At 34.4% G+C, this 61,655-nt stretch overlaps 1 protein-coding gene across 1 annotated transcript; it reads right to left on the bottom strand.

Annotated features, from left to right (window-relative positions):
• Window positions 1-33,666: 33,666 nt before the first annotated feature.
• Amtn (amelotin) lies at window positions 33,667-46,054 on the bottom strand. The gene is made up of 7 exons (XM_046428736.1): window positions 46,001-46,054; window positions 41,748-41,828; window positions 40,818-40,883; window positions 39,834-39,923; window positions 37,688-37,723; window positions 36,204-36,230; window positions 33,667-33,978 (listed from the first exon to the last, which is right to left on the bottom strand). The coding sequence occupies exons 1-7, from the start codon at window positions 46,052-46,054 to the stop codon at window positions 33,667-33,669; spliced, it is 666 nt and encodes a 221-aa protein (XP_046284692.1).
• Between the last annotated feature and the right edge of the window lie 15,601 nt (window positions 46,055-61,655).

Raw genomic sequence — 61,655 nt, 5'->3', positions numbered from 1 at the left:
TGGATTTTAGAGAAAGTGCTTTCCTATTTTCACCATTTACCATATTATTGCCTTTGGGCTTGTTGTTTAAAGCTTTTGTAATGTTGAGGTAGGTTACTTCTAGTTTCTAGTTTCTTCAGTATTTTTATTATGAATGAGTGCTGAATTTTGTTGAAGGCTTTGTCTGCATTTATTGAGGTGACCAAGTGATTTTTGTCCTTGATTCTACTTACGTGGTGAATTATTATTAATATTTTTTACTGATTTTCATATATTAAAACATCCTTGTATTCCTAGAGTGAAACTAACTTCACTATGATATAAAATTTTCTTAATTTGTTGTTGAATGTGATTTGTTAATATCTTCTTGTTTATTTCCTTTACCATTATGAAGTGACCTACTTTGTCTATTCGGATTGATTTTGAAGTGAAATATGCTTTGTTGGATATAAGAGTTGTTACTACTGCTTGTATTTTGGGCTCCAATTACATTATACATTAATTTCCATTCTTTCACTTTCACCCTGCGACTGTCTTTGCCTGTGAGTTGCATCTATTGCAAACATAGTTTGGTCTTGTTTATTAATCCCTTCTGCCAGCCTATGTCTTTTAATTGGAGAGTTGAGGCCATTTACATTCATCATTATTACAGTGAGATGTTTATTAATTCCTGGTAATTTGATTTATTTTTAATATTTAATTTGGACCTCTTTCTCATTTGCTTAGCTACCTTTTAGATGACATTTGTCTATTTACAAACTCTGGAATTTGTTCTTTATTTCTTCTGTGTATAGTTATTTCTGTCAATATAATGCATAATGTATCTCAATATAAGCAATAGTTTCTGCTTATCTTAAAGGTATTTGTTTCTTCTTTAATTCTGAAGGATAGCCTTGCTGGATGTAGCAACGTTGTTTGGCAGTTATTTTTTTTCAGGGCTTGGAACATCATTCCAATTCCCTTTGGATTTTAGAGTTTGTGCTGAGAAATCAGAAGTAATTTTGATTGGCTTGCTTCTCAATGTGGCATGATGTTTTTCTCTTGAGGCTTTAAAATTCTGTGTGTGTGTGTGTGTGTGTGTGTGTGTTAGGCATTTTAATTACAATATGTCATAGAGAGGGCCTTCTTTGATCTTGTCTGTTTGGGCTGCTGAATGCCTCCTGAATCTAGATGTCCATCTGAATTTCAATGTTTTTAATCATTCATTTGGCATTTATATACTATGTTGTGACAGTTTGCTTATTATAGATATTTAACATTTTATTATGTTCACTGTCTTTTAATGTTTTGGATATAGTTTTCATTCTTTTTAATGCTATGAAACATTCCTGTAATATTGAAATAATTCTACTAACTTGTATCTTTTGGTGTTCTATGTGTATTGTAACAACTAATGTTTGGATGTTATTTACTGTGAGTAGGTATTAGTTTGGATGTTTTACATATATTAATTTAATCCTCATAAGAACTTTATAAAGAAGTTTCTATTTTATCCTTTTATGTACAATAGAACTCTGGCATCTGGATCCAGTGCCTTTGCTCTTATGTACAGTTTCAAAATGAATTCAATCACCAAGTTAAAGACAGGGACCTATCAGTCATTGGCAGATGCAGATGAACATTCACTTGTCTATAGGGTTTTATTAGATATTTACAAAAAAGATGATACATACAAAAATCATTAATAAAATATACAAGTACTAATAAATTAATAAATTAGAAAGCATATATATTATCAGAGGCATAAACCCATGTGGGCTAATCTTCAAAATAAGAATGCTACAGGATAGTGATTTTCAATTAGGGAATATTTTTGCCCACACAGGAAAAATTTGCCATCTAAGAAATATTGGAAAGAGATTTTTAATTGTCACAATTTGCCCTGGGTTGGAAGAATGGAGAGGATTTTCTCCTGGCATCTAGTGAATAGAGGCCAGTGTTCAGCCCTGCACAAAAACATTCTGCTCCAAATGTCAATAGTTCAGTTCCAAATGTCATGAGATTTGGAACTTCTAGGAAAGAATGCTTTATAATTTTGGAAGCGGAGAAATTCTTTGGGGCTTTTGGGCTAGGTGTGAGGAGAATAGATGCAAGCTGGTCTTTGGAGGAAGGATGAGATTCAACAAGATATTCAATTAATAGTTGGTGACTGAATGGATAAGTATTAAGTATTTCAGGGAAAGAGTCTGATGGAATATCATGTATAAGCTTGAGTAGAAGGGAAAAATGGGAAGAGAGTATAGTCATATTGGGGAATGGCCAATATTTCAAGCTTCCATTGTAGGTCAATAAAAGCAATAATAGAAGTTTCTAGAATAGTGCTGGGTTTGGTGGAGCACACCTGTAATCCTAGTGGCTCAGGAGGTTGAGGCAGGAGAATCACAAGTTCAGAGTCAGCCTAAACAATTTAGTGAGGCCCTAATCAAGTTAGAGGGACCCTGTCTCAAAATAAAAAAATAGAAAGGACTGAAGATGTGGTTCAATGATTAAGTGCCTACGAGTTCAATACCTGGTACAAAAACAAACAAACAAACAAACAAAAATTTTAGGAATCTTATACTGAAATCTACTGTACATAATATTAGTAGCTTATTTTTATTGACCATTGCCATTTCGTCTTTATGACCCATCCAGTGAGATAAGTATTGTAAGAACTGTGCTTTAGAAAAGACACTAAAGTCTGCAGAGTTGGTAAGCAGTATAGCTGGTAATCCCATCTGCAAGCCCCTGTAGTTGACCACTAGGTCACTTACATTGGCAATTATTACTTAGCATTTTTGTATATTGTGCTAGTTTGGATTAAAATTTAGAACTGATTGTCAATTTTTAAAAAATGAATGATAAGTATATGTGAAGTCTATAGATGTATCATTACCATCTGGTACTACAGCATAGAAGTTCAATAATTTAAATTATTTTCACTTGATAATAAGGACAATCAAAATGATTTTGAAAACTACAGACAGTATTAGATGATGTTATTTTCCACTGGTTTCTATTTATTGTATAATTAAGAATAAGAACTAGAAAAACAACACAATGATTATATAATTATAATAGAAAAGCAAATTAGATGAGAATTTACTACCTCATCAAATTTTTGGATTTTTTCCCTCACAGTATTTATTCATGTTAAATTCATATTTAACATAAAAAGGTTATCATTCAGTACGAGTATCATTTTGTATTAAGCTTTTGTATTTAACATTATATCATAAATAATAATATCCCTGTAGGAATAAATATTATTTTTTAATTGTATTGTTAATAGAACATTTATTTTTTCACAATGAATATTTAGATTAGTAATGGTTTAAAAACATTATATATTTTTAATTATTTTATTTGCACACTTTACCATAAATATGATTCTTAGTTAAATGTTTATATATTACTGAAATAATATTACTGAAGTTTATACACTACTAACAATTATGTATGCCAATTTTACCACAACTTTGCTGGAATTTGTTCATATAATTATCTCTTCCATAATATAATAGATATAAAGCACTGTTTCATTGGTAGTTTTTTAAATATTTCTTTGATCATCATCAATATCATAAATATTTTCCTTACATATTTATCTATTATTTTTCTACTTTGGTAAGTTTTTCATATTTTACTTATTAGCCACAGGGAAATTGATATTCTTATCAGTTTACATGTATTTTATGTATTATCAAGCTTATATATTAAAGCATTTTATGTAACTTACATGTTGATTCTTGCCATGTTTGATATAAATTCTTTTATAGACATTATTAACAGTTTACATTAAAATACCTTCTATTAAGTGGCTTTGTATTTCACAGAAATTTCTTACATAGTACATATTTCATATTTATAAGTTGAAATCAGGTTGATCTCATTTTCTGTCTCTTTTTGCCTTTCTTGATATAGTAGATTCTGAAGTCATATGTTTGGAAATATTTAACAGTGAATAGATTTGGCATTGCTCCTCCTTTACAAATGAGAGTATGACAGAAATATGTGTAATAGATACATTGGCTCTTGGTTGCTTGCTGAGTAAAACATCCACTTGATTTGTATGCTAAAATGTTGATTGAGTTTGTCTTTCCTGGATTATTATCTGCTATTGATATCCATAGTAAGGCCACTTCACAGGACTTTGGAAGAATGAGAGTTGACTACAAATCAGTACAGAATGATTTTATCTTTTTCTACTTGATCCTGCAGGTGCGTAGAACTCTGGACCTGAATCATGAGCTCGTTTCCTACCCCAGATACATGCGCAACAAACTGGAAGAAAGGGTTGAGGTTCTTTTCACTCCCCTTTCTTTCATAATTGGAAACTAGCTCTATTAATGAAATCTCCGTTTTCTATTTTTCTGGGGCTTTTCTTTACATATTGCCAAGGCATAAAGTCCTCAACAAGCTCCAAGGACTTCTAAGACCAAATTTCTTCAAATCTCTCAGTGTTCAATCAATAACTATAGAATAAAACCCCACAAATTTTCTAATTCAAAAGCTTTTAGTTTAAAAGGTCCTGTCTCCAAACTTCTCTAGTCAACCCATATGTGCTCTACTCCTTCCTCCAAAGCCCATCCCCCAAGGTCTGTCAATTCTGTACCTAGGCAGCTTGGAGAACTCTTTCTGTGTTGGGTAGGAGTATGGTTCCATTTTCTCATCCTCTCAGTCAGGCTATCTATACTGCTCTGCATTCTTAAAGTGGACTTTTTCTTTTCTCCACATCTCCATTTTCTTCTTTGCTTTCTAGAGTAGTTGGGATAAGTAGGGTAGAATGTGAGTTAACTATGAACCTCATTTATCTGGAAAATTCACTTATGTGGAATAGCTTATTCTCTGATAAGTTGGCTGAATTGAGCACTAGTGATTATATACTATATATGCTATATATAAATGTATTATTTTTTCTTAGTTTTCAATGGACCTTTATTTTATTTATTTATATGTGGTGCTGAGAATTGAACCCAGTGCCTTGCATATGCTAGGCAAGAGCTCCACCACTGAGTTATAACGCAGCCCATAAATATACTATTAAGGCTTATGTTTTTCCTAATTATTTTTTCAGATTTAACTTTATCACAAAAAAACACTTGAACTATTTCTAACAGACATGGATTCTAGTAATGATTGAGAAATCTCTGTTATGAATCTTAGACACTGCATTTCAGGACATATGAAAGGATGGCTTAAATATCATCACATATATCATCCCCACCATCCCCGCTTTTGGAATTTTTTGGCCATGAAAAAGTTTGGAGGATTTTAGTGAATGTTTGATAGAGCAAGGTAATGCTTGGTTGTAAAAATGTAGGACTCTGTATAAATATAAGATCTACTTCTCTTTGATGGCAGTCAGAATTTCTTATTTGGACAAGATGATGAAGACATACTTGCTCTTCTGTTGTCTCAGCATTTCTGGCTGGAACACAGAAATGCAAAGAGGTACAAAACTGCAGTCAAAATGATAGAGAAAGTACAGATGATGAAGCATATGCTGTTGCCCTTTCAACTAGCAGGATATATTTATCTCTGACTGGTTGTACCATGGTTTCCAGGATATAATAAAATCTAGCATAAAATAAGGGAGGAAGGGAAGACTATCTATTAGGTTCTACTTCCACTCTAGGACTGTTTATTTCCCTATGTTATTATATTTATTCTTCCCAAGAACTCTAGGAGGCAGGTATTATGATCCCTATTAGAAAAGGAGATTCACTACCCAAACACTGGGAAAAAAATGCCTGCTTCCCACCCACCTCCCTAGAGGGTTTGCAAGAGCACTAGATAGGGAAACTTCCACAGTTCTATAGGTCTACTCTGCCCAAAATATTCCTGAAAAATACTTCTAGCCTCTGGAAATACTCCTTGAAGAAAAGGTCCTGTGATCAAAAAGAACACTGCATTTTAAGACCCAAGCAAATTACTGGTTATGAAAAACCTTATAATAAAGAAAATATAAAAACTTTCCCCCAAACTTAGTTTTCTTATAACATTTGCTAACTTGTGGAACTGGTGTTCTGTGGAATACATTTTAGGAAATGCTATTATGACCTGAAATGAGAGCTCCTTGAAGTTAGAGGAATATTTTACTATCAGTTATCTTCAGTGCCTGTCATATAAGAGGGCTTGGGAAGTTTGTTAAATAAATAGCAAGTAGACAAACACTGACATCTCTATTCCAGCCACTCCAACAGATCTACCTGGGATGAAGGGGTAGCACAATAACTCACAGGGTGAGGGGAAAGAACCCTTGTCCTTCAGTATTGCATCTAAGGACGTTTATGCCATCTCTCCTTCTCTCCTGAAATGTTTGAATAACTTGATTGATCCTCACATTGTGCTGGAGGATGATGGAATAAAAATGAGAAAGTAACCATTTATTAAGTGTCTGAAAAATACAATGGAAAGATACTTTTTCTGTTTTCATTTAATCTTCATATCTGCCTTAAAGTCAGACTTTTTGTCTTTGGAAATGGTAACACAGGTTCAGACAGATTAAGGAATTTACTAAAGATACATATCTGATAAGCATGTCAGAATCTGCATCCAGGTTAGTTTGACTCCAGAATCCATGTATGCTCTGCTCTACTCATACTGCTTGTAGGCAGGAAACTGAATTTGAATGGACTCTCCCAATATACCATTATATAATTTGAAACTTTCTTGTGATTTAAATATGTTGTGGATGTTCAGTTGTACAAGTTGGTAAAAGAGAAGGAAGTCCACAATTAACTTTCATCTTAGTGATGGGTTCTTCTTCAATTTGTTATAAAACAAACACAACAAAACAAATCAGTTGCTACCATTCTAAAGTCTAGAGTTGTAAATAATGTGAAAGTGCTTGGCCTGTGTGCATATTGCATTACTTTGTTGTTTTGGAAGATAGTCTCCTCACTCATTTCTTAGTTAACTTCAGTTTTTAAACTGTCAAAGACAAGAGAAATCACTGATTTGTTTTGTAAGAGCTGGTCAGAACTAGTAGTCTCTGCTTAAAGGCCTAAACCAACTTGAAAATCACATTTTAGCCAATATGCATTTTTTTTTCTGATAGGCAATGTCTGAAGGTGTCTTTGGGGGTAATTATCCAGGGAAAATATAGGTCATAAAAACCAAGAAATGGGTAGGCTCTTGTTCCTTCAAACCAATGGATCATTAGTAGAAGCAAGCCAAAAGTCAGCATACCTTAAATTTTAGGGGTTTCATGAATCAGTTAAGACACCATTTAGAAACTTTTTAATATTTGTGAGATAAAAACATGCTAAAAAATTATAAAATATAAATTGACAAGTTGGTTCATTTCTCCAGATGATTCCTTTAGATACGTGACAGCTAATGATTATAAATGATATAAACCAATAATAACTAATATTAATGAGCACTTACAGTGTATTGGGCACATATTAACCACTTGATATGCATTATCTCATTTGCAACTTGGAAGTTCTGGTTAGCAGCATCTCTCCTTCTAAATGATAACTATGACCAAAGCTGGGAAGAAATGCTCCCTTCAACAGGGCAAATGTCCTTTTTACTTTTTTATACCTCAGTGGCTTTATTCACATATGTTACTGCTGTCTGGGTAGACATTTTAGATTTTCATACATGCTCTAAATCTTAAGAGTTCACCCTTATCTCCCACTATACCATACAAGATAACTGTGGCTAAATTATTCTTCCCATTCACATAACAACCTGTGGCTTATACCATTATAAACTGTAAGAATAAAATATGCTTCTTAATTTTTGAAAGCAAAATAGGGGCAGATGAATTGTCAGTCTTCATGGAGACAGGATGTCAGCCAAGATTGTATAATTGCTGTGGTGTCTGCCAGCAGCTCTATGATTTTGCAGGCACTGTGATTCTCTCCTCTACTGACAGCCACTAGTATAGAGACACAGCTATTCTCTGTTTCATTTTAAATGATTCAGTTGTTACCAACTATTTCTAAGTCTCCAGTTTGAATTTTCCAAGAGAGGAGCACAACTAGTTGAACTAGTCACCATTTTGTGTAGGAGGCCAGTATTGGGCAGAGCTTTTGAGTGAGGGTATCTCATAGACTGTTGGCCAGGTAAAGTATGCATCCCTAATCCAGACATTTGTAGCCAGGGAGGCAGAGTAAAATGGTATAGACGTGATTAAGAAATCTCTTACAAGGGAAGTGGTCTTAGCAGGTATGTTAAAACTGCTAGATACTTTTCTTAGACTGTTTAGGATAAGTTTCTTGACACAATCATTATATTTTTTAAAAAAGTTAAAATCAGATAATTTTAGCAGTTTATAATGAGCAGCAGAGTTCTCATTATATATATCCAGACTACTCATAATATTACTCATGTCTCCCTAGAGAAAGACTTAAGAGAAATTTTAATCATATAATTCTATTTGAACGTAAATATTGGACATCAAAAGATTGACATATTGCTTATGTGAAGGATATATATAGTTCAAGATAGAGATGGACCTATCCACCAGGCCTAGACTACATGGGGTTCCTTAGCTTCAAATTCCTGCATCTTTCACATGTTACAGATGGCCTTACAAATGGTTTGGTTCACTGGGAAATTCTCCTTCAGGAGGTGGTGTTTGACTAGACACTGCCAGTGGTGTTCTCTATGACTTGCCTTTTTCTATTCTTTTCTTTTTTCCTTTGTGGTGCTGGAGATTGAACTTGGGGCCTTGAGCATGCTAGGAAAGTGCTCTCCCACTGAGCCATATCCCTAGCCCTTATGACGTGCCTTTTTCTAAAGATGGCATATTGGTCAGGATTTTCCAGAGAAACAGAACCAATAAGATTATATATGTGTATGTGTGTGTGTGTGTGTGTGTGTGTGTGCGTGTGTAATACATCTCAATACACACACATATACATACATATATTTTTATATACATATATTTTTATATATTATGTATATATATCTTTTATAAAGAATTGACTCACATTATGATGGAGATGAAAAGTCCTAAAATCTGTGGTTGGCCAGCTGGAGAAGGAGAACCAGTGGTGTAGCTCTAATCTCCAAGATGGCAGACTTGAGACCCAGGACAGCTAATGTTTCAGCTGAAGTCTGAAAGTAAGAAAAACCTAATGCCCCAGTTTTTATGTAGTCAGGCAGAAGTTCTCTGATGGTCTGCTGTTTTGTTCTATGCAAGCTTTCAATTGATTGGATGAAGACCACCCACACTGGGAAGGGCAATTTGCTTTACTCAGTCTTCTGATTCAAATGTTTATCTTATCCGGAAGTATCCTTACAGATATACTCATAATAATTAATATTTTACCAGATATCTAGCAACGTGGTGCCTGGTCAGTTTAATATACAACATTAGTCATTACAGATAGCATTTAGTATTTTTATTTTAGCTATAGAGTTGTTAGTTTCTTTTCAAGATAAACATAAAGATTTTATTTCTATATTGTAAAAATAATATATGACCCTCCTTGGCACTTCAACCAGTTCAACTCATCCCAGACAAGTCTCTGGTTGTTTACTGTGTCATTGTGGTTGTGGAATCTGAAGTATGGTAGTCTACTGCAAATTATTGTCCTCCAGGATTGTGACGTGACTATAGTCAAGACCAACATTGTAGCATTTACTTGGGAGACAAAACCAATACGGAACTGTATGGAATGCAACCTGCCCTTAAAGTAGGGGCCTATTAACATTTTCTCACACCCACTACTGTGGGCGAGTGGTTCTCAAGGTATAGTCTGGGAACACATGGAGGTTCTTAAGACCCTACAGGGGGTTCTGAGGTAAAAATTAGTTTTTTAACAATAGTAAGATGTCACTTAGGTCTTTTTACTCTCATTCTTTAAGGATTGCAGAGTGAAGGTTTTCCAGAGGCTACATGATATGCAATATAAAAACAGATGGATGCAGAAACAGATGTGAGGCTTTAGCTCTCTTTGCTTTAGTTTGACAATAATGAGATTTACAAATACACAAAATCAATGTAATTATTACTACTATAATTTTTGTTTTGATGGGGATGTAGCTCAGTGGTAAAGTATTTGCCAAGCATGGGAGAGGCTCTGCATTTAATCCCCAGTAATGGAAAAAAAGTTACTATACAATTTTTGTTTTGTTTTGGGAAATATGTTATTTTTCATGTAAATATTTTAATTATATTAAGATGTAATTTGGCTTATTGTTATTTTAAAATTTAATATGTGTGTTAAAATGTTTTTAGTTTTAATTTATGAAAACCTTTGGAGTCTTGGTTGGCTAGGGTCCTGAGACCAAAAAGTTTGAGAACTTATGTTAACAGGGGTTTTAAAGAAAACATTGATAAAATTTAAAAATTGGAAAAACCCTATTTATGTAATGTGATCCTAATTCTGTAAAATCATAGACTACAGATATATAGAAAAACAATTGAAAAGAAATACACAGAACAAAGTTAAACTTTGATAGATCATGGATGATTTAAATCTGAATATATTCTTTTTTTCAACATAATTAATATGAATTATTATTTTTAAAAAATTTTTTAGTTGTTGATAGACCTTATTTTTTATTTATTTACATGTGGTGCTGAGAATCGAACCCAGTGTCTCACACATGCCAGGCAAGTGCGCTTCCACTGAGCCATAGCCCCAGCTCAGTGTGAATTATTTTATCATTAAAATACAAAAGACATTAGGTGTTATTTAAACAATAGCACATGCTAATTCTGTAATATATAGGAAAATGAGAGTAAATTCATTCAAATATTTAGGATTAATTCCAACTCTACATAATTTAGGCCTTGACTACATTTCCTCCTTTTTAAAAAAGAGGATAAAAATCTTTCTAACTCCAGGATGAAGTTAATCTTTTTTTTCCTTTAAGATCTCTTTAAAATGATTGCATTGTAGAGAAAATTTCTCCAGAGAAAAGGATTGAAAATTAAATATGGTGTCAGAACAAAGCAATAATGTGAATCAGATAAAATTCTAGGAACCTGTATTCTGAGGTTTCCTATACTGCAGTGAATTTAATTGCATTCATTCCTGTTAAACTGGCTCCATACATCAGAATTCCTCTCATGCTCTCTCTCTTTACTTCCTGGTAGCCATGTCCTAAGTGGCTTTCCTCTACTACCCTCTTCTGCAGTGATGTCCTTCCTCACTTTGAGCTGTGAGGAATGGAGCCAGCAGTCTATGGGCCGAGACCTCAAAATCCTGAGCATCAAATAAACATTTCCTTCTTTTTTTTTTTTTTGATTTTCCAGATACTGTGTATTTACTTAATACATTTTCTAAAAATAATACAAACCTTGAGATTTTCAGAGACGTCTGAAATATTCCTTCTGTCCATCATGTGGTATAACAATTCTAAATAACTCAGACCTTTAAGAAGTATAGGGCTGCTTGTTTCATGTTGGAGATAGCGAGTCAGGTCCAGGGCTTTGTCCAAGGTCAACCTTCCTGCACTGAGGTATAAAGCAAATATGGGTAGTTTGTACAGATCTCATAGTTCTTAATATTTTTAATATTAAAGCAAGTATGAAACAGAAAGCAATTAACAGAAGCAGTTCACCATAACCAGACCATTAGATTTAAATTCTAGTGTTGATATTAAGGAGCTGTGTGATCTTGGACAAATTACCTAACCTTTCTGGATCTAAGCTGCCTCCCTTGTATGATGAGAATCAATAATAGTATCTTCCTTATAAGTTTATTGCAAGGATCGAGTTAAAATTTGAAAAAAAAAACACTTAGAATAATGCCTAGTCTATAGTGAGAAGATAACAAATGAAATACATATTAGCTAACATTAAGATTTAGTACAGAATAATGAACATTTTTACATATTATGTCATTTTGTAATTGTTTCATTAGTGAGTCTCACTTGTTTCTTTTTTTTATATTTTTTTATTGGTTGTTCAAAACATTACAAAGCTCATGATATATCATCTTTCATACATTTGACTCAATTGGGTTATGAACTCCCATTTTTACCCCAAATACAAATTGCAGAATCACATCGGTTACACACTCACATTTTAACATTTCCTTCTTTAAAATTGTTCTCATCAATTCATTTGGTCACAGCTGTAACTAACCTAACCGTATGGTTCAGAAGCTTTTGAAGCTTTTTGGAATTTGTGGGAGAAATTTTGGAAAGTTTAGCAATGCAAGCTGAAAAAAATTCAGAATACTGTAAGTGGACCTTAATAGGCAATTCTGGTGAGAGTTCAGAAGACCAGGAATGCAGACAGGGCTGTGGACCGCAAAGACTAGGCTCATGACATTTCAGAGAAGGAGGACGCTTTTGGAAATTGGACTAGAAAACATTCATGTTATGTTCTGGCTAAGAAGTTGTCTACATTTTGGTTGTATTCTGAGATTTCTGTGAGGCTAATTTAAAAGTGATGCACTTCTTAATCTGGTGGACAAAATTTCTAGGTAGCACAGCATTCAGGCAGTGAAATGGATATTCCTGGAGCTTTTAGCCAAGTTTATTATGATAATCAGGAGCAGAAAGCAAAGCAGAAAGATCTGAAAGATTCACAATGAGTAAAACTGGGGCTAAGGGATGTGTGGTTGTTGAAGACTTTATAGCTGCTAAAGAGATGCTGTTAAATACTTAACCAAGAAACCAGAGGAAAGATAGCTTGAGGGCATCTCAGGAATTGGCAAGGCTACACCTGCCTCAGATTCAAGGGTGTAAAAGTAAAAATTCTTTTGAGAAGAGATCATGGGGGCACTTTGCTTGCACAGGGTTACCTAGGAAGTTGTTTCACTATGCTCAGCTGCCCAGGCACTTGGTGGCTGCTATAGCCATGGTCCCTGGAGGCTGGGCCACTAATCAAGATGGTGGTAGATCTTGGCATCAACCACATGGTGCTGGTTCTTCAGAATTGCAGAATGCTGAAGTTGGGGGTTCCTGGAGGCTTCCACCAAGATTTTAAAGGAGGTCTGAGAGGCCAATTAAAGTGCCCCAGGGTCAGTGTCCCAGAAAGCAGCCCTTGAGAGGGTGATGATGGAGAAATTGCAGTGGAGAACCCTGAGATTAAGAAATGCCAGTAATGTGGACTTCATACCAAGAAAAGCTACAGGAATTGAGTAGAGACAAACCAACAGAAAGGCCATGTGGGCTGCAACCAGCAAAGTCATAGGGGCGAAGGAAAACAAGTCCTTTGGAGAGAACTTCATGGTGCCTTGTGCTCTGGATGCTGGCCATGGAACTATAGGACTTGTTTACCCAGCTGGATTTTGATCTTGGTTTGGTCCCATCCCTTCTTTTTTTTGGTCCTTATTTCTCCCTTTTGGAACAGAAATGTTTACTCTGCCTTTATTTGTTGGGTATATATAACTTGCTTTTGAGTTTTACAGGGGTTCATGTTGAGAATTTGCTTTGAGTCTCTTTGGAGGCTTTGGACTTGGACTTTTGGGCAATCCTGGAGCTATTAAGACTATGAGGACTCTTGGAAATGGACTAAATGTATTTTGCATTGTGAGATGAGCATAAGCTTTTTGGGGCCAGGGACAGAATGTTATGATTTGGATATGAGGTGTCCCCCAAAAGCTCATGTGTGAAACAGTGCAGGGAAGTTTGGAGGTGAAACAATTGGGTTGTGAGAGCTTTAACCTAATCAGTGCATTAATCCCCTACAGGGATTAATGGGGTAGTCTCACTGTGGGTAGGTAGGTTGTGGCTGGATGAGATGGGTCCCTGGGGGCATGCCTTTGGGGTATATGTTTGTCCTTGTGGAACAGAGTTCTTTCTCTGCTTCTGTGTTGCTCTGTCAGTAGCCACTTTCTTCCACCATGCTCTTCCACTATGATGTCCTGCCTCACCTTGAGTACTGAGGAATGGAATGAACTATCTATAGACAGAGACCTCTGAGGCCCTGAGTACCAAATAAACTTTTCATTCTTAAAAAAAAAAACAAGGATGAGAGGTGGGAGGGAAAGGGAGAGAGAAGGGAAAATGCATGGAAATGGAAGGAGACCCTCAGAGTTATACAAAAGTACATACAAGAGGAAGTGAGGGGAAGGGGAAAAATAATATAGAGCCATGTTTTGAGGAGACATTTTCAAGGTGTTTCAGAGAAGAAAATTCATAGACAGGAACACCTTCAAAACATAATTGTAAAGCATCTTGAAAGAGCTTTGAGAAGCAGATTGGTCTACAGCTCAGACAGGAGGAAGAAAGCGCTTTAGGGTTGTAGGGGTTGGTCATATAGCACCCATTTTCTGTTCTTTGCAGACCCAGAGTCCTCTTTTTAGAGTAAATATTTCCTTTTCTGAGATTAAATTCATGGCATAGCCTACCTGCACACATAATTTAAAACCTAAATTACATCACACAAAATATAATATCCTTAGTATAATTTAAAGGAGAAAGAAAAGTGTAATAAAGAAGTGTGTATTTCAATACATAATGCTTAAGCATGACTACACAAGTAGCCAAAATGAAATAGACATTTGCATCTACTTGTAATGACTAAGACAGGACCTAGAAGAAGCAAAATTAAAAGCCATGCTGAGTAAGTAGAGGAAAATGAAAGAGCAGAGGTATGGTGGACACTGGAATACAAACTATCGCTAAGGTAAATAATGGTAGACTAGACACGTCTCTGTGTGATAAGAGAAGGAGAGAAATACCTGTAATTGCAGTAGGGATACCATGTCAAGATAATTTATAGATTATCAACATGAGAAATGAGGAAGCATGGCATTCTTCCAAATTAACTGGACCTTATTTATGCATATGTGTCAAAATAATTCCATGTCTTATGTGGAATGGAGATGAGACAGAATATTCCAGAAAACAAATTCTATCTTGAAGCCACATGTTGAGGTACACATTCTTTCTTGAGTATCTAAAAGGACCAAAGTGATCATATGCTTTGACACTTAATAGGAATTTGGAGATTAAAGGAAAAACAAAATAGCAGTGCAGGGGAAAATAGAGAAATTTTGTAGTAGATCTGGGAACTAAAATTGAAAAAATAGAAGTTGATTGAAAAATAATAGGCAACTTCAAATAATTTCAAGTTGTAATTTTCATAACAGATTTTTTACATCACAAAATGAAAATAATAGAATTATTAAATTATTAAAAATGTGATGAAAACTGCATTTTATGTATATCAACAAACACTAATGATGTCTCAAATTTTCACTGAAAAATATTTGCCTCAGCTACAAATGTGATGATGCAAATTTTTACTATTATTGGCTCAAATGCCATGAGTGGTGCTTTTAGAGACATCGTTTTCCATACTGGTGAACAGCTCCGGAAAAGTATGAATAAAAGCAAAGTACAATTCTTCTCATGTTAAAAGGAAATCAGGTTTAAAGCATTTCATGTATATTAAATTGTGTAAAAACACATTTTTTTACAGATAAAAAAAATTAGATACTAGGCTTAGATAAACAAATTTTTTTATTTACCTACATGAATTTCTGGTGGAGCATTTGAAAGTCGTGCAGGATGTGAGCCAAATCTTCCTTGTTTGTCATTTCCTTATGTACTTACTATAGGACATTTAGCAGCACTACCCCCTGCCAGTACATGTCAACTTCACTTCTAATCATTGTGACAGCCAAATGTGTCTATAACAGTTGCCAAAATGCCCCTACGAGAGTCCCATCTATATTATGAGATCCTATTACTTTACAGCAATGAAAAAGGCATGGGATAAGTTACACTGTAAAAGTTAACACATTATAGTGGATTTGAAAGAGAAAGGATAGGTCCTTCTGTTGGGTAGAGCCAACAGAAACAAATACAAATGCAGATATTGTTTAAAAAGTATTGAGGATCTGTTGGGACATTCTGATGTCTTAACTTACCCCCAGATTCTCAAATTTATAGCTTCTCATGTTTCTGTAATTTTTATACCATAATAGATATCAAAAGGAACACTCCTCTTGGATTAAAAAAAACAATAGTGAGTTTATAAATGGTACTGGCTTGCTACTAGAGGCTTAAGCAACCTTCAAATCTGTTATCGGCCATGGTCATTTGTGGTTAAACATCAGCTGTGAGGAACTGTGGGGAATATTCATCTTAGGAATGGCATTCCTGGAATATCATGTTTGTTACCCACATCAAATAGATAGATGACTATTGGTTAGATAGTGAAAGGAGTAATAATACAGTGTCTGTCAATTTTTTTTTGTGTGTGAAATTTTGTAGTCTTCCAATGATGTGTAAGTTATAAAAGAATAAAGAAAATACCTGATATTTTGGAGGGCACATCTGACTACATTTTCACCCATGACTTCTGATCCATGACTTGGGTCACTTTTCTCTATTTTTAGTCAGATTTCTTACTGTCTGTAAACTTATGGAAACTTGGTTTAAATGTTTCAGTAAATTCCAGAAACTATTGCATAGAGTACTCTTTTTTATTCATGAAGACATACATTCTTTTCATAGCCAAGTTAAATACCAATTCTCTTTCTTGTCGAGTTGGCACTTTTCTTTTTTTTTAAATCCCATGCACAAGAACTCTGGGAGTTTCCTGGAGAAAAATATCAGGTGATTTAAAGACAAGGATGTGTCTTATTATTTTGTTTTCAGTACATATTCCAGCACCTAATATGCATTCAGTAAAGGTCTTTGATTGAATGAAATAAGAACAAATAAATGTGTATGTTGGAGGTGGCTGTGTTTTGATTTTTCTTGGCCTATTCTCAGTCTTCCCCTGAGGATCTTTTTGGCCAGTAGAGGGAGTCCAAGATCCATCTTAGGATCAGAGACCCTACTGGGAAGCCCGGGAAATTTATAGCTAAAGAAATGCAAGAGTCAAAACCAAAGACCAAATGTTTTCTCTAATATGCAGGCTAATAAGGGAAGGAGCACTAGGGAAGATATGTATTACCTTAGATTAGGTAGAGGGAAGTGATGGGAGGGTAGGGTAGGGGATGTGGAGATAGGAAAGATAGTAGAATGAAACAGATATTATTAAGGTATGTATATATGTGATTATGACCAATATGATTCTGCAACATGTACACTCAGAAAAATGAGAAATTATATCCTATCTATGTATGGTATATCAAAGTGCATAAATGCATTCTACTGTCACGTATAACTAATTAAAACAAATAAAAAAAAAAGAAATACAAGAGTCAAAAAGGAAACAGATGAATTTAAATGGTCAAGAGGTTAATTTAGGTATATCAATAAAAGATAACTTTTAGAGTGCTACTAATCTTGGCACAATGTAAATAATATATTAGAGGAAAATACCCATGTTTGTTTTTGAAATATGGAACTACCAAAAAGTGTAGAGAAGAAAATAAAGATTGCCCCAAACTAACCTTGATTCAAATTGGCTGTACCTACTTTTATTTTTAGATACATAAGATTTAAGTTCCTCAAGGAATGGGATTTTTGTATTATTTACTGAATTACTCCAAGTATTTATTAGAATAGTACCTACACACATGGCACTAAATAAACTGTTGAATTAATGAACCAATCATTAAAATTATACTATATATAATAGTTTGTATAATTATCTTATCATTCCATCTCAAGTATTTTTCCATTTTATTTTTAATATACACGCGTTTTCTTAATTACATAATCAACTTTATCTTTTCAATAAAATGTTAATTGTATTTTTTATTGAAAATATTCATTAGTGGGCTTTACCTCTAAAGATTTTTAAAAAATTGATCTGGAATGGGATCTGGGCATTAATATATTGTAAAGTTTGCCAGGAACTTTTAACATACACTAGGGCTGGGAAACATTGTTGTAAACTACATAGCCAAGTTATTTTTCAAAAAGATTGTAGTATTCACAACAGAATTAGTTACATATAACACAAGCAATTTTTATCAAAATTCATCATTATGGTTACAGTTGGTCTGAGTATTCAAAGTGTTGTCTCCAGGTTTTGCAGCTTTATCATCAGTTGGAGATTATGAGAAATGCAGAATCTCTGGTTCTTTCTCAGCCTTACTGGATCAGGGTCTAAATTTTAATAAGATATTCTGATGATTTGAACACATGCTAAAATTTGAGAAGAAGTAATATATATCTTTTTATTTGAACTTACAAAAGTTCAATTTTTAAGGTAAAAATTTTCCTCCATAGTTAATTGTTCACTTCTGGCTTTTTACAAAAGTTGTTCATTCCTATCCTTTGTTTGTTTTAAATTATGAAACATTTTTGCAAATGTGCAAATATATGAAAAAACCAATAGAGTTGAAACAAGATATGAATGAACTATGAAATAGAGATCTATTGACATTGAAATTTAAATCTGTTTAGAAGCAGATGATACAAAAAAGGATAGGGGAAATGTCCTAAACAAAGGAAGAACATTTAGGTCAATCCTCTTTTAGGACTTTTCTCTAAATCAAATACCCAGTTGTCCATTCACTCGATACACTTTTCTGATTGATCCTATATATCATACTGTACTTAGTGCTGTGAGTCTACGTGGCCATAAGAAGCCTATTTGCTCATTTTAGAAGCTTAAGTTTTTTGATATGGTTATATGTATGCAAAGTTAACTAATGACAAAAAATTTATTGATTATGGTTGATTGAGTGCTAATTGGATTACTCAGACCTTGGGGTCATCTAGATATTAGGCAATGAGTAATGGAAGGAATGTAACTTCCCATAATTGCATGCTTATAATGTATGTTTTATCTTATTTAATTTCTGTAAAACCCTTATAAGACAGTTAGGACTTTTGGATCATAAAACATGAGAAGAGTTGAATAATAATTATATGGGTGATAAATAAAAAACATTTTTGGGAAAAAGACAACTTTTTCTTACAGATTTCCAATTAATAATATGGAAGGGAAGAGGGAAATAGAAAATCACTATTAGAATATAACAGTTTTCATTGCTGTAGGCAAGATTCATGCATGAATGCTACCATTAGTGGTCAGAATTTCAAGCATAAACAATATATATGCATAGCATAAAAGTATCTTCCTGAAATATTTATTAATTCCAAAGAAAAAATAGTAAGTATATATTAGAGAAACCTGGCAGACACCACTTCAGCATCACTGTAATAAGACATTAATTTTATTTGCCACTGAATTATGCACTGATAAAGGCATATTCTGTTGTATCCTCAAAATCTATGACCTTAAATTAATCATGAGAAAATATCAGAAGAACCTAAACTGAGGGATGGTCTACACAATGACTGGTTAATACTCTTCAAAAGTATCAAGGTCATTAAAAAAATGGCAGGCAGACCCAAGAACTGTCACCAATTGGAGGAGGCTAAAGACATTCAGCAGCTAAATGAAATGTGGGATCCTGGAACAGAAAATAATAGTGGAAAAGTTGGAAAAACTCTGAGTGAAGTATGTAATTTAGTTAATAGTACTAATGTTAATTTCTTAGTTTTGATAACTGCACTATGTTTAAAATGTTAACATTGCAGGGAACTTGTTGGAGAACATTTGGAAACTCACTGTATTATCTTTTTTTTTTTTAAATTTTCTTTTTAGTTGTAGATGGACAAAATATTTGTTTATTTATTTTTATATAGTGCTGAGGATCAAACCCATTGCCTCACACATGCGAGGCAGGTGCTCTATCACTGAGCTATAGCCCCAGACCCTGTGTTATCTTTTTAATGCTTCTGTAAGTCTAAAATTATTTCCAAATAAAGTTAAAACACATAAAACTATGCTACAAAATAAAAAAATTTACTATGCCTCTGTCTTTATTCAGTTCTTAGCATGACTGCAACTCTAAATATCTTTATGAAAAACTAATTAAAAAATAAATATAATTAGGACTCCTTTTGTAAAAAGTGATACTTTCATTACAGGATACAGAAGTAATTTTGGCTGTAAGCTGCCACATCTTCATTGTCAGGTCTGCAAATCATTGTTCTTATGAGATGAAAATTAAATTTTCTGTAGAACATTTTTATTTTGTTCTTTTTAGTTATACATGACAGTAGAATCTGTTTTGATATATCATATATACATAGAGTATAATCCCGTTATTTTATATGGTATATGATGTGGAGTTACACTGGTTTTGTATTCATATATGAACAAGAAAAATAATGTCCAATTCATTCTACTGTCTTTCCTATTCCCAGTTCCCTTACTTCCCTTCATTCCCCTTGTATAATTCAATGAACTTCTTTCTATAGAATCTTTCTTGACATTTTCTGTAGAATATTTCTTTCTGAAACTTCTCTTTATAACTAATAGAGTTTTATCTTAGACTTATCATGTAGTCTAACTTGCTTATTTTCACTTTGTAATTAATGGAAAGAATAGAAATTATTATATAGTGATTCATATTTTGCAAAGTAGTTTAACATTCATATCTCATTTTATTCCTATACAACAGAGAAATTATTATTACCATCAGTGTTTTCTAGATTTCAAAATATAAGCTCTAAGATGCCAAGTTGTCTAAGGATACAGAGCAAGTTATTAACTGGCACTATGTCTTGAAACTTTCCTATACTTTTTGAAAGAGAAAGCAGAAAGTAAAATTCTTTTGCCTTTGTGGGCCAAAAACCAGAGTAATATTTATAATGCAATAAATAATAACAGCCAGGCTTTATTCTAATCTTAACAATATACTAGAGAGTTTGCCAAGTATTTTCAAAATAGCCAATTTAACAAAATGTTCTTTATAATTTTAATAGGACATCAGTGCAGACATGGAGAGGATTGACATCTGACTGTATGGGATGGGAAGAAGAGGGAAGCATAAAGGTTTGTGATGATTATGAGTTTTAATAATGTGGAATATGGTGGAATTAACTAAAATAGAGTCCAGAAAGAGGAACATGAGGGAAGATTATTTCATTTTGAATATGTCACGTGTGTGCTACTAACTCTTTACTATGCCCCCTTTTTGGGCTTATTTAAAACACTTAGAACAATTTGTCAGTATAAAAAATTTTAAATGTGCTTACTCTTGTAATGATTTCAAAGACTGAGATTTGATCATATATGAGACTATAAGCTCATAACTTTGAGCAGACTTATCTAGTAACTACTTACTTGGTGCAGTGTAAAAGCTTCCCTAAGCAAGTTTCTGATGATTTCATTGGCCTAATTTGCTTAAGTTAGTCTGGTGAGACATTCTTTTGAAAGCAAATGAGATCACAATTATAGCATGTGGGACAGACTGGGTGTGGAGGGAGTAAATGATTGGTAGGTAATTAACTGGGTGAAGCTTGCTGACATAAAGTCTGATTTGAGTAGTGATAAATGTGTGGGTACCAATCATAGTAAATGGGTTTTGCTTATCTGTATCCCCGCAACTACATCCTTTGGAGTGGAAGAGGGTGAGAAGAGACAGTACATTAATGAACAATCTCACATCAGCTGATCAAGCACATACACAGAGCAGTCTTCAGTCTGAATACTCTCTTAAACTCACAGAGTCCTCAGGGGCATAGGCATACTCACTCATCCTCACTGGTCATTTACAGATAAGAGATCTATAATTTTCATGAAAATAAGTCTGTATTTATTTATTAATTACTCTACACTTTGTAGGAAAAAATCCTTTTCCTTTGAATTTAAGTCTTTTCCATGGCTGCTAAATTCCTTTAATCTAGTGCCTCATACTTTCTTGTTCCAGATTTTCAGAGCAACTTGCCATTTCTGTCTGATTCCCCACTGCTGGGGTTGATTAAAGGGGTTTTATCCTGTGGATAGAGTGCCTGCAGCTAGTCAGATCTTTCATAAGGCTAGACTAGACCTCTTCTTATCCTATCTCCATTTTGATGTTATTCCTAAAACCTCTTCCTTTCCCTTACTTCTCTTACCTTTTACTTTGGGTACTTATTATGTTCTAGAAATGGGGAGGGTCAAAGGGAAAAACTACTGAATTATTGTGCAGTATTACAGAGATATCATAACAAAAATGCATTGCACTGGCATCAAAATAGACATGAAGACCAATGGAATAGAATTGAAGACACAGAGACAAACCCAGATAGATACAGTCTTCTGATACTTGATAAACAGGCCAATAACTTATGTTGGAGAAAAGACAGATTTTTTTTTATATCTTTATTTTATTTGTTTATTTTTTATGTGGTGCTGGGGATCGAACCCAGTGCCTCATGCATATTGGGAAAGTACTCTACCACTGAGCCACTACCCTAGTCCCAAAGATAGCTTTTTAAACAAATGGTGCAAAGAAAATGAATATACATACATAAGAGAATGACACCAGATCCCTATTTCTCACCTTGCACAAAAATCAAACCAACGTGGATCAAAGACTTTGGAATTACATCAAAAACTTTGCAACTGCTAGAAGAAAACATAAGAGTCAACACCCCATCATATTGGTGCAGACACTGACTTCCTTAATAAGACTGCTAAAGCTCAAGAAATGAAACAAGGATCAACAAATGGGATGGTATCAAATTAAAAAGCTTCTTCTAAACAGCAAAGGAAACAAGAATGTGAGGATAGAGCCTACAGAATGGGAGGAAATATTTTCCTGCTACTCTTTTGACAAGGAATTAATATCCAGAATATATAAAGAAATAAAAGAGCTTAGCATTGAAAAACCCTCCAAGTAACCCAATTAATAAATGGAAAGTAGAACTAAGCAGATATTTCTCAAAAGAGGAAGCACAAATAGCCAACAAATAAATGAAAAATTGTTCAACATCTCTAACAGTCAGGGAAATATAAACCAAAACTACCTTGAGATTTTATCTCATTCTAGTCAGAATGGCAATGATTAAGAACACAAATGCTAATAAATGCTGGTGAGGATGTGGGGAAAAAGATACATTCTTAGATTGTTGGTGGGACTGCAAATTAGGTCAGCCACTCCGGAAAGCAATATGGAGATTACTCAAAAAAACTGGGAATGGAACCAACATATGACCCAGCTATCCCACTCTTCAGTATTTATCAAAAGAACTAAAATCAGCATTCTATAGTGATACAGTCACACAATTCACATTAGCCAAGTTATGGTCAAACCTAGGTGACCTTCAACAGGTGAATGAATTAAGAAAACAACAGTATACATACACAATGGAGTTTTACTCATCCATAAAGAAAAATTAACTTATGCGTTTGCTGGTAAATAAAATAAGCCAGACTCAGAAAATCAAGGAATGTTTTTTCTCATAATCAGAAGCTTGAGAAAATAAGGGAAACAGTGGAGGGTGAGAGATCAGATATCATAAAGATAGAGGGAAGGGGCTGGGATTGTGGCTCAGAGTGAGAGCGCTCGCCTCGCACGTGTGAGGCACTGGGATTGATCCTCAGCACCACATAAAAATAAAGATATTAAAAAAGTCATTAACATTAGAAAAAAAGAGGGAAGATCAGTAGAATAGAAGGCAAATGAGAGGGAATGGGGGAGGAGGGACAGGAAAAGGGAGGAAATGAGGAATCAATTTGTCAAAATTATGTCATGTGCATGTATAGATGTATGACAGTGAATTCACCTTTATGTTTATCTGTAAAACACCAATTAAAAATAAATAAACAAGTGAAAGGAATACCAGTAGGGTAGAGGAAAGAGAATAAGGGAAGTGGGGAGGGAAGGGAAAGTAGGGGGATAAGGACTGAAATGGAGTAAATCAATTTCTGTGCATGTATGATTTTTTCAGAATAAACCCAATATTATAAACCCTATATTATGTATAACTATAGGGCACTGATAAAAGACAAATATATACAATGATAATAAAAGTCTTTAGCAATATATATAGTCATTCAGGAGGTTGTGCTCAAGAGTACTGAGGATGTAATTTGCAACATAAACATGTACATAAAACCAATGGTGCCTATCCATCTGGAAAGATAATGAGGAGGGAGTGCAAATATCTGAAAAGAAAATGAGCTCATGTGTGTTAACGTCCTTCCATGATTTCTCATATTGTTTTGTTTTTATTTGCTTAGGAACACTGAAATTAACTAGCAGTCTCTTTAAAATATAGACTCTTCAATAAAATATTGTACTCTTTTAAAAAATGTTTAGTAGATTCTAGCTGGGACATAAGTATACTACTTATTGAGATTTGTTTACATGTAATGTATTCTTGAGAATATACATTTAAAGGATGTTTAATTCAAGCTTAGTTGAATTATTTTTTTGATTCAAATGAATTATTATTGGAAATATTTGTCTATGTATTAGCCTAAAATCTATCATATACCCACTTCATACTGGGTAACTTATAGTTACCCACTTTAGTTTTGCAAATTTAAAGTTTTCATTATATGAACAATTAAAAGTCCAACTTGTATATTCTTAGTCCCAGTGAATGTGGTTTCTTAAATCTTAGATTTCTACTGGTTAGTTCTGTCAGGAATTCATTGAGAAAATGAATAAATGTCTATGGCCATTAAACTGTGACTTCTTTTCCTGACTCAGGGGAGCCTTCAGACTTAAGGGACACTTAAACACTTGAAGGAGTTATAGAATTTGGTTTCCTTCTTTCCGAGTCACTCCCATGGCACTATAGGTATCACCTACTCTTTTACTTTGCTCATATACTCTCCTAAATGTTATCCTTAGTCATACTTCTTCCTGATTACTTGGAGTCCCTATTACTTGGGTTCATGGATTGCTATGATTTGATATGATTTGTTTCTAGTAGTTTTTTTTTTCTTCCTGTATTGCTTTCTTTTCATTGGATCTATCTAGTTTACTACTCTTTCAGTTTTTCTGTCTTAGGGCCATTAGGGGGGAGGTGATTTCTAGCAAATCATATCAATTTGCAAACAGTATAGATTAAAATTTCCAATATTAACTATTAATTTTTTTTGCGTGTACTTTTTTTTTGTTCTGGGATTGAACACAGGGGCTGTTTACCACTGAGTATTTCCTAAGGCCTTTTTTCTTTTTTTTTTTTTTTTTTGGTAATTTTTAGACATGGTCTTGCTAAGTTATTGAGAATGGCCTGGAAGTTTTGATCCTCTGGCCTTAGCCTCCCGAGTCTCTGGAATTACAGGTGTAAGCCACCATGTCTGACTTACTTGTGTGTGTACTGTAAAAAAAATTAATAGATTTAATTTTTTAAAGTGGTTATAGGCTTACATACACATTGAGGAGGAATTATAGATATTTTCCATTTACCATATCTTTCTTTCTCCATAGTTCATTCTATTCTCAACAGTGTTTACATTAGCTTAGTATACCAGTTACAATCAATGATCCCACATTGATACATTATTATTAATTAAATTCTATGGTTTGCATTAGGGGTCACTCTTTGTGTTGTTTGTGTTATATATTCTATAGGGTTTTCAAACAAATAAATGTATAATAACATATCTGTTATTACAATATACTGTACCCTCCCTTCAAACCGTTGGCCTTAGTGATCATTTTATTATTATATATTTTAGTCAGCTTTTTTTTGCCCTGTGACCAAAAGAGCTGACAAGAACAATGTAGAGGAGGAAAAGTTTATTTGGGGCTCATGGTTTCAGATGTCTCAGTTCACAGACAGCTGATTCCATAGCTATGGGCCTGAGGTGAGGCAGAACATCAAGGCAGAAGGAGGTGGAGGAGAAAAGTAGCTCAGGACATGGTAAGAAGGAAGCAAAGTGAGAGCTCATCAGGTACAAAATATAAACCCAAAAGGCACATCCCAGTAACATATTTCCTCAATCCACACCCTACTCTGTTCCTTCCTTATCCCATTAATACCCATCATGGATTAATGCACTGGTTAGGTTTAGGCTCTCATAACCCAATAATTTTACCTCTGAACTTCCTTGCATTATCTCACACATGACCTTTGGGGGACACTTCTAGACTATAACATCATATTTTTGTCTTTTCTAGAATGTCATCTAACAGGAATCATACAGTATGTATTTTTTTCACTTACCAGTATACACTTAAGTATACTTTATATCCTTTCATGACTTGACAGCTCATTTCTTTTTATCACAGAATAATAGTTCTGTTGTCTGGATATGCTGCAGTTTGTTTATCCATTCACCTACTGAAAGACATCCTGGTTGTTTTCAAGCTTTGGCAATTATGAATAAAGTTGCTCTTCATTGTATGGATTTATGTGTGAATATAAGTTTTCAACTCATTTAGGTTGAAATGTAACTGTTGGATTGTATGGTTAGGAGTATGTAGGTTTTCTAAGAAACTGCCAAATTTTCTTCCAATTGCATTTCCACCAGCAATGAACAAGAGTTTATGCTGCTCCACCTCCTTGCTAGTATTTATTATTATCAGTGTTCTGGGTTTAGTCATTTCAATAGATGTGTATTAGTGTCTTATTAGTTTTTGAATTTGCAATTCCTTGCTGACATTTTGTTGGGGGGGCCATGCCCGAGCTATTTGAATAGCCTCTACTTGGCCTTGGAGCAAGTCATTTTGTGGCTTATTATGCAAAGCATGTGGTAACCTCAGTCTTGCAAAGTACGTGGTAACCTCAGTTTTCACTAGGCTAGAGAGGCTGCTTTGTAGCTCTGGACTTGGGCATTACCCATTGGGCTTGGACAGTCCTTCTCCTACCTTATTTGGCAAAAGAACATTCCATTGAAATCCTTTGAATCCCCTTGTATAAATAAAGCAAATGCAGGCTCTTCTCCCTCTCTCCCTTCCGGTGTGGAAGCAGGACCCCTAAGGCTGCAGAGCCATCCTGCCCTTGCTTGTCAAAATTTTTTTCTGTGTCGTGTGATTTTTCACTTTATTTCTGAGCCAGCACATTTCATGCAAGGGAAACCCAAATTTCATAGCTCATGCGGAAAGTTGGAGAGAAGTTTAAGAAACGAGAACATATGATGGAGAACATTTTTTAAAATAGTATTGGGGATTGAACCTAGGACTTGGCACATACTATGCAAAGACTTTACTACTGAATTGCATTTATAGCCCTTTTTATTTAATTTTGACACAGGGTCTTGCTAACTTGCCCTTGAATTTGTGAGTAGCTGGGGTTACAAGCATACACCAGTGTGCCTGGAAATAGTAAACATTTAAAATATGCTTATTTTCCATCTATGCTGATTCTTTGCCAAGAAGTCTGTTCAGATCTTTTGCCCATTTTAAAATTGGCTCATTTACTTTTTTATTATTGAATTTTATGTGTTTTTTTATATGTTTGGATATCAGTCCTTTATAAGATATATGTTTGGCAAAAACTTTTCTCCCAATTTATGGTTTCTTTTTTCATTTTTAAAAATACAGTCTTAGGCAGGACAAAAGTTTTACATTTTAATAAACTTCAACTTACTGATTTTTTTATGGAAGTGCTTTTGGTATTGCATCTAAAAAGTTATCACCAAACCCAATGCCACCTAGATTGCTTCTATTTGTCTTCTAGGAGCTTTATGGTCTTACATTTTACATTCAGTTCTATGAGCTATTATGAGTTAATTTTGGTGAAAGGTGTAAGGTCTGTCTAGAGTCTAGAGCTCCTCTTCTCCCTTTTTTTATGTCTAGTGATTATTCTTTCACCACTGAATTGCTTTTCTCCCTTTGTCAAAAGTCAGTTGTCTATATTTGTGTGGATCTATTTTTGGACTTTCTATTCTATTCCATTAGTATATTTTATTTTATTTTTTTTTCAATAAGAAATGTCATATCATATATTTCAACTTTGTTAAAACAAAAAAAAAACTATAAGTAAAGAACATTTCCATGACTTCTAGAAGCTTGCTAAAGCTGTGTATGTTGGCAATATATTTGGTTTGGTTAATAACTTGATACTATCACTTCAGAGTCAAAAAATAACTTAATTTTTAATGTTGAAGAGTTTTCTTAAGATAATCAAACTGTGGTGCAAACAGCTCTATAACTGTATGTATGACTCTTTTCAAACACCAAATGCTCAACTTTCTTTCTTTAGGAAAAAAATATCATATCGGCATATTATGAAACCACATACATATGTTTTAACAGAAATTCTGGAATGCGCTCCAGAATGGAAACCAATTTCCCTGTCTTCCAACTCAAAGCATACAACAGTCCAGTTTTTGAGCATAGTATGTTCTGTCTTTGACAGAATGCTAAAAGTAGTTTTCAGTTGGAAACATCTCCATGATTTCAACCTGAATATACAGAGCCATTTGTCAGAGCCACAAAGTATAGTCTTCTTTTCTGATGACTTAAAACTGTGAGTTAGAATTTTCTTTCTTTTTTTTTTTTTAATTTTTTATTGTTGGCTGTTCAAAACATTACATAGTTCTTGATATACCACATTTCACAATTTGATTCAAGTGGGTTATGAGCTCCCATTTTTACCCCATATACAGATTGCAGAATCACATCAGTTACACATCCATTGATTTATATATTAGTATATTTTAAAAAAATATTATTTTACCAACATCACCCTTCTTGATTACTGTAGTTTTATAGCCAGTCATGAAGTTGGGTAGTGCCAATATATTATATTGGCTATTCTTGGTTTATTGGCTTGCCATATAAACTCTAGAACCAGTTTGTAAAGAGTCACAAAATAAAAGTGCTTTTTTTGGGGTGGGGTAGTAGGAATTGAACATTTTCCCATTTAATGATATCCCCAGTCCCTTTTATCCCTCATTTTTGAGACAGAGACTTGCTAAGTTGCTGTAGCTGACCTCAAACTTGTGATCCTTCTGTCTTAGCCTCCTCCTCAGTCTCTGGGATTCCAGAAGTGCATCACCACTTGGGGTTGAATGGACTGACTTGATTCTTTAGACCAAATCTGGAAAAACTGACATCTTGATAATAGTGAATTCTTTTTTAAAATAGGTTTTTAGTTGTAGATGGACACAATACCTTTATTTTATTTTTATGTGGTGCTGAGGATCCAACCCAGTGCCTCCCACATTCAAGGTGAGCACTTTACCACTGAGCTACAACCCCAGCCCCTTGATAATAGTGAGTTCTACTATCCATTTGTATGAAATATTTTTCTGTTAATTTGGATCTTCTTTGATTTATTTTATTAGAATTTTCAGGTTTTTAGTTTTTACCTATGTGTTTGTATTCCAAGTTACTAGTTTTAATCTTATGGCTCTTCTTTCCTTAAATCTAGACCAGTACTTTCCAGTACAGTAGCCACTAGTCACATGTGGCTATCAAGTACTTGAAATGTAAGCTAGTTCAAATTCTGATGTAATTAGAAATATACATTAGATTTCAAAGAGTTAGTAACAAGAAAAAATAATGAATCATTAATAATTTTTGTATGTATATAAAAATTATATTTTGGATTTAACATATTATTGGGATTAATTTCATGTGGTCACTAAAAAATTTAAACCTACATGATGCTTACATTACATTTCTATTGGATAGCATTTCTCTAGATTTTGGTATACATCAATTTGTCAAAGTTTTCATGTCCAAAATAAATTAGGGTTCAGTTTTCCAAAGATTATTTTATACCTTTCCACAAAAAATACTCTCAGAATATACTATTTTCCTTTGGTTAGTACTGCAAGCAAAATTTGTCACTTAAAAAAAGGAATGTGTTTTTATGACCTTATTGCCTTCAAATGAGGACATAAATAGGATTATTGCAAAAATAAAACAAATGCAGAGAAAGGAAGGGCAAATTGAATGGCTATAACTGAATAAAGTAAGGAAGCAGAGACAAATGTATTATGAATCTAAAAAAATTCAAGCTTAAACTTCATTTTTCTTTACTTGTATTGGCTTCTTTCAGGTTGTAAGATCATATTAGCAATGGGTTCACAGATCCTGCATTTTGTAGCATTTGAAAAAATAAGATACCTTTACCAACTACTTATGACCTCTCTTTCCAATACAACTTACTTTTTGTAATACCTTGTCTAGTGTCAAATTACATTGATATGACCATAGATATTTTTGGGATCCTCCTAAGAAAGGTTGAGTTGGAGACATCTTTAGTTTGAGTTTAGTGGAATATATTTTTGTGCTTTGTGAATAGTTGTTTCTGCCATTTCAGTATTAAAAATGGCTCCCAGGAATACTTCAATCACTCCCCAGTGTTTCAAAGTACCATGTATTGGAACACTAAGGTGAAAGTCCAGAGACATCAACAATTTGTGTCTTATGGTGCTTGGTAGCAGAAGTATGTGGTGAATGGAAGAGAAAAAAGGTTTATAATATTTGAAGCTAGAAACTAGTCTTTGGAAAATTCTGCCAATTATCAGACAGTAAAATTGGAAGCAATAGTTTCAATTTTGATTGATGCCTCATTTAACAGGAAAATCTCTTCTGTTAGGAATATATTTGATATTGCAGCAATATAATTACACATTTACTATAGTTTTTTTTCTTTTGTTGGTGGGAATTAAATGAAATTGATTTTATTGGAATTACTATGTTTGTAGGGCAATACCTTTAATATATAGTAAGCAAAGAAAATATCTGTGTGTGAAGCCACACACACACACACACCCACACATACACACACACACACACACACACACGATCATCATGTGACTTTTCAATATATATAACCCAGAAGAGAATAAAAATAAATAGATGTGGCATTGCTCAAAGTTGTTCTCAAAGCTTGATGAGGATCACTGGAAGGTCTTTGAGATCCTTTGGATAGGTCAGCAAGGTAAAATTATTTTTGCAGTAATAGAAACATTTTATTTTCCTTTTTTCATTCTCTTGTTAAGAACGAAATTTGCCATCACCTACATATGTGAAACCAAACATTTTATAAATTGTTTTAAAAACATAGTTATTTTTCATTTAAAAAGCATGTTACTTCACTGGGTGGTGCATGCCTGTAATCTTAGTGGCTTAGGAAGCTGAGGCAGGAAGATTTTGAGTTCAAAGTCAACCTCAGCAACTTAGAAAGGCCCTTACAACTTAGTGAGACTCTGTCTCTAAATAAAATATAAAAAGGGCTAGGATTGAGACTCAGTGGATAATTGCCCCTGGGTTGCCAAAAAAATTACAAGTAATTTAAATATTCTTGATATTTTAAGATGAATTCATAATTAAATACTTTTAATTTATTAGTTTTAATTTCTAACTAAAATAATAAATTATTTGTAATAGTTACCTGATAATTCCATTAGGTACTTACTTAATTTTATTGAAAACTGACTACCTGAGTTGCCAAATCTATCCATTCTTATTTTAATACCATCATAAATATTTCCAATTTGTCATAGGTTTTATGTCCTAGAGGTTTTCTATCCCAGAAAAAACTACTACAGTCAGATCAGTGAAAGATGAGACATAGGTCTCTTTTAAGATGGAGAAAAGGTAACTATGGAGGAAGAGGAAGAAAAGGAGTACAAGTTTTCAGGAAGATATTTCTTAGGAAAGTACATATATGGGAGTTGAGAATGGAGATTGAGTCCTTAAAACTGTCAGCCTACAGCACTTGGAAAGTCTTGATTCCCCTACCAGTAGCATATTCCACTTGGAATACTCTTGATTTGGATGGTCTGAATGGGAATCATACCCAAGCAAATAAGTACAGTATGTTCCTACTGTCATGGAGATATGATTGTAAAAGTTTAGGGCAGAAGTTGTGGAACTGGAAGGACAGATAGCCTCAAATGGTTTGAAGGATATTAGAAATAAAATGAATTTATATAGTGGTTTGTAGCTTGCAAAACATCTTCATGTATTATCTATTTTGATCATATTAACCTTATGAAATATCTATGAAGAGGACTTTTGCCTGCATTTTACAGATAAGAAAAATGTCTCAGAATTTTTTAAAATATTTTTTTAGTTGTAGATGGACACACAATATCTTTGTTTTATTAAATTATTTTTTATGTGGTGCTGAGGCTCAAACTTAGTGCCCCACATGTGCGAGGCAAACACTCTACCACTGAGCTACAGTTCCAGCCCCTCAGAATTTTTTTAATAGGAAATTCTTTTTCTAGGAAGTCTTCTCATTGACACTTTAAAGTAGTAGCACTAATAGCAAAATATTTGCAGAAGATTGAATCCTAATTTACTCTCATTTGGCCATGAAAAACTTGATGATTCATATATATATTATTCAGATTCTGTAAATCTGAAATACTGTGGATAATATATCTTCAACAGCAGTAAAACTTTACCTGAAAAACTTGCTGTGCAATATATTTCATGGATATATATTTAAGTTTGTTCCATACTGATGTGGCCAAATATATGTAGTGAGAAATGTAATTAACCTGATCCATTCTCTTCCTTTTTGGGGGCTCTGCTATAGTTTATTGACCTCACTCATTTCCTTCCAATCTGGATGAACTGCAATGTTCTGGGTTATATTTAAAGTAGATCTACCTAGTAGGTGGATGAAGCAAGAATATCAGATTGGTCTGTTTCAGTGATTATTTTTGTCAATGCCATTTCCCACTCTCAGATATATCAAAAGTAAACATTAAATGCCATGATCACTAGCTTTGACTATAAAGCAGCTTGAGGACAAGCAATAATATATAATTATTTGTTTACACTGTGTTATAGATAACCAAAATAATTTTCTTATTGAAAATTAAATTTGTGTCCCTTATGGGAGAGTGGATCCTTAGGTAGTTGTGAGGAGACTAGAATTTGTGCTCATATTGTTGAGTGTCCTCTCCTTTGACAGAAGTGCTGCCTACTCCAAAGTCCCAGATATAGAATGTCATGTAAATGTCCTCAGGTAGCACAGTTTCTGAAGGCATCCAATATCTTCTGTCCTCAAAGAAGAAAAGAGTAAGTTTTTAAAATATATTTTAATAGCTATATCATCCAGATTTGAAATGGCATAAAATAATATTTTGAAGACAAATAAATCCATTTAATTATCTTTTTCAGAAGGAATGTATTCTCTACATTTAATATAATTTCTAAAATATCAAGGAAGTTTTCAGGTAAACTGAGAATTTCTTCAGAGACCCTCCGCTGTGTCTCAATCTATTCCATAATATGATCAATGAAAAAGATTCACATATATCACCAAATTTGAGGATATTTAGTTGAAAAACTTTGAAGCAGTTTAATGAATTCCTGGAAGAAAACAAAACACTTCTTAAAGGTAGATAAAAGCATATGGAGTTTAAACATTTTTACTTGAGATCAAATTTCTCTTCCAGAAATATGAGTGTCAATATGAGGTCATTCTTATATTATCTAAGGATATTTGACTCTGGACATCCCCACATGTTAGCACTTCTTTTCTAGTTGGTGCTAGAAAAGCTTATTTTTGCAACTTTTCTTAAGTCTTATCGGAGGGGAATGCAGCTAGGTTTATCTACTGTGCTAACTCTATTACCAGTGGCTGCTTACAATAGTGTATTAGGAAGTTCTGAGTCTCATTCTAAGCAGTAAGTTGAAACTCAATTATTATGAACAAAAGTGTATCTGGTATAGGCTTCTGTGTGTGGGGGGGATAGGGTGTTGGAGGAGACAAGAAAAAAAGGAGCACTGTCACCTTCCAAATATTTTTGGCTCTAATCTAACATGGGAAATATAGTATGCCAGCAGTTACATGTCTCTTTCAGAGTTAATACCATAGTGTTGGTGGCCCAGTAAAAACATTCCTTCACATTACTTGAACCAATGCTGAGTGAGTAAAGAGGGCTTTCTGATTTTATTAAGATCCACATTCATCCAGCAGCTAAGGAGGCTGAGGCAGGAGGATTACAAATTCAAAGCCAGCCTCAGCAATTTAATGAGGCCCTAAGTAATTAACAAGACTCTGTCTCAAGATAAAAAATTTAAAAAAAGGTTGGGGATGTTGCTCATTGGTTAAGCAGCCCTGGGTTCAATCTCTGGTAACAACAAAACAAAACAAAATCTGCATTTGTCAAAAAAGACAAAAAACTCTTGTGTCCCACTCTGTGAATGACTTTCATGGCTGAAGACATTTTCCAAGATGGGAGAACTTACGATTTGGTGATTCTGTGGTGGTTTCCTCTGTAGTTTGTGTGCCCCTTCTGATGCCTGCTGGGGTAGTCTCTCCAAACTCATCATCATCTGTGCCAGTAGGAGTTGCAAGGTGGCTCGCTGGGGTTCCCTGGTTGGTAGGATTTACTCCTGTTTGTCCTGCAGGAAGGACCCCATCCTGGGCATCTGGATTAGCTCCTGCCTGATTGGTGGGCTGGATGCCTCCAGGAAACAAGGGATGGATGAGAAGGCCTGTGAAGATTTGTGGGGCCAATGGCTAGAATGAGGAAAAGAAACAGAAAACAAAGTCAAAAGGAACACATTTTATGATTAGTCAGTGAGTCTGTCTCTTTGGAGGGCAGCAAGTTGTGAGTAGGAAGGAGAGGGCAAAGTCAGAGAAGAAAACAAAAATTTGCCATTCCTCAGTGAAGATGCCTCTCTTGCCAAAGCCAAGCCTGATGCTGGTTTCATTATTGGGGTTCTTTGTTTGTGCTCTGTTTTCCTCAGAATGGGAAAACCAGAATCAAACTGGTCACAGGAAGAGGTATGATACATGCTTTGTTATTATCAGGTGGATCTGGAGATAGTACTAAAGGAGAAAACTCATACAATAATAATGGTGATAACTCTGTTATTGACCTAAAAAATAGACTTTCTTTTGCCAATAAAAGTTTTTTTAAAAAAGTAATTTAGGAAATTAAAAATAAATGGAAAAATTAGTTTGGGTAGATTCACCAAACATCATCTTCATCCTTTTAAGGTTCTTTCAATTCAGCTGCTAGTGTGTTTTTTGAGGTTATTGAAGAAACTCCTCTCTGGAAGTTTTCCACTGTTAAAAAGATTCTGATTGAGTGAGTCTCAGCAGGATTCAGGAATCTGCATCTTAAACTGGTTCTCAAAGTCATACCGAGTTGGTGGCCAAGACTGAAGTTTGGGAAATGCTGTCTTAGATTTGATACTGAAATCAGAATTAGACTTATACCAGATGATATAGGAGTAGAGTGCACTAGAAAAGCTTTTAAACTGAGAATTATGACAACCACAGCTTTGAAGTAAGAAAAGTGGTGGCAGCCATCTTTAAAAAAAATAAAATGGAATAGATTATAAATTACCATGGTACATTGCATACAGTAAGGGGAATTTTTTTTTTCCTTTGGTACTGGGGATTGAATTCAGGGGCACTCAACCACTGAACCACATCTCCAGCTCTATTTTGTATTTTATTTAGAGACAGTCTCACTGAATTGCTTAGTGCCTCGTTTTTGCTAAGGCTGGCTTTGAACTGGCAATCCTCCTGTCTCAGCTTCCTGAACTGCTGGGATTATAAGCATGCGCCACCACAGGGCAGTTAGAGGAATATTTATGAGTTGAACCAAAAAATGTTTGAAAACCACCAGAATGTTGGATAGAAAAGTGGTTTGGGATTTGGACGTAGTCTTTTTTTTTTCTTTTCTTTTGTTGTCTTTTAGACCTAAATTACTTAAGCTCTCTAAGCCTCAGTTTCTTGTATTTGTACAGCTGTGTCCAAGGTCTTGACTTTGTAGTTTGGTGAGAGTTAAAGGCCATGTATGTAAGGGATCCACTTAAGTGCTTGCCATGTAGAAGGTCCAATAGCTGGTAGATGTGGAAGTTCATGTATCAATGTTGGAAAAATAAGACACTACTCCCATTACTTGATTATCATTTATGGAAAAAACAGAAAATCTCTACCTTTTTCATAATAGGAAAAGTATTTAAAAACTGTGTTCTCAGATATTGCCTAGCTTTCTTATTTCTATTGTCATGTTTATATATCATATGAATTCAAGTCATTTTTTAAAACATGACTTATGGATGACAAGATATTAGTGTGTATTTGTGTTATTAAGAATGCCATTTAGGGACTGGGTTTATGGCTCAGTGGTAGAGCACTTGCCTCACATACGAGGCACTGTGTTCAATCCCAGCACCACATAAAAATAAATAAATAAAATAAAGATATTGTTTCCATCTAAAACTAAAAGACCAAATATATATATATATTTATATATATAACGAATGCCATTTAGGTCTAGGCCTCCTATTACTCGTGTGTATAGGAAAGAGTATTTATCACTATCAGATGCTAGAAAATATTTTCTTCTCATAAAACTAAAAATTACAAAAAAGTAAATATTTAGATTACTCTACATTTGCATTCATTTCAATATTTTTTAATTATAGATTTTGATCAGTATAGAGTTAAAAATGTGTAATAGGTCTCTGAGAACCATAGAACTGAGCCTAATGGCAATGTGTGAAAGACCAGTGCTAAGTCATTATAATAGAAAAGTAGCTGCAAGATGATGATAAAATCCCCAGTTAGAGAGAGAATAATATAATTCAAAGGCATATAAAAATGTTCAGTTTACTATACACCAGATTCAGGTTTGTGGCCAAAGAGTATATGAGATGACAGAAAACATGTGGTAGAAGTAAAAAGAGTTTGGAATGATAGTTTTGAACAAAAAAAATTTTTTTTACCAATTCCTCTGAGCTTAGGATAGTACCCTAAAAACAAAATTTTAAACAAAAGATATTAGACAAAGTTTAATATACTCAAGTATATATACATATATATATAAAGATACATATCATAACTTAAAAACTCAAAATACTTTTAAATATTATAAAGAGATATTTTGTTTTCAACAATATGTTAAACTGTCTTTGTGATCTGTATCATAAAACTGACATCAGCATGTGATATGGGGACTGGTAACATTTATTATTTGAATAATGTGAGGTCACCTACATTTTAAAAATTATATATTTTTCGTAAGTAATAGATATACATTGGAGGAAACTTAAAGATACAGAAAACATTAGAGAAAAAAATACTCTCACCATTCAAAGTTTACGGTATTTTTTCCAGATGTCTTCCAATTTTTTTTTTTTTTACAGAATAGAAATTATGTCATTTATACAGTTTTCTGTCTTTCTTGCCTTTTCTTTCAGCATTCCTTAATTATCACTTAACTGTATTATTAATAAATTTTAACATGTGTAATTCTGAATGGCACATAGTATTTGCTTTTATGTTGCATAGCTTAACCTTTTTCTTTGTAGGGGGTCTTAAATTTAAGGTATATCCAATACTTTTCTCTATACTATTTTGATGAATATATTGTACATAAACCTTTGCTATATTTCAAATAATTCTTGTAGAATATGGTCCTACATATGGGATTGAGTTGCTGGAAATTTTATATTTGACTATGTTTTTAGAAGTAAAAGTTGTCACCTTATTCTGATATTGCTACTGGCCCTTTGTAATTTTATCAGTGATCTCAAGAATTATTTTCACTGAAGTAGATAGGAAGATGGAAAAGAAAGTAAAAAAAAAATTTAAGTACATATAGTTAAAAAATAAATTTGAGGTAAAAAATCCCCCAAATCACAAACAATAAGATAATTTATTTCTTTTTTAACAGTTTGGTTTAGAGGATTGACTAGTTGCCTCATCTGATGTATCAGCTACTATAGGTGCAACTATAGCTTAGAAACTGCTACTGTCTCTACTTATCTTTAAATTGGACATAAAGATAATGCCTACAGAGATGGTCTTATTTTTATTTTGGGGGGATGGGAGTTGGACCCAGGGGAGTTCTACCACTGCACTACATTCGAAGCCCTGTTTAATTTTTATTTTGAGGCAATGTCTTCCTCAGCCAGGGTGGTCTCAAACTTAGGATTTTCCCGCCTCAGCCTCCCAAGTCACTGGAAATACAGGTGTATGATCCTGTGCTTGGCTAAAGAGGCTGTTTTAAATATTAAATGAAATAACACATGCAAAGTACTTTTCAGAACAGTATTTGGCATGTAATTGCTCAGTAAGTGTTAGCTTTTATTATTAGTGGCCACACAGTAAAAAGTAAATCAGAAACTTGGTGACTGATGAATTGGAAAGAGGTTAAATATTTTATACCAAGGTGATTTAAAACAAAATCATACTAAAATAATTTTACCTGGGCTCCAAGTTGTGCTACAATAATTGGTAACATCTGAAAAAAATGGAAAAATTTACTAAAAATGTATATTCAAAAATGAGTTCTGGTAGATGGTATAAATCTTGAAATTTCCTTGAAAGGATTAAATATCTGTTTAACCAATGCTTGTTACTAAGTATCATCACAGATACAGAATCTTAGAGCTAGATGGGAATTGAAACTTATGTAGTGTGTAAAAATAAGATCAGACCCAGGTTGTTTTACATTTAAAGCAATACATTTAGAAGGTAGAAGTTATACAGTGGACGATGCTACGGTTTGAATAGTGTCCTCCAAAGGGCTCTAGAGTGTATGCTTGATCAGTTTGGTTCTTTGATAATTGGGAGCTGCCAACAGTTATAGGTTTTGTGCCAGAGAAAGTAAGGAAGGATTTTGAGAGACTGGAACTGCCTAGGAGATCAGGTATGGGGACCCTTGTTGGTAGAAGAATCAGGGAAATTAAAGAATCCCGTTAGAGAATGGAGATGGATATGCATTCCTGCATGCAGGGGAGTGTGCAATGGCAAACTTTATACTGAAAATTTTGTAACATTTACACAGCCCACTAATGCTTTGACTTAAGTGGGTATGTAATCTGGGGAATAAGTTGTACTAAGTCTGTCTTCAAGGTTAAAATAGAGCAGGGCAACAATTGAAACTGAACCTGGGTAGTCAGAACATGGATTATACCAGGATCATGTATTAAAGAGAGTCACATTTTATTCACATGTTTTTCAAGTCTTTTTCAGAGGTTCAACTTTTTTAACCAAGATTTTTATTATTGGGCTGGGATTGTGGCTTAGTGGTAGAGCGCTCACCTAGCACATTCGAGGCCCTGGGTTGGATTCTCAGCACCACATAAAAAATAAAATAAAGGTAAAAAAAAGATTTTTATTAAGAAGACATTTTATGTGTCTTCAGTTCCATAAATCCTCTCCTAACAATAGATCCAAAGGAAACACTCACTCATTGATGTATCATAGACTTAGTTACAAGGATGTTCTCTGTAGCATTGTTTACAGAAGCAAAAAGTTTGGAAAAACCTCCATGTTTTCACTGTATGGAATTTGGTATAAAATGGCATATTAAGCAGTCATTTATAAATAAAGTTACAAGTGAATATTTCAAGGCATGAAAATTATTCAAGATATATTTAGAAGAAAAAAAATCAGGTTACAGAACATTAGATAGAGCAAGAATATGTGTTTTCTTTAAAAAATGTACATATAGCTATTGAATAAGGATTTGAAAGACATATCCTATATAGTGTTTGATTTTGGGTGAATTTTATTACTTCTTTTTGCCTGTATGTATTTTCTCAATTTTTTATAATTAACATATTATTTACATAATAAATAATCAATGTTTCTACAAAACAATTAGACCATTAGGTGGGTTCCTGGGGCTGAGATCACTTGCTGGGAAGAATAAGTTGTCCCAAAACACAGTCCAGCCATAGACAATTGTATTTTTCTTTAGAGATTATTAAGTTGTTTAGAGACATTTCAAGAAGTTAAGAATTTTGTCTTTGTCTAGTGTTAAATGTGAATGCTTCTAAAGAGAGTGATATTTTAAGTACATTATGTTTATGTTGTGTGAGAGGGTATCCCAGAATTTTTTTCTGAAAGCAAATGATAGTGGGAGGTAAGAATATAGTAACTAAAAAGTCCTGGGAGACTTTTGAGGTGGCATGGAAAAAAGAGAACAAAAAAATTTAGATTTACTGGAGGTAAAACTTTACCCATCTCTTAGTTTTTCTTTGGGATGGTCTTGGTCATCTGGAAAGTATTCAACAGAAAACAGAATATGCTAGAAATAATTCTGGTTCCTCTCAATTTGTCCTTATATTCTTCACTCTTCAATATTCCCCAACTTTTTGTGGTTTCTTGTTACTCATTGAAAATGTGTTCTAGGGAGGTTATTGGGCAGTATTCCCAGTTTTAGGGGCGTGTTTTCAACAAAAACCAAATTATCAAATACTATTCTACATTTAGTAGAACATAACATCTGCAAATTATTTGTTCAATTTTTCAAGAAAGCCTAAAAAATTCTTTGAATTCTGTAAGCTTTCATCTGAGAGAAAATGTTCTCTAATGTTGAACTGAAGTCCAGTTTTTGAACTTACTTGTGATTGCAGCTGCTGTTGTCCATTCAATGCTCCCAGGGTCAATGGAAGTGTTTGGGCACCAGGTGCCATTCCTATAGCAGGATTAAACTGTGGACAATGAAGAAGATTTTTATTGTGTTTCTTTCAGTTCCAACATTTGGGAAACTAATATGTATTTACTAAATGTAAATATATATTTAAATGGAGGATTTGGTATATAAACATAGTATTCTACTGTGTGTGTAATTTGACACAGAAATTAAATCCAAAGACTTGTTTAGTCTGCTAGTATACCTATAAGATCTATTTTTAACTTTTTCCATATTAAGTTTTTCTTTGGCATTTAATTTCATCTATTTGAGAATTATTTAGGTGATATTTTCCTTTCTTTCACCATCTGATTACAACAGTAATGGCTCTTAGAATTTTTTTCCTAAAGAAATTAATTCTTTCATTGCTATCCTCTTGAAAATTGAGAGGTTTGGAATTAAATATCTTGGCTGGAACATGAATTAATGCTTTATTTAAATCTGAACACTGGAAAAAAATCCACATCAATCAGGGAAGATTTTTCTATTCTTGAATAGATTACAGATATTCTATGAGAGGACTCAAGATCTTTCTATTCTTTTTAGTTTTCTCTTATTGGGGTAATAATGGTGATCATAGTGTTTATGTCGGTGTCCAGACATTCTAAGGGGGCATTCTGTAGTGGAGGAATGGAGAAAGAATCTTGTAGAAGAGGTTGGAGGAGTTGGAGAACTAAGATTTGAGTTAGATGAATTTCTTTGGAGACTCCTATTAAGAAAATCTTTTTGGAATGCATTGATTGCATCCAATGCTTTGACTCTCCTTTTATTCCTCTTTTACAATTTATCTACAGTGAGTATGTGTATGTTCACTTGTGGATGAACATTTCCATGTGTTCTTGTCTCTCCTCCATGCTGAACATTAGGTATTATGTTTATTGAATAATGGGTAATGACATAAAAGATTACTTACCAGTTGCAGATCTGCCCCCAGTGTGAGCAACTGTGTTAATGGTATTAGACTTAAAGAAGAGAAGACCTAGAGGGCATTGAAATTGGTGTATTAGACAAGAGATTATCTGGTTTTTTTTCCTACTCTGTTAATAGTAGATGTCTTCAAGTAATCTATACTTCTATCAGAGGTGGATTGGTCCTGGGAGGTGTCCTATGTTCACACTTATGGTGTTTATCAGTACCTCATTTTGCATATTGATTTTTGTAATCTTTTTCTTAAAGAGTGTCTTGGAAATTGTATAAGCTTCAGATTCCTTAAGGAAAAAGATTGACTCCTAATTAGAGTGTTTTACAATGTCCATTGACTAAAGAAAAAACTTTAGATTCTAGTATTATCTGACTGTACTATTTCACAAAGTCTATATATAGGTAAGGCAGAGCCCTTATATATTGTCGAAAAGTTGGAGGGCCAGGGAGTACAGTAACCAAGCTAATGGAGTTTTCAAAAATATTTAAATATGCTTTGAAGTAACAGATTCTATAGAAACACATCAGCTCATCAACAGAGTAAAACTTAAGAAAGCCATGAAGAAACATGCTGTTATTTTTATGGCTTACCTCCTAATCTCTGCCATCCTTGTAAATTCCACATAGCATGTCAGAGTATCTCAAAGGCATACATGACCAAGCTTTGTAAAAAGGTGTTGTTATTGCTTTTCAAAGTTTACTAGAGTTAGTTGCTAAACCAACTATTCAGACAAAAGAAAAAGAATGAGGGCACTTTACTTTCTTTATTTATATATTTTTAAAAAGTGTTTTTTTTTTCTCTCAAAGGAAAAGCCTCTCTTTTGTTCAGTCATAAGACTATATAAGTCTTGATTTTAAATCCACCAGTCTTAACATGTTTCCTTTGTTGGTTTATAAATCTTCCCTATTATAAAACAGTTACCTGATTTGGCTGCTGTTGGTTTAGTTGTGAGGCCTGATCTGGAGCTGGTTTTGTTGGAGCAAGTCCCAAATTAAACTGCTTCTGTGAATACAAATATTTGATAAGTCGGGAATGTGTTTGAGGTTTTATATCCACTTATGTCCAGAAAAAAGCAGGTTGTCGCAAATAAAAATGTCTGTCTTTAAGCTTCATGTATTTTGAAACAGTTTTGATCCCTGAAACATTTTGTGTATGGCAGAGGCAGAATGCTAGAATGGAAAAATGCTGCATCAAAAAGGGTGTGGAGGACCCCAAAAAAAGGGTGTGGAGGGCTGGGCTGTGGCTCAGTGGTATAGCATGCCTAGCATGGCATGCGCAAGGCAAGGCCCTGTGTTCAATCCCCAGTACTGGAAAAATACAAAACCAAACCAAAATAAAAAAAATAAACAATAGCCTTAGCAGTAGCAGCAACAATAACCACCTAAAACAGGTGGTGGTGGTGGTGGGGTGTTTGGAAAGAGGAAAAGGAAAGGGCGAGGTTGTTCCTGGCTCTCATTTCTTTTCTGTAGCTTCTATCTTCCTTTGTTGGATATGGAATACACACTTTGCATCTTAGTTCTGTGCATATTTGCTTTTCCCCAATGCTTGACTTAAACTGCCATAAATCCTACTGCATTTTCATGAAGCCTCCCACCTTTGCCTTGTGCCTGACATGTTAATCCTGTAATGAAAGTTCATTTTCCCTCCTGGCCAATATATTCTCCTAGTGTATTAAGAATCCTTGACTTTTAAGGGTGAAAAATGTCCTTGCTACCCATATGATCTATTTGCATGGTTTTATTCTATAGATAAGAGAAGCCGAAGGTCACATAGTGAGTGGCAGAGTTAGTATCAGGGTCCCCACTGTGCTTATAGGCTCCCAAAAAATAAATTCTTCCACTCATATGACCTCAGACTGTCTTTGTCCTTGATGTAGCCAGAGGGCTGGGAGAAGTGGCACCCTAGCACTGCATAGCTCTCTTTGGTTTACCCTGGTGCAGTCAGCCACTAACTCTTGATTTTACTTTGGACTTTCCCGTTTAGTTATAAGAAGAACAATTGGCATTACCTGTCCTTGGATGTTCTTTTCAGCATTAAGATTATGAAGATGTATATTCTGTAAACAATTTTTTTCATCTGCTACAATCTATTATTAAACCCAGCAACTGGAGTGACCCTTTGAAAACGATTGCCTACTTTTGTTATTCCTCTGTTCAGTGCCTATGATGACTGCCAATTTCACAGGGAATAAAAACCAGAGACCTTACAATGGCTACGAGGTACTCATGTTCTGGTGCCCTAGTGCCTCTCTGACCTTCTGCCCCACCTCATTTCCTCTTGCTTACTCTGCTCCATTCATATAAGCTCTTTGGTGTTTCTGTAGGTGCAGTCCACTCCTGCCCAGGATCTCACCTCCACCTCTTCTCTCTGGCTGAAATGCCCTTCCTCCAGACACTGGCTTACTCTCTCACTTGCTTTAAGTCTTTACTGGGATGCTCTTTCTTGTCGAGTATTACCATGACCAGTCTTCTGTGTATGCAAACTGATCCATTGCCAGTATGCAGCTACCCATAGGCCTGCTTCATCTAACTCTGCTTTGTGATTTTTCCCCAGTGCTTACTACCTTTTAATAAGAATGTAATCTATGATTCAGGATGTTTACCATCTGTTTCCTTGACAAAATATAAACTTCACAAGGCTAGAAATGCTGTTTTTTTAATTCAATGATAATCCCAAACAGATAAATCAGTATTGAGCATACTCAAAAAATACTCAAAAAATAGTTATTGAAAGAATTAAATCTTGTTTTCTCCGGCATCCACTTTCCATGACTTTGATTCTTCTTATTTCCTCTCTTTCTACTCGTAGTATTGTCATATGTCACCTGCATTCAAACTTTTGATCTACTGAAAATTATCACTAGGCTGTTTTAAGTCCTTGCATTTGCCACTGAGTTTCATTTTGTATGCCTTTATTATTCAATACACTTTCATAAAATAAGAGATACCTTGTCCATATGTCACGATTTTTCATTTGATAAATATTGTTTCTATACCTAACACACATTTCAATGTCACCTCTCTATCTCCTACCCATTATCTATCTAGCTGATCTCACATTATTGGCCAATAGCAGTCTGCATTAGCCCGTACTCTATTCTTGAGTCCATTTTGCATGGGAGCTGTATTCCTGCAAAGTTTTATTTATCTTGAATTTTTATGAATTGTATGGTAATTTAAACATAAAAGAGAGACTTTATTTTGAAGATGCTTTTGGTAAACTTGTTTAGTGAAGTGAAATATCTGTTTTCAAAAATTAACTTCCTATTTTACCTTGTTTTGAAGATGAAATTTGCACAGACAGCTTCTTTCAAGAACATATGTACGTATATATGCTCACCATCTCTAGCTGTCAGAGAAATGCAAATCAAAACCACCCTAAGATACCATCTCACTCCAGTAAGATTGGCAGCCATTATGAAGTCAAACAACAACAAGTGCTGGCGAGGATGTGGGGAAAAGGGTACACTTGTACATTGCTGGTGGGACTGCAAATTGGTGCAGCCAATTTGGAAAGCAGTATGGAGATTTCTTGGAAAGCTGGGAATGGAGCCACCATTTGACCCTTCTTGGTCTATTCCCTAAAGACCTAAAAAGAGCATGCTACAGGGACACTGCTACATCGATGTTCATAGCAGCACAATTCACAATAGCAAGACTGTGGAACCAACCTAGATGCCCCTCAATGGACGAATGGATAAAAAAAATGTGGCATTTATACACAATGGAGTATTACTCTGCATTAAAAAATGACAAAATCATAGAATTTACAGGGAAATGGATGGCATTAGAGCAGATTATGCTAAGTGAAGCTAGCCAATCCCTAAAAAACAAATGCCAAATGTCTTCTTTGATATAAGGAGAGTAACTAAGAACAGAGTAGGGACGAAGAGCATGAGAAGAAGATTAACATTTAACAGGGATGAGAGGTGGGAGGGAAAGGGAGAGAGAAGGGAAATTGCATGGAAATGGAAGGAGACCCTCAGGGTTATACAGTGGAGGGGGTAGAGAGAGAGGAGGGGAGGGGAGGGGAGAGGTGGGGAGGGGGGAGGGGGGAGGATGGGAAAGGCAGCGGAGCACAACAGACACTAGTATGGCAATATGTAAATCAATGGATGTGTAACTGATGTGATTCTGCAATCTGTGTATGGGGTGAAGGTGGGAGTTCATAACCCACTTGAATCAAAGTGTGGAATATGATATGTCAAGAAATTTGTAATGTTTTGAACAACCAACAATAAAAAATTAAAAAAAAAAAGAACGTATGTACGTATATATGGATGAAGTAAGAGGGAGGTTGGTCCTTCATGTTTGTTTCATCCTTCCACAAGCTCACCCTATCCATTTCCTTCACAATTATTTATAAATTAACATTTCCTTAATACAATTACTTGATTGATACCTTCAGTCCTGTGAATACCATGAGGGATTATGTCTTTCTTACCATTGTATATTCAGCAAGTAGTGCAATGTCTGACTATGGACATGTTAAGTGCACTTGAGCCTCAACCAAGAATACTTTCTTTTATTCTGATATTTCAAGGAAAAGTCCACTTAGATATCCCAACCACCCATATCTATGTCTGCAAAATAATATGGGACAACTGGAGTAATTGTGGAGTTCTAGTCCTTTCTTTCAAAAGCCCGTTAGACATGAACACAGCTTGTAATACAAATATCCTAATAGAAAATGTTGTCCACTCTATTAAATACTTTTGATCTTATATGATTTGGTAGCCTTTTTAGAGTTCACATAATCTAGATAGCTTATGTTTTCAATTAGAAAAATCAGAACATGTAGTTAACTGTTTTAGTCATGAGAAAATAGCTGGTTGTTGAGAAAATCTTAATTTATTTTTGGAATATAAAATAATTATCAACTTTGGATAGATAAAATTGAAAGCATTCCCTGTCCCTCATTTCTACCCTATTGCTTTGCCCAAATAATAACTTATTACATGATATAGTACATGAATTTTTAAAATTCAAACATGTTGAAATATGTACCAACACCTTATTAATTTATCATCTTTTGCCTTGGAAAATAAAAACAGTAAACTAAAAAGTGGGTCACAAAATAGAGCAGTTTTGGGGAGAGCAGGAAGAGAGAAAGGTCTGCAACTAGAGATGCTGCTGAGACTGGTGGGTACATAAAAGTAAACATATTGCACTTACTGGTAATGACTGAGTTGATCCTAGAAGACAAAACAGTAGAATCGTAGTCTTCATGTTTCAAATTGCTACCTATAAAAACAAAATAGTGTTACTCCTTCAATCTATTTTTTTTTCTTTTAAGAGAAGATTATGCTTTAAAAAAATGAATGTTCTACTTGAATCATAGTCAATTAATGTTACCTTTGTGTTCACCAGGCAAAAATGTAAGCTGAAATAGTGAAAATCCAGATTACTTCTCCAGTTTACTCTGGTGAAAAATTTTATCCTTTGATGACTTGAGTTTGTAGAAGGAATTTAAACTCAGCTCTAGGAGACTGGCAACTTGAGAGACCAATCAGGATTTAGCTGTCTGTGAAATCATTTGGTTTCTTTCATTTCCCAACACTTCATTAAGTGGGTTATTAGTTACAGACATTATATTACCCAATGTCTACTATATGACTAGAGGGTATTTTAGGGAGACATCCCTTATGTAATTAAAAAAGTGCAGAAAAAAATTAAAATCCTTTTTTACCACTATCTTTCCCAAACTATTTCCCAAATCTATTTGTTTTATCATATAAGAATGAATATATAAATCAAACACCAAAATATAGGTTTCTCTGTACACTTAAAATATGAAGTCTATCTTTTGGATATTGCTCTGTAACTTGTTTACTTAAGAAATAATGGAAAAGCTTATATGTCAATACATAGATTAATTTCATTTAATCATTATGTTATATTACTTAACATTTTCCTTTTAATGGACAGTTAATCCATTTCCATTGTATTTTACAATTATAAAAGTGTTACAATGAACATTCTCAATCAACTTTTTTTGCACATGTGGGATTATTTCTGTAGATGTTATTCCTATAAATATTATAATAAAAGATATGTACATCTTGAATTCCAGTAAGCATAACCATATTGCCTTCTAGAAATGTTGAGTAGTTTGCTTTAATTCAAATGAGGAAAAAATACTATGATCTAAGCCAAAGACAAGAGGTCCATCAGAGTTTCTTCACAAAAACAACAGCTAAGTGCTACCCCACATATCCAAGGTCCTGGCCTTCACAGAGGCAGGTGGGGTCTGTTCAACAATTTCTGAAACCAAATCAATAATGAATCTGTATCATCAGAGGATTCACATGGAATCCTATCTGAGGTTTAGCTCCCCCGCCCCCAGTTCAGTGTCTGTTAATAGTAAATTGAGATGATAAAGCATTTTTCAAAGTTTTCCTCAAATTATACAGTTCATTTACATAATCAACTTTGATTACTATCAGTTATTCTAGGGAAACACAAAGGCTAATAGTAATAACATCTGTGGGAATGTAAATAGGAGTAAGCATAGGTGTGAATTAGAAAATGGTTAATTTGGTTTGGGACAGAAAGGCAGGGAAGGCCTAATCAAGAAGGCCACCCTTGAGCTGGGTTTTGAAGAATAAAAATAAATTTGTTAAGAATGCAAATAGGACATCCAGGCAGATCAAGAGTCTAGATATGGAGTGACATTATTGTTCCCTGAAACTGGGAAAAAATGGGGTGAGGGAAGCAGTGGGAGATAAGGTTGGAGAGATATCTGATTTAACTAGTTAAAACTGTGTGTTTTTTTTTTTTTTGGTTTGTTTCTATTACTTATTTTGACATTAAATTGAATACTATTTGGTATGGCTTCTTCATTATTTCCTAGAAAATTCTCTTGAACTACATGGGGAGTTCTTGAAGCCTTGTCTTAAATTTTTTTAGAGTCTTCTATATTTATAATATTGTAAAACACAATACGGTAACCACATGTTGATGAACAAATGGTAAGAGTATATGCTATGATGAGACAGATCAAAATTGAGTTGAGCAAGGACTTTGAAGAAGAGATGCATTATAAGAGTATACCTAAATGGCAAATAAAATATGAAAGATTGCTCAGAGCTTATTATTAGTCTATAACTTGCAGATGAGGGCCTCAAAGAGGTAATGTTTTATAGTCACTGAATTAATCAATATTAAGAAATCTGATAATACTAAGAGTTGGTAAAGATGCAAGTCTAAGGGCTATTATACATTGGTGGAGGAGATGTAACTGTGTCTGATCACTTTGGGAAAAATTTTAGAAGTATATTGTTAAATTCAAAATACCTAGCAGTTCCATTCCTAGGGATGTTTCCTTTGGGAAATTCTTACAAATTTTTACTGGCAACATTGCTTATAATAAAAATGAATATTAAAACAATCTAAGTGTTCAAAAAAGGATGCATCATTAGGTGGATTTGGAGAATAAATATGATTAATGAAAACATAAAGGTCAAAAAAAGAAATAAAAAATATGATTAATGAGATGGAGAATAGCATGGTAAAGATTGATAGTGAGAGGAGCAATGGAATGTAAATGCTGGGAAGGAAGCAACTTTATGTTCTGATGAACTTCCACAGGTAAGTTAGTTTTTTGTTTTTTACCCCCCTTAATTCAGTCAATTAATTTTTTAACCTTTCATTTAACAAATCTACTCTATATTCGCTATTATTATTTCAGTTCCTTAGAATAAAAACCCCTGCCCTTGTGGAGCTTACATTTTGGTGTATCTTTGGGGGTGGGGGAGATAATCAATATTAAACAGCCTCATTGTTTAACATACAGCCTATGACATTGGTTTTCTGTTTCTCTTGGGCTTTATTTTAAATGAATGTACAGAGTGAGGGTCTTCCTGTGAAATTATTTTTTCTTTTTGGTACAAGCAGAGTTGAATTTTATGCCACTGTTGTTTCTGGGCTATGATGAGACAGATCAAAATTGAGTTTGGTGTGGAGACTTGTGTTCTATTACCAGTCTAAAGAATGGTTGTAGTGAATAGCTCATTCAAATTGAAACATTGTTTGCAACTGTCTGGGCCTCAGGTGATTCAGGGACCTCACAGTGAGTGTATTTACCTACTGTAGACATGTCTCCAACCCCAAGCTGAACAGGACATGCCCTCTCCAGGAAACTGAGCAGTCAGTGGGATTAGAACAAAATAACAAGCAAAATTAAGAAGGCTGAGTAATTTCTTAGACAAGAAATGTTAAGTCTGAAAGCAGATAACTTGCAACAATATAATTATGGAGTTGGTGTCAAGAAATATATACTATAAATGAGGAAAAATTTTTAAATCATTCCAAAACAAGACACATCAGCAAAAACCAGGGAGATAATTTTTGTTTTTAAAATTACTTAGGATATCAGGTTTCATAAAGTGTTTTATGAACTATAAGTGACATCTTTTAGCCCTGTAGTCTTAGGCAGTTTTTGATTCTCTTATTGGTTTTCGTTTTAAGTTTCTTTGGGTTATGAACCCTTTTGAAAAATGTATCTATGTACCACTTCCTTAGGAAAATGTGCATATACTTATGAATATAATATTTATCAGACAAGGACAGAGGTTTCATGATTCTCTGAGAGTGCTACTATGAAGATCTAAGTTAAGAATGTCTGGTTTACAGTAATCTTGATGGAATGTTCCAGTGATTTGTGTGATTCCTGAACTTTCTAGGATGTCTTAAGCCAACAAATGCACTCTCTTCCCAATTGTACCATGCCTAGTGGATACAGGAAGATTTAGAATTACCCAGACTCAAGACACTCTTTGTGAATTCTCATTAAAGAGGATCAGTTCAGCAATGAAAGGATAAAGCAGACTGGAAAATCTTCTTATCTCTTTTCACTACTTGACAACTCAATCTCCATTTCACAAGGATACAAGATACATTATTCCTATTAATTATAGTGATTGATTGAATAAATTTAGAAAAAAAATAATTGGAAATACCAGCTAGCATTTCGTAATATACTCTAATTCAATGGCATCTATTAAATATACATTTAAGTTATTGAAATTATAATATCTGGGTGAGGCCCTGGCTTAGGTGCTAGGGTAAACAAGTGAATAAGACAAAATCCCCAAACACATACAAGCAAAAATTTGTTCAACAGGTACAAAATTACAATTTGAGGAGGAATAAGTTCTGGTTTTCCTTTGCATAGTAGGATGACTGTATTAAACAATAAAACATTTTAAAATAGCTAGAAGAGAGTTTTGAATGTTCCACTATAAAGAAATGATCCTTGGAGCTGGGGATGTGGCTCAAGTGGTAGCGTGCTCGCCTGGCATGCGTGCGGCCCGGGTTCGATCCTCAGCACCACATACCAACAAAGATGTTGTGTCTGCTGAAAACTAAAAAATAAATATTAAAAAAAAAAAAAGAAATGATCCATGTTACGATAATGGATTTACAAATTACCTTGATCACTACACAATGTATATGCATATAGAAACACCACAATGTACCCCATTCATTTGTAAAATTATTATCAATTTAGGATAAAATAAAATAAATAAAATGGAAAAAATGACACAGTTCCTGCTGATATTCTTGTGGGAAGTGAAGCAGATATCTGACCATCTTATAATGTAGTGTAGGTAAAGTGAATCTGTACATAAGAGATAAGAAAATAGCTGCAGTATATTTTCATCTTGTCTTTCTGCATTTATTCATGTCATGGTATTCCCTCTGCCTGGAGTCATCTTCATCTCTGGTTGTCAATTTTCTATTCATTAATTCATTATTAAAGATTCGTTTTTTTTTTTTTTTTTGGTAATGTGGATTGAACTCAGGGGCACTTGATCACTGTGCAACATCCCCAGCCCTATTTTGTATTTTTTATTTAGAGACATGGTCTCACTGAATTGCTTAGTGCCTTGCCATTGCTGAGGCTGGCTTTGAACTCACAATCCTCCTGCCTCAGCCTCCCAACCTGCTGGGAATACAGGTGTGCACCACTGTGCTTGGATGAAAATCCTTCTTTATTATAGCAACTTCATTAAGTCTTTCTTTGTTCCCTTCATTTGAGGTCAATCTCTTCTTCTCCTGAAGCCCCATGACTTTCTCATTTCTCTTATTCTATTTTGATAGATGCTATTATTTTTTGTTAATGTTTTGAGATATTATAATTTCAAGGAACATTATGTATCTTGATCAGCTATTATAATGCTTATAGTTCCTAGCATAATACTTTGCATGGGATAGATTTATAAGTATGAGTTGAACTGAATTTATAATTGTTTGCCTTTCCAAATTTATATAAATACTTGAAATATTTGACCATACATCTGGACTACAGAAGAGTCAGTTCTCTATGAAGTAGTTTAGTGGATGCCAAACAAACATTGAATTTCGTGTGTCTAAAATTTTACTAAATAGAATAAAACTATACATACTTTTACTAATATCTTAAAGTTTTGTTTCAGAGGGGGTATATGGAAAATATGTCTAGGTTTCTTGCCAGAACAAGTTGGCCCTTGTCATAGGTGAACAAGTTTAGTATATAAATGTCATTAGAAATGTGGATATAGTTTATCAGATTCCCATATGTGATAGGAATAAGCTTGATAAAATATGGTAACATTGTACTCTGTTTATATAGAAATATTTCAACTCAATGAGAAGTACAAACTTATTAAAAAATAAGCTTTGATGTGGTTTTTCAAATAAGGAAAATATCTTGTGAATGGGTAAGAAATGAAGAGACTGAAGGGAAGGATAAAAGAGATAGTTCAAGTATAAGGAATTAATTTACATTCAGTTACTTCTAATTTTGTAGGAGTAATCAGGAAAATATATAGTTTCAAAGACAAATGGAAGGTCAGTATGAGATTCTGTGGTGTTATAAGGAGATTCTGTCATTTCAAAGTTAGATGACTAATCAGTGTAAGGTTTAGTGAGATTTTTTTTTTGTTTGAATGTCATTGTAGGGTATCAGCTTCTGGGATGTTGTAGGATGGTGTTGTTTGTTTTATGTTTGGAGGTATTAGCATGGGAATAGAGTAAAAGCTGGAGTTGTAGATGTGTTGGTGGTGCTAGAAATTGCTTTTAGAAGTAGTAGCAAGCAGGGATAGTGAAAGTTATAGCACTGGTTTAGATTTGAGAGTCAGAGCTTGGAAATCAGACACTTCTCAGAAGAAGACATACAGTCGATCAACAAATATATGAAAAAATGTTCAACGTCTCTAGTAATAAGAGAAATGTGGGTCAAAATTACTCTAAGATTTTATCTCACTCTAGTCAGAATGGCAGTTATCAAGAACACAAGCAATAATAATTGTTGATGGGGATGTGGGAGAAAAGGCACACTCATTTCATTTCTGGTGGGATTGCAAATTGGTGCAACTAATCTAGAAAGTAGTAAGGAAATTCCTTAAGAAACCTGAAATGGAACCACCATTTGATCTAGCTATCCCACTCCTTGATCTATTCCCAAAGGACTTAACAGCATACTACTGTGATGCAGCCACATCAATGTTTATAACAGCACAATTTACAATAGCCAAACTGTGGAACCAATCTAGATGCCCTTCAATAGGTGAATGAATAAAGAAACTGTGGTATATATATACACAATGGAATATTACTCAGCAATAAAAAAGAATAAAATCATGGTATTTGCAGGTATATTGTGGGTATATTTGCAGGTAAATAGAGTTGGAGAATATTATGCTAAGCAAAGTAAGGCAATACCAAAAAACCAAAGGCTGAATGTTTTCTTTGATAAGTGGATGCTAAACCATGATGTGGGTGAGCATAGGATGAGTGTAGGAACTCTGGATTGGGCAAAGGGGAGGGAGAAGAGAGGATGGGGCATGGAGATAGGGAAAAAAATGTCCAGAGTAGGCAAATATATGAAAATAGAAAATGGATTAGTGGTTGTTAAAGGCTAAAGAAAGGAGAAAGGGGAATGGAGAATAAACAGTAACAGGCATGGGTTTATTTTAGAGGTGATGAAAATGTTCTGAAGTCAATGCTGGTCATTGTACAACTCTATGAAAGTAATAAAAATCACTGAATTATTCACTTCAGAAGATGAATTTTATGGCATATGAATCATATCTCAATAAATCTGCCATAAAAAAAAGAAAAGAAATTTGGGTGTGTGTATAGAGAAGCCTTGGAAGAAAAAAAAAAAAACCTTAAAAACCCTTAATTTTGATTTGAGTAGATTTGTCCTGGTCTTTTGATTTGTGGATTTACATGAAGATTGGTATGATAGGATATTTTTAAAGGTGGCTTTGTTTAAGATTGAGATATATGATTTTTTAGTGAATACTGTATTTTGGAAAATATTTTGGTAGATGAGCTTTTCAATTGATTGCAGAATTTTATATAAGTTTCTGGAGAGCCTGCTTCAGACTGACAGCAACACCTGATGAAACAACTGTGTTTGGATACATTTTAGATGGTTTGGCTCTTTTATTTTTAGTTATTCTTGAGTAGTTTTATATTGATTTGGATCATAACTGAATAGCTGTTTTTGGACCAGCCTTTAGCAACCAGAAACATCTTTCAGATGAGTTTGTTTAGAGGCAGCTGTTTTGGGATGAATTTTGGATGTGCAGCTCTTTGTGTTTTGACTTGTTTCAAAGGAGTTTGTTTAGAGGTTGTCCCCAGATTAATACATTTTTTGGCTAAGAAAATTTCTTGTAGATCAGTTTGTCTGGGATGAATTTGAATCTGCATAGAGCTAGATCCTGCTGGAAGAGCTGTCTTTGTATGAGCTTTGGACAAGAAAGGTCTTTTCTGATTAATTATTTGAGATGAGTTTGTATAGAGTTAGATCTTGATAAATAGCTGTTAAGGATGAAACAGTTCTTGTTGATTATCTGGTCTTCACTGGCTTTGTATTGGGCTAGTTCTTGGCTGAACTAGTGTTTCTGTATGACTTTTAGGGTGGGTCTATTTTGCTGATTTTGGAAGATGCTGAGTTTGGTCAGAGTTATACTGAAATTTAATTAAACTGAAAAAAGGCAAATCAGACAAGACTATTTCTTATCTTGTCCTGGCTTTTCTTTGCTGAATGTCCCTGAATTGACAAGAGAGAAGGGTAAACATCATAAACCATCACTGAGTCATAGAAGAAAATTGAGTGGACAAATTGATGGTAGTGTTTTTATTTGACACTCATTTAATTAGGAAGCTACCATTTGTCTATATAATTTGTATGATTTCCTTGATCATGCATCATTTATATGTATAATTTCCTTAATCTGATCCATGATTTAGGACCCCAAATACTCCAACTTCCTAATTGTAAGTCACCAGATGTCAAGAAGGTGCTCAAGTGTCAATTATTGGATCCTTGATCAATTGTGCAACATAAAGAGTTTATGTTAATTGGTTGAAGAACTTGTGAATGTATAGTAGAGAGAAATTGCTTAAGAACTTGCATTAGTGGCTTCTTTAACAATATGTCCTCTTCCTCCTACTCTAAGCCCAACTGAGTTTTTGTCCTGTAACTAATTAGTTGCTTAAATAAATAATCTATTCAGTGTTCGATATTTTCCAGACATTGTACTAGACATTGAGGACTGAGGCTGTCCGTTAACTAACTCTGATGGAAAATGAAAATGAATGAAGCCTAAGATTCAGTCTTGTGGAAGTCCAGTGTTTTAGAATGTGGATAGAGGTGGAGAAGTCAGGATGGGAGATTGAGAAGGAATAGCAACTGAAGAGAAGCTTTAAGAGAGTTGTTTTACATGGTGAAAAGTTAGAAAGTTTTTCAAAAACAATAAAATGACCAAAGTGTGGAGAGCTGCTGAGAGGACAACTGAAATGTGTCCGTTTAAATTTGCAACAAGAGGTCCTTGATATTTTGAGGAATTGGAATTATGAAGATGAAAATGGAATTAGAGTATGTTGAATAGTGAATAGGAAGTAAAGAAGATGGTGTAGTGTCAGCAGACAAATAACCTTTCCAAGACTTGTAACTGAATTATTGAAAAATAGGATAATAACTAAAGGGAGATATGGTGATTTTTTTCTTTTACTCCCCTTTCTCCCTACCCCAATCCCTGCTTCCTCCCAATTCTGTTTCCTCTTTTCCTTTTCTCTCTTCCTTCTTCAAAATAAGAATACACTAGAATACATTTAAATAATTATGGGGAGCCTCCCAAAGAGAAGGAATGACCAAACATATAAAACAGACGAATATCTGCAGAAATAAAGACTCTGGGAAGAAAGAGTGTTTTGGGATTTAGAGCACAAATGGAGGGATTGGGCTTTGACTAGGCCACCATAACAGGAATAAAGGAGAAAAATATGGGTACGGCAGTCAGATTTGTAGATATGGTGATGGTAGATTGAAGGAATCAGTTTGATGATTTCTGTTTACTCTGCAATGTATTAAGCAAGTTCATTTGCTAAGAATTGGGGAAGAAGAGAAAGAGACCAAGATTTTAGACTGAAAAATCTTGGAGTGTGGGTGAACATGCTAACAAGAGGCTAGTAATCTGGAGTAATTCCAGATTCTTTGCTGTGTGATCATCTCCAGTAACCTTAAGCATCTTGTTTACAGTGATATGGTTTAGGTAGTTGTGCTTCTAGTGGGATGACTTTACTACTTTGGACCCTTGAAAAATCTTTGGTAGAGAAGTCAGAGCTTTAGGGTGAGTGTAGAAATGGCTAGAGATCCTTATTTGGATGGTTCCTCCTCAAATCTCTTTCTCTTCCCTCCTCCAAGTTATTTCCTTACCTGAGGCAACATTGAGAAAATAAAAGTCATTATACAGGAACTCTCTTCTCAACCTACTTGCTCCTGGACCCAGCCTTTTCTTATTAAAATTATTTTAGTCAGCTTTTCATCACTGTGACCAAAATACCCAACAAGAACAACTCAGAGGAGAAGAAATTATTTTGGCTAATATTATCAGAGGTCTCAAGTCTATAGATGGCTGAATCCATTGCTGTGGGCCCCAGCATATCAAGGGGGAATGGAAAGGAAGCTGCAATGAGGTGGGTTGAGGGGAGTGGGAGGAGAGAGAAAGAGGTGTCACAGGGAGAACAACCCTCCCAGGGTCTGCCCCACTACTGTAGCCATGCCCCACCTTTCTGTAGTTAACAACCAGTCAGTCCACTCAAACTAGGATGGACTGATTAGGTTACATCTCTCATAATGTAATCATTTCCCTTTTGAATATTCTTGCATTAATAGAAGATTTTAGGGGACATCTCATATCCAAATCACAGCAACAGTGGAAAAAATGTTCTTCTTATTATTAAATTATAATTCCTCTACTTTAAAAAATATTTTTAAAATTGTTAATGGACCTTTATTTTATTCATTAATTTATTTATATATGGTGCTGAGAATCAAACCCAGTGCCTCACACGTTAGGAAAGTACTTTACCACTGAGCTACAACCCCAGCCCCAATTCCTCTACTTTTGATTCTGTTATTTTTAGCTTCCTTAAGGACTTGACTTTGTTATTTTTCATTTCTTTTTTTTTGGGATCATTTTCATCAACACACCAGCATGCTTCACATTCAGAAGCAAAAGTAAAGAAAACCCTCTTGACTCTGCATTTCTATGCAGTAGCTGCCCAATTTCATAATTCTTTTTCATAGGAATTGTCTGAATTTCCTCTTTGACTCTTCACCTCATTAACCCATTTCACAGTAGCTTCAGTTTTCACCATTCCACTGAAACTGCTCTTGATTAACGTCACAGATGATCTCCAAGTTGTCAGAGCTAATAGACACTATTTGGGCCTCTTCTCTGTTCACCTTTTGGTGGCATTTATGCCATTAATCATTACTTTTTTTTTTTTAATACTGTCTTTTCTCTCTTGGCTTCCATGACATTCTTCCTTTTTTTTATGCCTCTGATTATTCTTTCTAGAAAGTTTTCTATTTTGTCTTTAGAAAAGTTTGAATGCTTCAAGGTTTAGTCTCAGGTTTCTTCCTTTGTCTTTTCTTTTATTTCTTATCCTTTTCATTCCCTTCCCTTCTCGTTTCTTGTCTCTTCTTCAACATCTTTCTTGTGTGATTGCACTCAATTCTAAGTCTTTAAGTAAAATCCAAATGATAACAATTATCAATTTATTTTTTCCTATAAGTTAAAAACTTTTATGCATAACAGCCATCTTTATATAGATAGACATCTGGTGGTCATCTGGAATAAATGAACACTTGATTGTACTTGCATTTTCCTCAAATCTTCACTATCTTGGTAAGGCATACCCAGCTGTCCAACATCAGACATCTCAGAATTACATTTTATTTAATCCTCCTAATAAGTAATTGACAGTAGTCAGTAGTACTACTCCTAATATATACTTTAAATCTTTCAGTTTTTCTCCAGTTTTCCTTTTCTGATTTTTTTTTAAATTCCTCTAAGTATCTGTTTTTCAACCTTGTCAACATTGATATTATGGAACTTGTATTTTTTTGGGGGGGCAGGGAACACTGTTGTGCATTGTAGGATGTTTTGCAGTGTTTATGGCCTCTACCCCCTAGAAATGTGTAGCTTTGACAACCAAAAATATCTCTAGACATTACCAAATATCCTCTAAGTGAGACGGAACAGCATCATCTCTCATTATGAACCACTTATCTAGCGTTAGACACCACTAACTCTAAGATGAACTGCTTCAGTAGCCTTCAAATTAATCTGGCTTCTTACCTTTTCTTCCTGGTCCCAGGTATCATCATCTATGCATGGGCTCCAGCAATAGCTTTGAAACTAATTCCCTGCTTCCACTCATATTTCCCTGCAGTTCATTCTCCACCCAGTCCACATATAAAATGTCTATCAGATAATGTCTTGACTTATTTGTAATCTTTAGTGGCTTTTTATTGAATTTTGAGTAAAATATAAACTTGTTACTATTGTCTACAAAATCTTAAAGTAATTTAATTTCTTTTAACCTTGTCTGGTACTAGTCTTCCTGTAGCCCATTATGTTCTTGCCATGCTGACTTCTGTTGTCCTTAAATGTGTTAGGGCCATTGTTCCTGATTTTTCTCTCTGTTTGAGATTCTTGGCCCCTAGTTTGTCTATCCTGCTTTCGTTTTAGCCTTCAGAACTTAATTGTCTTCTCAAGGAGGCCTTTTCTAGATCACTCCAGTGCCCAAGAAAGTGTTCTTCATCACTTTTCACCAATATCACCCTGCTTATTTCCCTCACAGTAATCATTACCTCTAATTATCTTATTATGTATGATTCAGTTGCAAATTGTATTGCTCTCCTGATAAGAATGAAAGGGTTATGAAAGTGGGGCAAGTCGTCTCCACTGCTATCTTGGTGCCTGGCGAACACTACGCTCTTAATAAATATTTATTGAAACAATGCATGAGATAATTGTTATAGTGGAAAGAGTTCAAACTTCAGTCAGAAATAAAAATAAACTATATCTTCCCTTGTGCAAGTATAATTTAGTGGAGAAAAAAAATCTAAGCATTCGGTAATGCGTATTGTCCCTGATATGTCTTCAACACTGTTGTAAAGTGGAGAATATATTTAAAATATTCAGGTGTTCCTTAAGGACAATTTTGGAAATTATCTGATAAAGTTGTGCCATTTTTCCATAGTAACTATGTGAGGATGTTTCCTACTGTTCTTTGTCCTCCACGGTCCCTTGTTGAGATAAAGGACTATTTGATACCCCCTGTCCCCCACCATTGTTGCCAGGGTTGATCTGTTTTCCATGGAAGATTAGGGATCTGTGATTTGCTGCTTACATTCTCAGGTGGCTGATCTTCAGAAATCATGTCTGGATAATGTCTCTTTGTTATGTTTAAGTCTCTTGCTGGTGTAGCATGCTACTTTAGTTTTTCTATTTTAGCACTGTCCATATTCTATATTCTTTTATGTGCTACTGTAGGTTAGTAAGTTAAAAAATGAGATTAAAGTACATACTGAGTCATAGTAACTTAAAATGTGATGCACTGTGGCATTTATTATCACTTCTGCACTTCAGGGTTTTAGATTTTTATAAAACTATACTTTTAAAAAAGTCTTGGTCAGAGTTCAAACAATATAAATGAATATGTAAAATAACCTAGAAAACAAACTAAACAGAATTCACACTTTAGTGGAGCTGCCACTAGAGGGTACTTCTGTTAAAGCCATGCTGTCAAACTCCCTGCGGTGAGGTGGATTTTCCAGTCATCTGTTTCTTTCTTGTCAGGGGTCAGACTTCATGGTAAATGGTGATCAACTGGACTCAGTAATTCAAGTATATGTTTACTGAGTTCTTTCTATGTGTCAGGCACTGTTTAGCTACTGGATATGTCTTAGTGAAGGAGAAAGGGGAGTTTGGCCTGTCTTATTTTCTATCTGAGTATGATACTGCCATCTCCTTTGATTTTTCTTCAGGACCTCTATCCCTAGGAATCATAGCAGTGAACAGAATTCCCTCTAAAAGTTAGACTCATACAATGTACTAAAAAAATATGAAGGCAGACTGCTCAAACTTATTTTGGTATTCCTGATTTATTTAGAGACTTTCATTATAGGTTGTTCTTTGCTTGAGAGCACAAAAGCTACAAGAATAGCTTGCCTACTTTCACTTCTCAGGGTCTCCATGCAGAGCCAAATCTGAAGAGGGTAGAGAATATGATAGGTGTCTACTATAGTGCTAGTGCATGGAAAGAGCTCAGTGAATAAATTATAATATATTTTTTAGCCATTAGCTACTTATACCACAGGATGTTCTCTAACAAAAGGAATTCATAGTTGAATAATATTCAGGATGAAGCTGTATATTGTTAAGAATTCTTGCAGAGTCACAATGTTTTTTGGCATGTTCAAGCCTCCCAGAAGTCCTAGAATAAATGAATGTGTTTCCTCTACCATATCTCAAAGTTATTTGATTGGAGAACTTATTGTCTTGTACTACTCTTCTGTGGAATATATTTTGAGAAACACAAACACATTATTTCTTGACATTTACTTTCTTGAAGGGTAAATATGATTGACTTTACATTGAAACTGATTTTTTATTTTTTACTTATTTTAAATGGACAAACATTTATAAACTTATAGTATATAATATGATATTTTTATATGTATATATGTGGAATGACTACATCAAACTAGCATATTAATTATCTCACATACTTTTTTGTGGAGTGAATATTTAAAATCAACTCTGTGGAGATGGGAAAAAAGTCAATTATTTAATAAGCAATTATTAAATAATAAGAGTCTACATATATTTTAGTAGGTAGAGATATGTAATAGATAAAATAAACTTGAATCAAATGTATGAAATATGATATGTCAAGAGCTTTGTAATGTTTTGAACAACTAATAATAAAAAAAATTTAAAAAATAGATAAAATAAGATAAAATTTGTATATTGTGTTAGAAACATGATTGTGGGGGATGAGATGGGGATTTCTGGGGATAGAAAGAGCTTAATTTTAATTAAAAAACTTTCATTGTTTATAGGCCTTCTAGGTAAAATTGACTATAGTTTATCTGAATAAAGTGCAAAATATGTTCATTTAAATTAGGCTTAAAGGACTGACAAACATATATTTTTACCTGGCTACTGTACCCATGACTTTTCTGAGTAATAACAGAAGAGGATGCTGTTGGGAAAAGTATAAACGGCAGACATACCCCAGAGAAAAAACCCCAACATGGCGCCTAAGCACCTCTTCTTCCTACCTTCTTCTTTTCTGCAGTGGCGCGAAAAGTTCCCGCCCGTGTGAACTCTCCCGCCGGCGCCAATTTCAAATCTCGCTGGCGGGGAACCTTAGCCCCAATGAGAACTAATTCCTGGGCTCCGGAGCTGATATCTGAAAGAACTTGCCAATAAACGGGTTGCCTGCCATTTATCTAAACCCTACCATCTCCCCCTTAGTTCTATATAAGCACACTGCTTTTTGCAATAAAATTGGAATTCTCCCGGCAAAGTGTCTTTGCGTGGGGAATTCTTTCAGATGCCACTAGTGTTTGAGTACCATGTGAATACTAATATGAGAGCTCAATATCAGTGAGTACTACCCTGTGCCAGACTGCATTTTACAAACATCTTATTTCAGTCTCACAAATTAGATAGGTAATTTGCACATAGTGAAATGCAATACCGCCTATCAAGTTTTGTAATATCCTGCATTAACACTAATCACTCTTCATTCCAATAAGTTTGATTTTCTTCCTTATGTTAATTTCCCTGAGAATTAGAACTATTACATTTAATTTAGTTTACTACATTGATTCTTTTACAATAGCTCAGAGAATTTTGGAGAAAGACTTTTTGTCATCTAAAGAAAATATTATTATACCTTTCACTCATACTTTTGAAATCTACCAACCTAAACACGCACATGCACACACACATACGTGTGCATGCACACACACATGTACACAGGATTATTTTAAAGTATTTGTTTCCTATAGAACAATTAAAACTAATATTTGCATAGCTATCAGAAGTATTTAAAGAAAAGAATGACTACATAGTTTTCAACATAATATTTCTTACAATATCAGAAGAAAATCACATTTATTCTGTAAAGATATATGGTTTAAAATTAGCTTTTGGGTTTTCGACTGACCGCAGCTCATTCAGCCATAGAACAGGTAATTTCAGGCTGCCATTCGCCTGCGGCTTGCAGACAGATTACTCAGGCATGAGCCTGAGTGCTTCTTGGAGCCTGCTCTTATCAGAGCATACACCGAGCACGGAGCGGCCGAGTTCTGGCTCCCGGAACTGCCCTGGCCCAGGGCTAAGGAGCCCGTGGAAACTGCTTCTCGGTCCGGGTCCTGCTGAGGGCCAGTCAGGACTCACCCGTTGCTTTGGTTACCCAGCAAAGGGAACGAAATGCTGCCATTCGCATAGGATACCAACATGGCAGA

The sequence above is a fragment of the Marmota monax genome, unplaced genomic scaffold (genome assembly GCF_021218885.2).
Source record: "Marmota monax isolate L192 unplaced genomic scaffold, Marmota_monax_Labrador192_F-V1.1 WCK01_AAM20220418_F8-fsc00132, whole genome shotgun sequence".
Classification (NCBI taxonomy): domain Eukaryota; kingdom Metazoa; phylum Chordata; class Mammalia; order Rodentia; family Sciuridae; genus Marmota; species Marmota monax.
This window is presented reverse-complemented; position numbering and strand designations above follow the sequence as displayed.

Coding starts and splice junctions, on each gene's coding strand:
- Amtn (XM_046428736.1), bottom strand. CDS start 46,054: ATGAAGACTACGATTCTACTGTTTTGTCTTCTAGGATCAACTCAGTCA. Junction 37,724..39,833: donor AACAGCAGCTGCAATCACAA/GTAAGTTCAAAA, acceptor CATTTTTTTCAG/ATGTTACCAATTATTGTAGC. Junction 36,231..37,687: donor TAGCACAACTTGGAGCCCAG/GTAAAATTATTT, acceptor TTTTGTTTTTAG/GGTACTATCCTAAGCTCAGA.